This window comes from Stylophora pistillata, chromosome 5, assembly GCF_964205215.1.
Source record: "Stylophora pistillata chromosome 5, jaStyPist1.2, whole genome shotgun sequence".
Lineage (NCBI taxonomy): Eukaryota > Metazoa > Cnidaria > Anthozoa > Scleractinia > Pocilloporidae > Stylophora > Stylophora pistillata.
Window position 1 is genome coordinate 13855424 of NC_142523.1, and position 56922 is coordinate 13912345.

General features: G+C 38.6%; 3 protein-coding genes and 1 non-coding gene across 6 annotated transcripts; 3 read left to right on the top strand and 1 right to left on the bottom strand.

The window, feature by feature from the left end:
• The first annotated feature begins 17279 nt into the window (after nucleotides 1-17279).
• LOC148730392 (uncharacterized) lies at nucleotides 17280-32125 on the top strand. Of its 3 annotated transcripts, XM_088761210.1 has the most exons (7): nucleotides 17280-17407; nucleotides 17923-18017; nucleotides 18413-18472; nucleotides 21019-21096; nucleotides 22991-23059; nucleotides 26823-26891; nucleotides 27543-32125. In XM_088761210.1, exons 2-7 carry the CDS (start codon nucleotides 17951-17953, stop codon nucleotides 29786-29788), a joined length of 2589 nt encoding a protein of 862 aa, XP_088617336.1. In that variant the 5' UTR covers nucleotides 17280-17407; nucleotides 17923-17950; the 3' UTR covers nucleotides 29789-32125. The 3 variants fall into 3 exon arrangements, with proteins under 3 accessions (XP_088617336.1, XP_088617338.1, XP_088617337.1); XM_088761212.1 differs by lacking the exon at nucleotides 22991-23059; XM_088761211.1 differs by lacking the exon at nucleotides 17280-17407 and having other exon boundaries at nucleotides 17478-18017.
• Nucleotides 22565-22637, bottom strand: Trnat-ggu (transfer RNA threonine (anticodon GGU)). The gene has a single exon. It is a non-coding gene; the product is annotated as a tRNA-Thr (tRNA).
• Nucleotides 32126-37936: 5811 nt separating the features above from the next.
• On the top strand, nucleotides 37937-42936 carry LOC148730394 (uncharacterized). Its single transcript, XM_088761786.1, has 6 exons — nucleotides 37937-38063; nucleotides 38400-38501; nucleotides 39041-39291; nucleotides 39442-39556; nucleotides 40134-40181; nucleotides 40733-42936. Exons 1-6 carry the CDS (start codon nucleotides 37937-37939, stop codon nucleotides 41191-41193), a joined length of 1104 nt encoding a protein of 367 aa, XP_088617912.1. The 3' UTR covers nucleotides 41194-42936.
• A 2693-nt stretch (nucleotides 42937-45629) lies between these two features.
• On the top strand, nucleotides 45630-51181 carry LOC148730395 (uncharacterized). The gene is made up of 6 exons (XM_088762331.1): nucleotides 45630-45791; nucleotides 46326-46576; nucleotides 46730-46843; nucleotide 47019; nucleotides 48182-48307; nucleotides 48626-51181. Exons 1-6 carry the CDS (start codon nucleotides 45695-45697, stop codon nucleotides 49084-49086), a joined length of 1050 nt encoding a protein of 349 aa, XP_088618457.1. The 5' UTR covers nucleotides 45630-45694; the 3' UTR covers nucleotides 49087-51181.
• The last annotated feature ends 5741 nt before the right edge of the window (nucleotides 51182-56922 follow it).

Genomic DNA, 56922 nt, shown 5'->3' on the forward strand with positions numbered 1-56922 from the left:
CCACGGCCACAAATCCACCGCAGAATTCAAGGGCAAAGGTTGATCTTTCATTTCAATTCTCTAGCCACACAATTTCATCCCGGCGATCGGCGCCAGGCGGCTCTTCGTGTCCTCAGTGAAACGCTAAAACGATGGTAGACGTCCGAGTACATTTCAACCACGACACAACGACCGTTGGAATCGGCTTGGTAACCTCGTCATGTTGGCAAACCAAGACTCGCGGGGGTACTAGACCTCAACTTGTCAACAAAAACTTCTTCTACAACCGCGCAGCATCTTGTTTACAAAATTCAAAGTATAAAAATCGTATAGAACGGTTTTGCGAAATGGCTCCGAAAAAACGTAACGTCAACGGCGAAAGCTCTACAGAAACCGAGGAGATACATTCATTTTTTATAAGCCATAAAATGAATGAACAGTTGACGCAACGCCGCGATCATACGCTTGACAAGCAATGCCGCTCGAACATATCACACCGATCTTCTTTCCCACACGTTTCGCCTTTCCAATGAATGCTTTTCCGACCTCGCTTTTACCAACGCCAGCCTGGCCAGTAATCAATAAATTGTGACCTTTAAACGCAAAGTCCACTATTTGACTCTGGTCCACATTCAACTTTACCCTGAAGTATTAAATCAAAATACAACATCACCTCGTGATCGCTTGTAATGAAGAAACTACAACATGCGAATATATTGGAAAACTTGAAATTTTTAAGAGCGGGAGACATCCATCGATCCATCCATACACAAATACATACATACATACATACATACATACATACATACATACATACATACATGAGAAAAAAAAAACAACGTAAACCCTGAATTCAAATACTTACATGATTGAAAAGAAATAACAAGTTGACCGGCTACATTTCTTCCTGGGTTTCCTCCGAGTTTTGCAAAAATTTCGCACGTGCAAACAAGATGCTGCGCGGTTTTTATTGGGTGCTTGAGACAATGGTACATTTTAGGTTCGACCTGAGGGGACCCCGGGTTGTAAAAGAAGTTTTTGTTGACAAGTTGAGGTCTAGTACCCCCGCGAGTCTTGGTTTGCCAACACGACGAGGTTACCAAGCCGATTCCAACGGTCGTTGTGTCGTGGTTGAAATGTACTCGGACGTCTACCATCGTTTTAGCGTTTCACTGAGGACACGAAGAGCCGCCTGGCGCCGATCGCCGGGATGAAATTGTGTGGCTAGAGAATTGAAATGAAAGATCAACCTTTGCCCTTGAATTCTGCGGTGGATTTGTGGCCGTGGGTACATTTTAGCTTAGGATTTTTTACTTCGTTCGGCAGGCTGTCCGGAAAGAAGTGTTCGGCCTTGTCTTCTCTTTATGTAGTAGAAAACCAGGATTAAAAAAAACCGCTTAAATCAAGTGAAAACGGTAAAATAATGACACCAGGAGCAAAAAATACACGTATGGAACAAGGTGAGCCATTTTTATTTAATCTCTTCACTTTTAACTATCTCTGTGGATACCTTGTAGAAAATCCCATACAAATCCTTATAAATATGCAAATTGTGTACCTTGTGTGGTTTTCAAAGAGAGCTTGGGCCGCCTGTGCTGAAAATAGTTGTAAAGTGCCTCCTACTTGACGCCTTTTTGGCTAGTGACGACTTGCTTTGCATTCAGGCTTACTTCCCACCATGATTTCATCGAGTCGCGTTAGCGAAATATCGTTTATCGATTAGAAAAGGATGATTGATTAAGTTTGGTCTCTGGGATACACCGTTACTTCCTCTGAAAATATCGAAAACTGAAGGCAGAGAGTCGTATTAATGTTCAGCTGCCTTGACTGAACTTACAGAGTTCGCTTTTTACTCAAATTGAAATGAGTACAAAGAATGAATCAATAGGCTTAAATTAGATGTCCTCCCACACTGTTCGCGAATCCTTTTTAATATTGCAAGGAAGTGAGAGAGAGAATAAAAAAAGCAGTCTTAAGAGTCAGTTCTTTGAACAAACAACATATATCAACCAAAAAATATAGAAAGTATCGTCAATCAGATTTGCTTTAATTAATAATTACTCAGTCTAATTGACGTTAGTTTTACTTCATAATATAGGAAATAATTCTCGCGTTTCCTGCATATCTATAAAATCCAAAATCATTCTAAACCAACATCGAATCGTATGTAAAATATTCGATAAAAAAAAGGCAAGATTAACGATAAAAGGCTTCTTGCATAACACAAATATGATGTCATGCTCTACCTACAAACTCAATCTTTTGCAACAAGTTCGGTCCCTTCAAAATCAACAGCAAATAATTTTGCAAGACTTAAACGTCTGAATTAGGATCAACTAAAAAAATGAAATCCCTCTTATTAAACCAATTTTTTTGTCTTCACTTCACTTGCTTATGGAAGCTTGTTGAAGTGTTGTTTGTATTAAACTGACATTTTTTTATTCTACTCTGGTTTAAAGATTTAACCCGGCGAAATTACAATTCATCGACCCATTGAGTCGATGAATTGTAATTTCGGTTACATTCATGAAATCTTTGAACCAGAGTAGCATTAAAGCATGCCTGATTGTTCACCTGGTTGCTGTGTGAGCTTAGATATATCTGACATTTTTTTGTTCCATTTTGTCAACCTTTCATGTGTTTTAGGTACGAATTTGATGATTTTTGAGGATATCGCATGGATTTTAAAGTGAATTGAACGGGGGTCAGTCATCGCTAACAGATTATAGAAGGGGGGGGGGGCTGCAGAAAAGGACTTTGAATAAATAAGGATCATCAGAATATTAAAGAGCCTTAGGGAATCAGGTAAACGACCTAAATCCCCTCCCCCCCTCCCTAAATAATAAAATTCGTCACGAGTGTTAGAGCTCTGTTTGGGAATCTAGTTTTTGCAGAACACAATCCGCAACCTTATCAGCATGTCTCAGCTCAACATGGAGTTTTCCTTCTAAAATTCTCACATATTTTCCAGCTGCACACTTCAAGCCTCGGGGGGGATCCAGGAGTTGCTGAATATAACAAACAATTTATGCGTAAGTTTCTTTAAAATTATATTTCATTCGTAGTTGTATACATGTTCCTCATTTGATCCCAAAGTCACCTTTTGTCGGTCGGGTACCAACACTCTCACGAGGAATTATTTTAGCTGCTTGCTCGCCCATAAAGTTTTCTTATGCGATGGTTATTTCACTAGTTTAGCAAAAAGCAATGAGGAATCATATGCATATAAAAGTAATAGGGCTCCGTTGAGAACAACCTCTCGCCTTACCTTGGTGACAAGACATATTTTGTTTTTTTTGCTGAGAATTCACGAGTCTTCTAATTATGTTTATAATTATGTCAGCAAGTCTTGTATCATTGGGGAGCGGAGGTAATTGAATTCTTAATTTGTCACTGGTTTGTGCAGATCGGGGGGAAGGGGAGAGGGAGAAACATAGGTAGGAGGCAGGGGGGTCACAGCCTCCCGGCACCTCCTGTACCATATGTTTTCCCGCCTCCCGTACTTTTGTGCCCCTCTGCCTCCTGACCATCAATCTCTTCATTGTATTGCTCCCCTCTCCAGTTCAATAAAACGGATCAGAAGAACTCAAACCTTCGCTCAACGTTTCACAAACGAAAAAATTGTGTTAAAGAATTCAGATGTTAACCAATGAGAGTCACATCGATTAACGTAATTATCAACTGCAATTACCTCTCCTTATAACTTTCTGAGTTACTTTTTGTGAAGAATTATCAGATGACAAATTGTTTTAAGGCCGCGTTTCAATCTTTTTAAAAACAAATTTAGCACCACAAAATTCATTTCGAAATGAATTTTTTCGGAGAAACCAAAATGATTTGAGGGCGAGAGAGAGAAAGAATTGTTATTAATTATCGCCAAAAGGTCGTAACCGAAGTTTTTGCTTAAAAAAAATTCTGCCCAGCCGGTAAAATGAGATATATGCGTGGAAAATTGTAATGAAGCTTGAGATGTTCTTCAAAGTTACTCAAGCGAAACGGATACCGCCCGCTGTCAGCGGGCCGGATGGGAGAATACTACCCGCTCTCAGAACCAATCAGATCGAAAGATGAGCTTTATTTCAAGAGTTTTCCGGCTTTCCGTGCTACCTAAGTGTAAGGAAAGACCGCAGATTGCTATGTGTTGCTTAGAATGGTTAGGTAAATTAAAATATCTAGCGACTGGTTTCGATGTGTCCTTGTCACAATCTGCGGTCTTTCTTACACTTAGGTAGCACGGAAAGCCGGAAAACTCTTGAACAAAAGCTCATCTTTCAAACCGGCCGTGATTTATCATCACGGGTTTATTACGAATCAACTTAACGGCTTGTTCCCAGTTGGCTTGTTAGCTCAATTGGTAGAGCGCTGCACTAGCATCGCAGAGGTCAGTGGTTCGAATCACGTACAGGCCTGATTTTTTTCAGGTCTGATTTTCGCTATTGCATAAATAGCGCTCTCTACTGCGAGGATCGTGCATCATACGTATTTAATACCGCAGTTCAAAATATATGAACTTCATATATACATTGTATCTGATTTATCATCACGGGTTTATTACGAATCAACTTAACGGCTTGTTCCCAGTTGGCTTGTTAGCTCAATTGGTAGAGCGCTGCACTAGTATCGCAGAGGTCAGGGGTTCGAATCCCGTACAGGCCTGATTTTTTTCAGGTCTGATTTTCGCTATTGCATAAATAGCGCTCTCTACTGCGAGGATCGTGCATCATACGTATTTAATACCGCAGTTCAAAATATATGAACTTCATATATACATTGTAGTCTAACTCCCACAGGTATCAATGAACGCTTTTCATTCCACTAATTTATTCGTGTTTTTCTCGTTGCCATGTTCCCACCAATCACGTAGCTCCTTTTTCTTCCTTTAAAAGCACACACAACCCACAATTCCTCTATTCGCTCCGACGAAGGGCTAACGCTCGAAACGTCAGCTTTTATAATCGTAACGGTAGCCAATTTACAATTTCAACTTTGTTGATATATTCAAATTAACCTAATAACATGATTTTACTTAGTTTGTATTTTATGTAAATTTGTCTTGCCGATGCTGCCCCAGGCAATAATAGCGTACGAAACGTAAGGATAGATAAGATTATAATAGACCTGCGTAAGTTGTTTAAGAGGTAGATAATGCATCAACCTAACATAACGTTTTGGAAGAAACTTATGGAACTTTGTTTTTTCCCTTTAGATTTCCCGCGTGAGCCAGAGAAAGATGTCTACGAATATGAAGAAGATGGAGTGCTAGAAGACATCTTGGAACCATTTGATAGGTCTGCTAACAAAGAGAGAGAGCTTGAGGCGATATCGGGTGCGCATACGTTTATGGGATCCTCATAGTTGCAAAGCTGTAAACCAGAAGGTGGCCAAAAGATCGCTTGAATGCGCACGCGCCACCCTAGACTCAGGTTATATCTCTTTCCTTGAGAGGGTAACTAGTTTTGTATTGTAAGCACCCAGCGACATAGATTATAGGGTAAATATATCTTATGAGACTTTTTGTTGTTCCAGCCCCAAACAGTTTCTTTAGAAACTATCAGCCTTTATTTTTGTTGTTTCGTTTGGCTGAGATTTTTTACGAGTTGTGTCGTATTTTGACGAGCCCATAGGGCGAGTCAAAATACAAATAACGAGTAAAAATACTCAGCGATAGGACACACCAAAACGTCCAATAAGTTATTTATTGTCCAACAGGCCAAATTGTTATTTCAGTGCGAGCGAATTTCGCGGAATTTTATGTTTACGGGGAGTGCGTGACAGAAGTATGCGAAGCGGAACAGAATTGGCGCGTAGTCCAGTGGTCAGTGCGCTGGACTCTAGGTCTGATGGCCCGGGTTCAAGTCCTGGCTGGGGCTTGACGTTGTGTCCTTAAGCAAGACGCTTCACTCACATTGCTTCGTCTTCTCGGATAGGACGTAAAGCCGGAGGTCCCGTCTCCTGCACCTATCAATTAGTTAATTTCGGCAAGGGACGTTAAAGAACCCACATCACGAGATTACTGTGATGTGGTCTGGCCTGTTTACTGGGAAGGGGGGGAGGGGGCATCTGTAAAAATTTCTCCTTTATTAATTGTAAACTGCCGCCGGCAGTCTGGAAAAGTCCCCCGCACAGTGTTGTAAAGCGCATTAGAGCATTTACATGGAAATGCGCTATAGAAATTGATCTATATTATTATTATTATTATTATGTTACTAAAACTAGTAACAGGAGAACGGGGGAACGGGGGAACGGGGGAACGGGGGAACGGGAGAACGGGGAAACGGGAGAACGGGGGAACGGGAGAACGGGAGAACGGGGAAATGGAAGAACGGGGGAACGGGAGAACGGGAGAACGGGGGAACAGGGAACGGGGAACGGGGAACGGAGAACAGGGAACGGAGAACAGGGAACGGGGAACAGGGAACGGGGAACGGGGAACGAGGAACGGGTGTACAGCGGTAACCCACCTGAGAATTCAAAATGGCGGAGTAAACAATGTCTACAAACACTTATTTTATCGCTAGGTCGCCGCTTACAGCGAAATTGGACGACTCGTTTTTATTTAACTATTGCCCAGGCGAAGCCACGAAGCCTAGAATTCCGAGGCGAGAATTCGAAGTCAACGTTTCTGCAATGGCTGCCACCATTTGTTCTGACGTCTCTCGTTGTTTTTCCTTCCTGAAATCTGCATCTTTTGGCAGAGTTTGGGTATGTTGGTTGTTTGTATTGCCCAACAGCATTTTTTGTAGATGAGTAGCAAGGAGGTAATATCTTAGATTAACAGAAATGAGCTAGGAAACGTAATAAGCAGCCTAGTTATTAAAATTACTACGTGCAGATATCTGCTTACCGTACCCGCAAAATAACATCAGGAACATATCTTTGTAGCGACCCATAAACTTCCATGCAAACAACAGAGAAATCAAACATTGACATAACTTTTAATAACACTTAATTTAACAGGAAAACATCAGTTATGTCTTCAAGAATGTAGGTGTATGAATTCACATTCATGCTAATGCTTACAATAATATTTACACTGCATTGATCATATCCAAGAGAAAATGATTCCCATAATGGGCGTGAAAGTCATTCAGCTGTTTGCTTTACAACATTATTGACATTGTTAGGTTGTAACGGTGAAGATATTGGAGGTAAACTTTATTACCTTGCAGTACAATTACTCTATGAATGTAAGAATAAATGCCGCGAGCTTGTAGTTCTGAGTTGATTGTTCAAATGTTGTGCATGAATTGTGAGATACCCACCTCTCCGAGGATTTGATTTCTATGCAACCTGCAATGTGTGCCAGACAAAAACTAAATTTATGAGGCACTCAACATTTCAAAGTAAAATCTTTCAATAGAAACTACACTTACCGTCCATGCTTTTTGCTCCGACGATCGCGTTCGAAGAGCACGTACTCAAAACTAGTTGCCAGACCCTTTTAGTTCCCTTTAATCCGCCAATTCTCTGGCGGGTTACCGCTGTACACCCGTTCCCCGTTTGCCGTTCCCCGTTACTAGTTTTAGTAACATCCTCGTCTAACTTCTTTTCTTCCTTCCATTTATTTAATAAACTTGGATCAATATTCGCCAGCCATTCCGACTCTTTGTCGTCAGAAAAATAATTTGTACTGTCCGCCATTTTTTGTAACTTCAATCCAATTCGTCGACTACGCGATGCGAAAAAACCTGTCTAACCGGTTCTCTACCGCCTGTTATTTGTACTCTACGGAGTGTAGTTGGACCGGATAGTAAAGTTGCTTTACTTGTCCATACTTTGGCAGGAAGTGGAATTTAGCGACGCTTTCTTTGATCGTGGTTGGTCCGGCTGTTTGTTATAATTTTTTTAAATTTCTAACCTTTTGGTTTGGTTTCCATTTAATTATTTTTCGTTTTTTTCTTAGACATACCCATAGGAGATCTCGAAAATTTAAGGGAATTTGCCAAGCAGAATTTCCAAATTTCTGACAAAGGCAAGTGGAGCAATGAGTAAGACATTTCGTAGACATTAGAGTTATCTCGCCAAAATCGCCTCCTGTGATTTGAAATTAGTAACACTGACAGCAAAAGAAGCTTTGCAAGATAATAGACTAGTGTATAAGTCGAGGGATTTAGGTTTAATTTTTCTTTTAAAAGTGGTTCTTTAACTCTGTTACCAGAGGGTTGGTTCCACACAATCTCAAAAGCAGAAGCTCACGGACAATTTTTCAATAAAATGGTCCTTCTTTCAGGCATTCTATATGCCAACTGCTAACAAGGGAAATGACAATAATACGCATTCTTTTACCATTAAGATTAGATGTGTTTTTATCCCAGTTTCAAACTTTTGATACTTGGGCGTTGTGATCTGTTTATCTTTTCTTGTCAAGTCGAAGAGAATAACTTTCAAAGGTTCTAACCATGAACTATCGATTCGAAATACCCACATCACCTCTATCAGTGCTCTGCTGCTACTGTAATTTAGTATTGCGAGGAAAAGACCGAGTGACACTGAGAATATTATTATCATCAACTCTCATTAAACTCGTTCATGGGTGATTAAGGTACAGTAGAATGACTACCACGGCTATAACAAGTGGCAAGTCTTTGCACGCAGTGTATTATTTATTGAGTTTTTTACACCTTTTATCTATATCTCCCTCTTATCCATTTCTCTGTTGCCTGGGGTTTCAAAATGGTCACTAATTTAAGGCAACAGTGTTTGGTGGCAAAGGGGGAGTATGTGGGGGGATTTTTAAGTAACGTATTAGAAATTAATTATAAAATTTATTTTTACTGTCAAACCTGTTGTAAGCGATCACCCACTGGGAATGTAGGGGTAACCACTCAATACAGGCTGTTCGCTTATTACCGGTTGTAAGAAATGATGAACAACGCCATGTTTTGTCATAATTGAACACTTGATTTACATAAAAAAAATTGTTCCTCCCTCCATCATCATTAAGTTGGATGTATATTTTTTATATGCTTTCTGAGGAATGACTGTCTATGAATTCCATTTCTTTATTGAATATCTTCACACATGATAAAATTCCTCCTCAGACAAAACGAAAGATGTTTTCGAGAGGTCAAGAGTTTTTCCCAATATGGATTCCCAGACTTCTAGAAAAAGTGAGTAGATTCCTGAACAGGAAATCTACTTGACAATGAGCAGTCTCCCATCTTAGCTTTCTTAGGGATACTGGAATACTTCAGTTACTTACAGCAATGAAAGATGTCTTCTAATTAGCTGTCTGAGACGGAAGCCATGGTTGTGCAAGCAACCTAAGCGTTGACTTTTTCTTTCACTCTAAAGTTTCGCAAAAGACTCTACGTGCAAAAGATTTGAACAATGTAGACATCAGTTGGGGGTTGAGCTTTCCCAACTTAGCAGTACTCAAACCGATCGAGCTGAGATAGTAGACGCGCTTTAAGCCGGGTTAAAAAATGCTTGAAATGGTTGATCAACCAAGTCTTTTGAAATTAGTTGGTACTAAGTAGGAGAACAAACTAAAGTGGAAGTGCATGTTCCCAGTAGGATGTGACTTTGGGTTGATAACAAGTCATGGGTCTCTAAAACTTCCAAATTTTTGACTTTCCCCTTTCCAGGCACTCCTACTCCACATTCGTCCAAAGCAGAAGGTAAAGTGGGAGATTTGAGTCGATATACCCCTATTATTGACAGAATATTCCCTGAGGTGCAGTTAACAGCTACAGCTTCATGCCACCAATTTAATACTTCAAAGTTGAGTTGAGGTCTGGCGCCCTCTGAGACGGTAAACACATGCAGCCATTTTCGAAATTCTAACTAAAAGTAGAAACTCATTTTTTAATCGACGTCTTCCGTGGCCGGCGTTGCCGTCGTGACTGCTTAAGTTCCCTTTTATTCAGAAGCTAAGTCGGAAGTCATGTGGAATGTGTAATTGACAAGGTTAAAAGATACTACTAGAAATGTGTTGATTAATGGATTGATTTCACTGATAAATCGTTCTTATTCTGTTTGGAGCGACGGAGGAAACGCAGACTCACTCAATGCTCAAGCTGTCCCTATCACCGAATAAAAGATGAAAATTAGATTTTAAGTTTATGCTTGCCTATTTTTTAAACCAATGAAAGGTTTAAAACAAATTCAGGGAATGCCAGTGCGAACAAAACGAAAGCCTCGTATCCTCCTTAAGGACACTATTAGACAATTAGGAAAACTGGCCTCGTCAAGCTTGACGTTGCCATAAAAGACAGAAAGAATCAAAGTTCTTTAACAAAAAAATCAACCAAAAATTGACTTGTACAAGTTCCCCTGCAGATAATGTTTGTTTTTCCTGTTAATTCAAAAGGGACAGAAATTACATTCAATTTTGGGCACGACAATATATTTAGACAGGTAAAAACGAGCGATATGATGTCCCGACGTTTCGGCGACGTCATGACGCTATTATCAAGGGTACAAATGAAAATAAAATTAACAAATACGAGCTCACAATCCAGCCCGTATTTGTCAGTCGGAAAATTAGCCAAGACCTTATAGAACGTGAGACTAAATCACAGCTGGTTAATCAACAGTGCGTAGTGTACCAATTTAAATGTAGCCTGTACGATACAGGGGAGCTATGTTGGTTACACACGCGGCCATTTGTATGCCCGCGTGGATAGCTATAAGGGCACGTCATCTTCAGTACGCAAGCACTACCACAACGACCACGCAGGTGCTGTCCCTAAGGACCTTCTTAGCTGTTTCAAAGTTCTCAAGGAGTGTATGAACAAATTCGATTGTCTTGTCAAAGAGATGCTTTACATCAAACAATTAACACCGAGTTTGAACGTGCAAACGGATTCTATCCGTGCTAAAGTCTTTGTGTAGCTACTTCCCCTATGCAAATTAGTTGTAACTCTTGAACTCGCATTTGTTCATTTTATTTTCATTTGTACCCTTGATAATGGCGTCATGAAGTCGCCGAAACGTCGGCATATTATTTCGCTCGTTTTTACCTGTCTATGTATTACTAAATCTTTGTTAATGACAATATATTTGGGATGATTAGAAACATTGTCTTCATCACTTTTAATGAACTCGGTCGTTTTCAGCCCGGTTCTAATTCAATTCATCAGCCTTATGACGTCATATATGAAGTCAATGGGTTGAGGATGTGCACATCGTAGTTGTGCACATTTTGTTTGATAATCTGGATATTCTGTTGCACCCTTTGTTCCAAAGTCGACGGCAAGATACAAACATGTAAGTTGAATGTGCTGTTATACTCACTATGACATCGATTGATTATCGAATAAAAGCGAAAGCTGACCCGGCTCGCCCTCTTGACTTTGTGTCAAGGTTTCCTTAACACACTGCATGTGCTTAACCTGGTTTTGATTTTTTACCCCTAAAAAATTCGACTAGTTTCTCTCTCTTTTAGCTGTCATACACTTCTTTGCTTATCGGTAGAGAGAAGTTGGCGTTAAATCAAGAAAGCACATTCTTGCTGACAAATTTCTATTGTCTCAGTAAACCACTTATTTTGTAGATAACATATTTCATTATATCGGTCAGTTTGCACGTGCACTACGACTGATGCCGGTAAGTGGGCCGTATTTCATGTGCGGCCCGCTAAAGTCAAAACGTTGTTTGAGTTGAAATTGCTTCCCTCTATTTGAACCCAGAGTAATGATAAATATCCTACCTCGTTTTCTAGGTCCGTACTAAACGTTACGGAACCTCTTCCAGCTGGGATTTACGGCCCAAAAACGACGCGCAGGCGCGAAAACAATCGGCCCTTAACTGACAGTACGGACCAAGTAAACGAGTTTAATAAAAGGCATGAAATTCCGAGGTGAGGAGACGTTACTTGTGGGAGCTATAACCAGGGACTGCTGCAGACTTTCTACATCACAAGATACATGAAAAATGGGCAGTCTATGACCTCATGTATCCACTGGATTATTTATAGTTGATTGACTTGTGTTGGCCAATTTTAATCAGACTAGTTTCTTATATAGGGGGAGCAGATATTGTTAATGGAATGACTAATTGTAATCACAACCAATTAATCGTATGAATATATTATGCTAACACATTGACACCTGAACCGCCCCAGTAACCGCCCGAACCGCGCGATTGGCTCGCGCGAGAACTCTTTTCCCCCTACCTCCCGTACTAAGCAGAATTTTGTCCCCAAACTCCCTCTCTTGTTAGGAGATACAAAACCTGCAGGAGAAAAAAAAACTGCGATTACGATCGCCGACGCGAGATTCGAAAATCGGACGATGTCAGAGAAGACCAAACTGAATTCGGAGCATTATCCGAAGGTTTTGATTGTTACGGATGGACGGACTTACACTCTGGATAGCATAGTATCTACGACTTCGCAGAAGTCCGTCGATAAAAAAATGAATAAATATATATAGTGACCAACCTCAATATAATCTACAAATAGTTCCTCCAGGCCACGCTCCCACGTCGCGCACTGTACAAAGACATCTAAACCTGTGTCAAGAATTTCCCATTTCTGTCATTTTTGGAAAGATTCTTCATAGAGTTAGCATATCATCATAACACTACGTACGGTAGTCCCTGAAGTAACCCACACAACTCATTCTTAAAGCTTAACGCATTCATCAAAGTAATAAATAGTTTAACTGAAAACTTACAAAAATTCTTGAACAAACTTAGCTTTGACGGGCTCATTCTGCGACATTTTGTAATAAGGACGCATTTTGTAATAACTTATGCAATTTGTAAGAAAGTCTTGAAGAACCTTTAAGGTTAGTTCACAACTGAACGGATAAAGTAGGACTGGCTCGCTTCATCGATGACACGAAGGCACAAATAACTCTTTAAGAGTGACTCACATCTAATTTCCCCTGCCATTATCACCATTTAATTAAACATTAGGTTCACGAGAAGAAAGGAGAAGCCGATCGCCTGTGGGAGGGGGTCCTCATCGTGAAACATAATCTCCTTGTCATTATCATAGGAAATGTACAGAGTGCAGTTTTGTGTGTAAAACATCGAATAACAAGGAATATTCACAACGAATTACAACAAAAGGGAAAATCAGAACCCAGCAAAATTATCCTTTCTACGATACTGAAGTCTCTATCTTTGGAAAGGTAGGAAAGACAACGCAAAAAGGGGCAGGTTGTGGGTAGAGTCAGATGAATGATTCCAGCATGATTTTGCGTATAATGTTACATTCAGAGCATCGAGCATGATAGCAGCATAATGAATAATTAAACTTCCAAAACATTCTCCAGCTACAGGCTAGACGGTCAAAAGAAATGGTTCCGCACGAATGCGCAAAGGTTCACCCGAATAATAAAAAAGTGAATTCATGGTTGGAGTCTGAATTGAGTAATTATGTGAGTCAGCAATTAAAAGAACAGTGTCGGTTTCTCGACGCCAGTCTGCAAGGTCCATTAGGCCTTAAAGAGCTTCCTGACGCACAAATTATGGTTTACTTTTTATAAAAAAAAAACCAAAAAGTTGAAAGAAAGTTCATTAATTTATGTTGCACTTGATTAACTTTATAACAATACTTGCGTGAGTGGATGATACTTCGGCCAATATCGATTTATCTTACTTTCCACAAACATCTCACAAACAGCACACTCATATATCACGGATTTAAATTTGAAAAGTTTCAAACGCCCTAAAGTTTTAACAAAGGTTTGATCACCATGAACGCAGCCTAACTATTTAAATAACAAGATGCGCATTGAGCAAAACGGCTAAAAATGGCGCGCAGAGGTATCTTCGCATAAAAGATGATCAAGCAGAACTCCGCGTTAAAAATTTGCAAGTAGTAGAAAGCGTTTCTATTTTTATCAATGAGGTGCAAAAACATACTGGATTTTGACATTAGAAGGTAAAACAGCCTTTGTTTTGCGTCATAAAACGTACAAAACGAACACAAAGCAAAACGACTTAATACTACATGAACTCAAAATGTCCTGTATAAAAATTTGCAAGCTTACTGATTTGTGCACTCAGATAAAATACTGTTAAAAACAATATATTGTGCAAGTCATGCAACAAGTGTTACGATTTAAGCTACACTAGGTGTAGGATGTAGGATGGCATTAAATTCCAGACCAAATTTTGTTTAGCAAAAGATGACAACTTTGTAATAAATCTTTATACTGGGCCATTTATCCTGCAAATCGGAAGTGTAAACCACGTTACTTTAGCTCCATTAAGAGGTTGGTGTGAAGTAGAGTGTCTCAGTTAACTACTTCCTGAGCATTCTCTTTGTTGATAGCACCCGAAAATGATGTGTTTTTTTTTTTCAAAAACTCGTTATTGTCTAACGTTATCGTACCATCATTAACTGCCTCCCTGTATCATCGGACTAAGACACGTTTTTATCACACAAAATCGCTTAAGCGTTTATGACGCAAACATTATTGTTTTATAGCAAAGTCGTATACTGTTTGTGAATACTAATGTTGTTACTTTTGAAAACAGTCAGATTTCCTGATATAAATTGTTTATCGATTTTGATAGCTATGTTGATCATACCAAATAGTGCTTCTGAGTTATAACTTAGTATTCCATCTAGATACTGACGAAGGGATTCATTTCCATGTGACGGTCAGCTAGCTCCGGCGGTTGAAGTCCTTTATAGTACTATTTTTGCTCCAGTACCCTTGCCTATTAATTTCCGAATGACCTCTAAGTGATTTTGTGTGATAATTAATAACGGCCGACTACGGATGGCATCTATTCGCAGACTTAAAACACTCCTCGAATAAAGATGGCAAGAATAAAAAGATCTTTACATTTGGCCTTTTATCCTGAAAACTACCTTATTTCAGCTGCAAAAGAGGGTTAAACCGACGAAAAACAGTCGGTCCGAAGTAGAGTGTTTTTTATTACCTCCTGAAGTATTCTATGTTTAACAATTATTCCACGAGCGCACGTTGGATATGTGATGATAGATAGCCAATATGCGGGGTGGAATAGTTGTTTTATTAAAAAAAGAAACGCCTCCAAGATATGAGACAAATCTTTTCGACTTTATTTTGAAAAAGAAACCGGATACAATGAATATGTGAAGTTCATATATTTCGAACTGCGGTATTAAATACGTATGATGCACGATCCTTCGCAGTAGATAGCGCTATTTACGCAATAACGAAAATATTTGAACTTCATATATTCATTGTATCTTATTTATCATCACGGGTTTATTACGAAGCAACTTAACGGCCTGCTCCCAGATGGCTTGTTAGCTCAATTGGTAAGAGCGCTGCACTAGTATTGCAGAGGTCAGTGGTTCGAATCCCGTACAGGCCTGATTTTTTTCAGGTCTGATTTTCGCTATTGCATAAATAGCGCTATCTACTGCGAAGGATCGTGCATCATACGTAAGAAACCGGATGTTACAATGTAAAGATATTATATTATGGTGTAATGGCTCAAACACTATAACGACTAAGCAAATAAAAAGTCTTGAATTGCATTATCCAATGATCCAGTTTTAATAAAAACATATATGGGACAAACATCATCGCTCTGTAATAAAGTCGTACACTGTCTGAAAATGATGATATCAAGTTACTTTTGAAACCTTTTATTGCTAGATTTCCTGATTTCAATTGTTAACTGATGCAAATAGCTATGTTGATCATACGAAATAGTGCCTCTGAGTTATAATTTAGTATTCCATTAAGATACAGACAAAGGGATTCATTTTCACGTGATGGTTGGTTAGCTCAGGATGTTGAAGTCCTTTATAGTACTATTTTTGCTTCAGTAAGCTTGCCTATTCATTTTTGAATGACTTCTAAGTAATGTCAGAAATAACCAAGCTTAAGTGGTTGTCAGCATCATCCACAGAAAAGACCGTTTGAGACACGTATGTTAGCCGCTTAGCCATGTTATCTGAAATAAAATTTTCTGCTAGAAAAAACCCGTTGTTTACGAACAATATTTTGAGTTTCAATTCTGCAAAGCTACGTTAATATGATGTTCATACCAAATCATTGCCTTCTTGTCCTACGAAATAGTGCCTCTGAGTTATAATTTAGTATCCATTAAGATGCAGACAAAGGGATTCATTTTCGTGTGACAGTTGGCAAGCTCCGGAGGTTGAAGTCCTTTATAGTACTATTTTTGCTTCAGTAAGATGCCTATTCATTTTTGAATGACTTCTAAGTAATGTCATAAAGAAACAAGTGTTTGTTAGCATCATCCGCTCAAAATACAGCCTCAAGCACGTAGATTGGCTTCTTAGCTATGTTCGGCTGAGTTAAAATTAATTATGCGAAAAAAAAACCTTGTAATGAACAACATTTCGGGTTTCATTTCTGTAGACAAATATTAATACGAAATATATTTCAGTGATGCTCTCTGGTCACTGAGCAGTGAAGGGTAACAGAGTGTGATCTCAGTGTGCACGGTAGTCAAGAATTACTAAATCGCTTAAAACTACCACAGAGCAAAACAGCCATACTTTGAGAGAATAACACTATTAACACGGGGGTGAACTGAGGCGTACTCTTGGACGAAAGACGAACAGAGCTTTCTTTCTACAAATACTTGACAAGCATCATTTGTTTTTCGTATAGACGAATGCAGACAATGACTCTACTTTTCCTTGATCAATGAAGTATAAAAATATCGCTTCATGTTGACCTTAAAAAACAGCACGCCCATTCTGTGTTGTGCGTCATGAATCGTGTAAAATTAGCGCCGATAAACAGGGCTAAATCTTAATAGGAACTGGAAATTTCCTAAACAAAATTTGCGAGCTTGCTGATTTGCGTACTTAGATGAAGTACTGGCAAAAAAACCCCAAAGAATTTTAGAAATGATGCAAACAGTATAACGAGTTATGCTACACTAGGCGTAATGCTAATAATAGTGAGAACTAATCCATTACGACTCAGACAAAGGGATTCGTTTTCAGATGACAGTTGGTTAGCTTCGGACGTTGAAGTTGTTTTTTGCGTTTTTTCTGCTTCAACAAGCTTGCCTATTCAATTCGGAATGACATCCAAGTAATGTCAGAAAGAAACAAGTGCGTGTTAGCACCATCAGCTCAAAAGAGAGGCACGTCGGTTGGCATCTTAGCCATGTTAGTTGTGTCAAAATTACTCTTTCAAAAGTCCTTAAGCATGAACAACATTTTGGGTTTAATTCTGCGGAGCTACGTAATTAGTATACTCAGGGAAACAGAAGCTTTTTGATCCTTGTGCAGTGGGGGGTGACAGTACGTGATCTTACAAAAATTTCAGACGCTTGTAAGGAAAAAAACACTCAACAAAACTTTTGTCTTTATCTCGCTTCAAGCGTTCTCCCACGGTGGAATTTACATGACAGACTCTTGTTTATGCAATTAAAATCCCTTTAAAAGGCTGTCCAATTTCTTTCTTGATCACAAGTTGCTCAGTAGTGTTCGAGCTACCTAGCAGAACTCAAGCAGCTACCATAATCTTGTGACAAGTTGTACAAAGTAGGTTGTATCCTTTATTCTGTACCTTACATTCTCTTTTTGCTCAAGAAAATAGCCGAAGCTGATTTTTCGATGGCCGGCAGGTAGTTTCTCAAACAGGTTGTTGCTTTGTTCGAAGAGTAGTGCACTTTTCTTTGGCGAAACTTTATCCAAGGCCTATGCGATACCTAATTTCTCAGTTAGACTCTCTGACTGGGTTCTTTTCGACGATAGCTGTTAGCTTGTCATTATATTTGTTCGCCTGGCTTATCCTTGAGTGAAAAGAAACATATTTTTAGGCTTTTGGGCATAGAGCTGAAGAAGAGGGAGGGGTGGGTGGATGACATCGTTCGTGCCTCGATCTTTTCTACCATCCAGATACTTGCACAAAGCTGGTCTGCACAAAGTCAAGCCTTAATCTTTTTAGCCGAATCCAATCGAATTTTGCAGTAGCCTTTTCTCGTAGCTGATATTTTGTGTCAATGATACAAATCTCCTCCAACCCTTCATACTGAATCTTCTTATCTTCTTTCAAGCATCCAAGACGGTAAAACGGAAACATCAATGAAGATCTCTGTAGTTTTAGCGTTTGCTTTTGCGGCTCTTTCTGTTTTTGAATGCTGTGTTTCAGGTACGAGTTTGATGATTTTTGAGGATATCGCATGGATTTCATGGAGAATTGAAGGGGGGTCAGTCATCGCTAACAGATTATAAAAGGGGGGGGCTACAGAAAAGGACTTTGAATAGATAAGGATTATCAGAATATTACAGAGCCTTAGGGAATCAGGTAAACGACCTGAATCCCCTCCCCCCCTCCCTAAATAATAGAATTCGTCATAAGTGTTAGAGCTCTGTTTGGGAATCTAGCTTTTGCAGAACACAATTTGCAACCTTATCAGCATGTCTCAGCTCAGTCTCACGACCCCACAAGTTGCATAGCTTCAATACTTATCGTGTTTAAATAAAGGTTTTTACTCTACTTTTTACATGGAATTTTTTCTTCTAAAACTCTCACTTATTTTTTAGCCGCACACTTCAAGTCTCGGGAGGATCCAAGAGATGCTGAATATAACAGACAATTTATGCGTAAGTTTCTTTAAAAATTCTTTTTCATTCGTAGTTGAATACATGTTCCTCATTTGATTCCAAAAGTCGCCTTTGGAATTAATTGCAGATCATCTGGCATCTCATAAATCGGATCGCTTGGTTAGAAAAGCTATAACCATGATATACACTCGTAAGTAACACTCCCTTACGATGCAAATACTCTCACCTCTCAGATAAAGTAATTGATGCGATGGAAGACGCTTCTAGCCTACCCACACAGAAAATGAATTAAGAAAGATGTTTTTCATCTTGTTACGGGCGTCAGACAAAGAAAAAATTCCATGTCCCTATGATGGATCGAACTCCAGACCTTCGGATTCATGCTCGCAGATGCTCGTATAGTTATATTCTGATTGCTCTTAAATACGAGTTTGAATACAGCGCACTTTGCAATTTTAATTTTGTTTCAAGTCTTTGATTAGCGTGGAGCAGAAATTATTAAAATTATCTATTTGCTCTTCAACTGGCTGCATTTGGGAAAATTATTTAAATCTTTTGTTTTTTGGTCGGGTACCAACACTCTTACGAGGAATTATTTTAGCTGCTTACTCGCCCATAAAGTTTTATTTTGCGATAGTTATTTCACTCGTTTAGCAAAAATCAATGAAGCATGATATGCATATAAAAGTAATAGTGCTCAGTTGAGAACAGCCTCTCGCCTCATATTGGTGACAAGACTTATCTTGTTAATTTTTAATTTGCTGAGAATTCACGAGTCTTCTAATAGAAAAACATTGTTTCTAATTATGTCTGCAAGTCTTGTATCATTGTGGAGCGAAGGTAATTGAATTGTTAATTTGTCTCTGGCTTGTGCAGATGGGGGGGGGGAGGGGGAGAGGGGAGACAATGGTGAGAGGTACTTTTGCCCTTCTGCTTCGCGACCTTCATTTTCTTCATTATATTGTTCCCCTCACCAGTTCAATAAAACGGATCAGAAACCTGGCTATAACCTGCAAGCTGTGGCAAAACGTATCATTCTCGAACATTATCTGACCTTGCATTTTTCGGGGGAGGGCGGGGAAAGGAAGATGAAGTAATTTGCTCAAGACATATCGATGAACAATATTATAGGACCATATAAATATATGTCATTCACCAGCTGGGAGGTCTGTACTGGGAAAAACTGTGCCCGCGGTCTTGGGTAGGCCAAAAGAACCCCAAGGATTTAGCGCTATAATTACGAGTTTAATTCTGGGAAAATCCTCGATAAACTTGACAATTTTTAGCGAATGGATGATATAGAAAACAGATGTTATTCAAATTAAAGGGAAAGCTTTAACCAAAACATTTTATTTGTGAAGGTAACCGAAAGGCTTCCGAACAAACTTTGAAACATTTTTGGATAAGTGACTGTCACCATGTGACACCTGTCAATTGAAGAGGAAAAAAGCGCATGTACGCTTTTAAATAAACAACAGTACTAGTATGACGAACACACACGACGATCTTCTCGTAAAAAAAAAAAAAAAACTCTCAGAGATCTTACGGAAAGTATTGTTTAATTCCAACGACGAATAATCTTCGAAAATTTACTTATATTCCGTTTTAAAATATCAAGGAAAGTCAAATTGTAAGCGAATACAAATGTGTGTTTTGGAGATGTCAGTCGGCATGTTTGTTTTCTGCAATGGTGTGTGTAAATCTTGTCTTTCGTGACCGCCGTCTTTACTAAAAAAAAACTCTACCCAGCTGGAAAATTGAGATATATTTGTGAAAAATTGCAACGAAGGTTGAGATGTTCTGCAAAGTGACTCAAGCGAAACGGATACTGCCCGCTGTGTGCGGGCCAGATAGGAGAATACCACTTGCTCGCGGAACCAATCACATCCCACGATTTTTAGAATACCTCCCGCTCACGAACTGAGAAAAAAAAATAAAGGTTGTCATTTATCGATATCTGAAAAAAATTCTTTTTCAACCATTTTTTCTCTGAGTTTCATGTATCGTTGAATCCCTATTTCACCTGTATGGCTACAGTCTCATCAGGATCCACGAAAAATACACTGAGAATGAAGGGTTCTGATAGGCTAGGCTTTACCCGTAAGAATAAAGGCTAATAGTTTCGAAAGAAACTGTTTGGGGCTGCGTCGGTGGGAGTAACGAAATAATTTGGATATATCAACAAAGTTGAAATGGTAAATTGGTCACAGTAACGATTACAAAAGCTGAAGTTTTGAGCGTTAGCCCTTCGTCGGAGCGAATGAGGCCGTAAGAGGCCATAATGCTTGTGGAATTCATCTAAATGCTTAGTTATTTCAGGAACAGTCCATACTACGTGGTTACAATCTAGGATTCGTTTCTATTATGCACTATCAGTTATCACTAGGCAGTCTGTTAGAGATGCTTGCAACGTCAAAGCTCAGGTTTTCAAGGAACTCAACAATTTCTCCGAAATACTGTCAAAAACATGGTACAGCCAAATACATCTCTGTTGAGAATTAATTATGTAGATAGAACTTGATCTCCAACGAAACTTGTAAGAACGTTTTGAAAGAAACTCATGGGACTTTATTTATTTCCTTCAGATTTCCCGCGTGAGCCAGAAAAAGATGACTACGGGGATGAAGAAGATGGAGTGATAGAAGACATAGAGGAACCATTTGGTAAGTCTACCGAAAGCCTGGGGCGATAGCGGGCGCGCATACGCTTATGGGATCCTCAAAGTTACAAAGCTGTAAACCAGAAGGCGGCCAAAAGATCGCATGAATGCGCACGTGCCACCCTAGATTCAGTGTCATTCCTAGAGCTCGAGAAGGTAACTAGTTGTGTATGGTAAGCACCCAGTGACATAGATCACAGGATAAATATATCTGAGCTGAGTTTTTCTGCGAGTTGTGCCGTAACTTTACGAACCCGCAGGGCGAGTCAAAATACAAATAACGAGTAAAATACTCAGCGCTAAGACACACCAAAACATCCAATAAGTTATTTATTATCCAATACGCCAAATTTTTATTTCAGTGCGAACGAACTTCGCGGATATTTATCTAGGGGGAGTGTGTGACAGAAGTATGCGAAGCGGAACGGAATTTTCGCGTTGTCGTGTTGCCATGTTTGTTTTCTTCGATAAAAGATGTTATTATCCAACTACACTCCGTAGAGCACAAATAACGCCTTAGACAAGTACAAATGTCACGCGGTATTTGTACTCCAGAGAACTGGTTAGACAGGTTTTCTCGCATCGTGCATGCGAAGAATTGGATTGAAGTTACGAAAAAAAAATTGCGGACAATTTGAATCATATTTCTGACCACTAATAGTCGGAATGGCTGACAAATACAGATCCAAGTTTATTAGATGAATCAAACAAAAGAAAACAGTTCGACAACCAGGAAATTTCTTCATTTATTGAACAAAATAGAATCAGGAACACGACAATGCGCCATTTATTTTTGTACCTTCAGTCCAAATCGTCGATTGCGCGAAGCGAGAAAACCTGTCTAACCGGTTCTCTAGAGTACAAGTACCGCGTGATATTTGTACTCTACGGAGTGTACGTTTGTGAATATATGAAATTCATATATTTGAACTAATAATAATAATAATAATTTAATATTTGTATTGCGCAAATTAACATGTCGATATGATCAAATGCGCATCACAACACTGTTCGGGGGACTTTGGCCAGACTGCATCAGCAGTTTACAAACAATCGAAGGAAACTTATTTGAAGATGCCCCCTCCCCCCAATTCCCAGTAAACAGGTCAGACCACATCACAGTAATCTCGTGAGTGGGTTCTTTAACGTCCCCTGCCCAACCAAATTATCTAATTAATAGATGCAGGAGACGGGACCTACGGTTTATTCGTCCTTACCCGAGAAGACTAGAATGTCTATCTATTTCTTATTAAAGAAAGGTAGCGCATTCTCCTTAGTTATTTCAAGACCTTGAGTGTTGGTCCGGCCGGGGCTCGAACGATCGACCTCGACCTCCCGCACAACAGTCCAGCGCTCTAACCAATTGAGCTAACCGGGAGGCGGAACTGAGGTTAAAGAACGAGTATGAGAACGATCTTCGCAGTAACGAACACTACTTAAGCAGTACTGAAAAGGAGGCCTGAAAAAAATTCAGGCCTGTACGGAATTCGAACCCATGACCTCTGCAATACCGGTGCAGTGCTCTACCGACTGAGCCAACAAGCCAACTTAACATGGAGAAACACTCAGCTGAAAGCTAGTTTACAGGTTTTCCACCAAACAACTAATTCAAAATGAAAATAACATTATTAAGAATCCCATCTGGCCAAAAGCAAACCAGTTGGCTATTTACAAGGATGACCGAGGATTTGAACTCGGAGCTACCGTGAAACAAATCCAGGTAGCGGTCAAGGCGGGACTCGAACCCAGGAGCGGCGGATTGCGAGTCCGACGCCCGCTGACCACTCGGCCACACTGTCTTTGCTTGTGGTTGGTCCGGCTGTTTGTTATCATTCTTTTTTTTAATTTCTAATCTTTTGGTTTGGTTTTCATTTAATTATTTTTCGTTTTCTTCTTAGACATACCCATAGGAGATTTCGAAAATTCAAGGGAATTTCCTAAGAAGAATTTCCAAATTTCTGACAAAGGTAAGCGGAGCAATGAGCCAGACATTTTGTAGACATTAGAGTAATCTCGCCAAAATTGCCTCTTGTGTTTTGAAATTAGTAACAACTAAAGAAACTTTGCCAGGTAATAGACATAAGTGTAAAAGTCGAGGGATTTAGGTTTTATTTAATTTTTGTGTGGCCAGAGTGTGTAGCCACATTATGGCACGATCTGATTAATTTATTTGTGCACGAGAGTCAAGCACCTGTCACATGGTCTATTGTCGGACTGAATACTAGTCTAAGTCAGCCATCTTGGTTATAAGCGTGGTCTTGAGTAATTTTTTTCTGGTGATCGTATCTCGAGTTTGGGCCCCTCACACAAACCAACACACCTAGATAATTCGGTTATATCAACTAAGTTGAAATTGTAAATTGGCCACCGTAACGAGTAAAAAAGGTGGCGTTTCGAGCGTTAGCCGCATTCGCTCTGACAAAGGGCTAACGCTCGAAACGTCACCTTTTTTACTCGTTACGGTGGCCAATTTACAATTTCAACTTAGTTGATATAACCAAATTATGTTGTTACCACCACCGACGCAGCACCACAGTTTCTTTAGAAACTTTCAGCCTTTATTCAACATACCTAGACCCGGCTTGTGTTATAACTGCAGCTTGTGCAAGAGCTTTTACGCTCTTAAAAGACAACATTCAACTGCTTGAATCTCCGGTACGGGTTGTGCTACATTGAAAAGAGTCATTAAACTTTCGCAAGCCAACGACTGTCGGTTGGATCTATTGGTGCGGGTTGCAACACTGAGTGTCTGAAAGCGTTTTAAAGTGTTTGAAAGTATCTGAAGCCTCCTGGAAGTACCATAAAGCGAAATAAGCAGTATATTAGTTGCATTCTCCTTGCACTGTTGAGAATTCATGGAGGCATATTTCAGAACGACAAAATTAAGTATAGGAATCTCGATATTGAACAATACCGGTCAAGGATTGGCACTCATGACAATTTCGTGAAAACAAAGGATATCTTATCACGCTTTAAGGATCATTTTTGGAGTTTAATGCTTTTGATGTTCTATTTAAATGTATTTTACTTGCCGGTATTGAAACAAGTCGTTGGACAACACAAAATGTGGAATGATGTGATGTTTTGGTTTTCACAAATCATTTTCTACAAAGCCTATATTCCATAGCTTATAAGAGCCTAGCAGTTTAATGTTACAACTGAAATGTGATTAGTACTATGTTTTCCAAGTAATGTCCAGAATTATTCAGACCTTCACATTTCATGACTTTTTGTAAGCTTGGCAGTCTTCTAGACACTCTTCATAATGGTTCAGATAAACATTGATATTTAAACTTGGTAGCAATTAGTATTAGGCCTTTATTTGGTAGACTACAACTCCTTTACAGTTACTGGTTTGGTTGTGGTTAATTCATCACAATATTGATATACATGAAAATTACACTCTTGATTGGCTGAAATCAGCTAGGTGCCTTTTTCATGTATCACCAGTGCAAAACTCGATTACCAATGTAAACTAGGCTCAGCAACAATAGATTACACTAGAAACTAATCAGATTTACACGAAGTTGGTTGTGCTGATTAATACACACGGTAGCTGACCAAAATAAACAAAAGCTTGGATATTTTTATGTACTGATGACCACTAACAAAATTGCAAGGTTTCAGCTGAAAGACAAATTTTGATAGTATGTTAAGTTGACCATTTACGTGATGATGTTAAGTACACCTATTCATTTCATGTCTCCACATAGCTAAAATCTGAGAAACACACTGGCATGAAATTACAATTTCAATAATAAGAAAACTTGAAAAATTCTATTACTTTTAATCATATGATACCATCATTGATTTCATTTGCCTGTACATTGAACTCTGTTAGGTTTAAGTTATGTCTCTGATTACTGGCTTCTATTGTAGATTACATCATTTCCCTAATTTTCCGGCCCTTTTCTGCAAAGTTTTGTTCTCGTGTTCTGGTACACAAAATGCCAAAAATATTCATATGAAATGCTTCCCTAGACTTAATTTTACCTCACTTTCCTAGGCAAAGACAATTAACCCACATACTTCAGAACTCAATTCTGCTTTGTTGCGTAAAAAAAATCATAACTGAATCTATCAGGCCTTATGGGAGATGATGCTGATGTTTTTTTAAGTTCCTAAAATCCTCAAGTTAAATATACATGTGCCATCTTTGTTGTCAAAATGAGACCTCCATAACAAAGTTTGGCCATTAACCCTCAACTTAAAAAATGAACGTTTCAGGACTATTGTAAGCCAGTTATCTTGTTTTATTGATAAACAAGAACAACATTAAAAACTATCTAACCGTAATGAGATATTGGCACTTCTAAAAGAAACTCAATAAAACTCCAGACACCAAAAAGAAGCTCAATTTCGTAAGCGACACACGTACGCATTGCGGACCTTAATATTTTTATTATTATTTTTTTAAAGCGATTCTCTTCTTATCTGTTACCAGAGGATTGGTTCCAACACAATCTCAAAAAAAAAGCTCACGGACAATTTTTTAATGAAATGGTCCTCCTTTCAGACATTCTGTACGCAAACTACTAAGTAGGGAAATAACACGAAATGGCGAATACGCATTCTTTTACCATTAAGATTAGGTGTGTTTTTATCCCCGTTTCAAACTTTTGATATTTGGGCGTTGTGATCTGTTTTTCTCTCCTTGTCAAGTCGAAGGGAATAGCTTAAGGCTTTAACCATGAACTGTTGATTCGAAATACCCAAATCACCTCTATCAGTGCTCTGCTGCTACTATAATTTTTATTGTGGGGAAAAGACCGAGTAACACTGGAGAATATTATTGTCATCAGCTCTCATTAAACTCGTTCATGGGTGATTAGGGCACAGTAGAATGACTACTACAGCTAGAACAAGTGGCAAGTCTCTGCATGCTGTACTATTGATTGAGTTTTTTTATACCTTTCATTTATATCTCCCTCTTACCCATTAGAGTTTCAAAATGGTCACTAATATCAGGCAACAGTGTTTGGTAGAGAGGGGGGAGTGTGTGGGGGGATTTTTAAGTAACGTAGTAGAATTAATTACAATATTTCTTTTTTACAGTCAAACCTGTTGTAAGCGATCACCCACGGGGAATGTAGGGGTGACCACTTAATACAGGTTGTTCGCTTATTACCAGTTATAAGGAACGATGTAAAACGCCATGTTTTGCCTTAATTGAACAATTAATTTACATAAAAACGCTCAAAAATACTACTAATAATGATTTTTGGAGATAAACATGGATTAAATTGTACTTGAAAGATTATTTTCAGTTTTATTTGAGTGGTTGCGTTTCAAATAACCATTGGAGATAGGTGGAAAACAATACAAACAGGCCGTTGGGACTTTGTAAAGGATGACCACAACCGCTTTATGGGGCTGACCGCTAAAAAGTTCAAATTACAGCAATAAAGAGGAACAACTCGGGACTTTAACAATCGACGGCTTAATACAGGGTGACTGCTTAATAAGTTGCTGCTTACTCCAGGTTCCACTGTATTATGTCGAGTGCAGGGTTGTCGACCCCTTAGTAAGGGGAGGCGTGTAATAATTTTTGCCCCTTTTGTAAGTATTGGATTTTCCAATGGGAGCGTAGCTGGTAAATTGTCCCCCCCCCCCCCCCCACCATCATATTGTAGTTAGAAGTATATTTGTTATAACCTTTCTGATACCTGACTGTCTATGAATTCTATTTCTTTATTGAAGATCCTCATACATGATAAAATTTTTCCTCAGACAAAACTAAAGACGTCTCCGAGAACTCCAGAGTGTTTTCCCAAATAGATTCCAAGACTTCTGGAAAAAGTGAGTAAATTCCTGAACAGAAAATCTACTTGACAATGAGTAGCTTCCCATCTTAGCTTTCTCAGGGTTATTTCAGTTACTTACAGCAATGAAAGATGTCTTCTAACTAGACATGGTTGGGGGAGACGGAGGCCATGGTTGTGCAAGCAAACTAAGCGTTGACTTTGTCCTTCACTCCAAAGTTTCGAAAAAGACTCTACGTGCAATAGATTTCAACAATGTGGACATCAGTTGGCGGTTCAGTTTTCCCAACTTAGCAGTACTCAACCGATCAAGCTGAAAAAGTAGCCGCGTTTTAAGCCGGGTTAAAAATGCTTGAAATGGTTCATCAACCAAGTCACTCGAGAATAGTTCGCTCTAAGAAGGACAACAAACTAAAGTGAAAGTGCATGATCTCAGTAGGATGCGACTTTAGATTGACAACAAGTCATGTATCTAGTTCTTAAACTTCCAAATTGTTGACCTGCCTCTTTTCCACGCACTCCCACTCCACATCCGTCCAAAGTGGAATATAAAGTGGGAGATATGAGTCGATATACCCCTATTACTGACCGAATATTCCCTGAGGCACAACTAATAGTTACAGCTTCCTGCCACCAATTTAATATTCCAAAGCTAACTCTCTTATTTCAATTCATTCTTTCTATTTAGACGGGCAGAACGAGGTACGAGACAAGGCAGGGAACCTTCACGAGACTGGGGAAGACCGGTATGTGGATTGGGAAGGCACAATATCAGAAATGAGGAAACTCTCAACTGAGAATACGGAAACTCTCAACTGTGAATACGGAAATCCAACGTGTGAATGCCATGAAAATAAAAGTGTATGTATTTTCAACCTCGAGATCGACGAAATTCGAACCTTCACCAGCTATCAAAAGTTATCAGTGGATGAACCTACAGGAATAGCGATGCGAGGATCCCAAGGAGTAATTTATTATTTTGAAGACGATGGGTCACTTACACCGCTCCAGGATAACAGAACATGTTCAATACAGAAGAGCACCAATTGCACTCATCCTCAGTTTGTAGATGGCAAAACGTACCGCATGGCAATAGCCGTCAATGGACAAATTCCTGGACCTACCTTAATAGTTCATGAAGGTCAAAGGGTCATTATTCATGTTCATAACAATCTCACCACTGAAGGTGTTTCAATTCACTGGCATGGGATGCATCAGAAAGGAACACCTTGGATGGATGGTGTAGGGCAAGTCACTCAATGTCAAATAGGACCTTCATCGAGCTTTTCATACAATTACACCGCTCGACCTTCTGGAACGTTTTGGTACCACTCTCACAGTGGTGCTCAAAGAACAGATGGCTTCTATGGTGCACTTATAGTCAAAGAAAATAAAACAAGGTTGGAGGAAATCCAAACTGAACTAAATATTACTTTTAAAGACTATCCACATCAACACACCTTAACGCTTTTAGACTGGCAACATGAGGCATCCCTGGACCTGTTCACACAGACCCAGGCAGCCTTGGGATTTTATCCAGACAAGCCCCATGGCGAAGTACCTACTCGAGCAGATCAAAAGTATAGTGGTACACGTAGTTTTGACAATGGAGGGGCTGGGCCTATGCCGTATTTTTCTGGAATCATAAATGGCAAAGGCAGACATGATGACGTTAAATACAATAAAACAAGACTGAGTATATTCACTGTTAAGTCCGGAGAGACATATCGCTTTCGGCTTATTGGAGCCCAAGGGCTTTATTCTTACAGCTTCTCCATTGATGGCCATAAACTGACTGTGGTCAACACTGACGGCTACTGGACTAAACCCGTAAAAGATGTTGATTACATCATGATCCATCCTGGAGAGAGATATGACTTTTTACTCAGTGCAAATGACGAACTAAATCTTACAGACTACTGGATGCGTGCAGAGACTATGGAAATTAATCAAACTAGGAGTGGGCCACCTTACCAGTCATTAGGACATGTGGCAGAGGCTATTTTGCACTACGAACAGGATGACAACGGTTGGGATCCGGATGATAATGTACCTTCGAGTGAATATGAAAAAATAAAAAACAGATCTCGTCGCAGAGAGTGCACCCAGGAGAATAAATGCAGAGCTGTGAACTGCCCTTTTAAGAACTTTCATGATTCATATAACATTAGTTGTACTAATGTACACGACCTGCGTTTACTCGAACCCACTCCACCTGAGGAGCTTCCAGATGCAAACCCCACCAAAGGATGCACAAATTGCAGCCATTTCGTCAACTTTCATTTTGAAGGCCAATCCGATACTAGTTCAGTGAATGGGCGCAATTTTATTCTTCCCTCCTTTCCACCTCAAACCCAATATGACGATTTTAAAACATATGACACAATCTGCAACCGTACGGCTGACTGCAATCCATCAACACTCGAGTGCTCATGTGTCCATGTGATCGGCATTCCCTATAACAAAACTATTCAAATGGTGTTCTCATCAATTGGTGCTACCCCCAGTGCTCATCCAATTCATCTCCACGGCCATACGTTTCATGTTGTTGCCGTTGGATATCCAGAGTATAACGACACCACTGGTTTTGTTCAAACCCCAAATAGTGATATATTCTGCGATGATATCGGCTGTACTAAAGAAGGGTGTGTGAACAGCAGTTGCACCAGACCAAGATGGAAGATAGAGAAAACGTTTCCAATTTCTAACCACACGATCAGAAAAGACACAGTTATGGTCCCTGCAGGAGGCTACGTTGTCATCAATTTTCTTTCTGATAATCCAGGCCAGTGGTTTCTTCACTGTCACAAGGAATTGCACCAACTTGAGGGAATGGCACTGATTGTAAATGAGGCTTTGGATGAGCAACGCAAATGGCACCCACCTGACGGCATGAACAAGTGTGGAGACTTTATACTACCTAAACTAAGGTAGATCTTAACATTCTCAGAAACTATTAGTCTCAACAAAACTACCACTTGAAAACGATTTTGCAACAATGCATGTGCTAAGATCCAGAAGTAAGTATTTTGGACTGGAGTGAGTCAAATCGAATACCCGGTAACAAAAAGGAAGTATTTTTTAATCCTTATGTCTGGTTCACACGTGTGATGCAAACGCAAACGCAAACGCAAGCGCAAATGCAAATGCAAGGATCTAAATGTGTGGACTACCCCAACGCAACTGTAAATACAAAGGCAAGCGTCAAGGAATAAAAGAATGCAAATGAAAATGCAAGCGTCAACGTAAGTAATGACAAATTTTCATTTTCTTTTTAACTTGCAGTTGCGTTTGCTTTCGCTTCCCACAATTGTGAACCGAGGCAAAGCAAACGCAAATGCAAAGGTAGGGTGAGAAAAACTAAGTTCTATCTTTTCCATGCCAACACAGCACGAAAAAAAATATGCAGAGAACGTGTGGAAATTTCCTGTAGTTTTCGAAAAACGTTTAGATTATATCAGACTTGAGTGAGAAATTTCAAACACTTAATATCTTGTGCTTAGTATTATTGGTATCCCCAGGCTACCTTTTCAGTAATTTAGCCTTTTTGACGCGTATTCGGTTACCTACAGGATTTTTTTGTGGATCTTTCAATATCCAGAACTGAGCATTTTAGACTAGAGTGGGTCAAATCAAATTCTCGGTAAAAAGAGGGTAGTTGTGTTATTTTTCTTTTTCACCCTCTGCCCCGTCCGGCGCCGCTTGCGCAATCTCAAAGCAGTCGTATTTAGGGCCGGACGGGTTGATGTAAGCCGGTTCGGAGGAAGCCGTCCGGCCCGAATGTATTATTTTGTACGGCGACATCAGTTTTTTGTTCGCAGCTGTTACAAAAAACCACGGACGGCAGTGAAGAAAAAAGAGAAAATAAGTCATCTTTTTTAATGAACTGTGAGTTTCTTGTTGTGACTAAATTTTTTTACCGCAGAATCTTTCTAATACTTTTCCCGCGCATGCCAGTCTGTTACGTTCTATTTTTAAAACAAACTTTTCAAATTTCGTTCATAACGCATGCACCTCGCTACGCTCGGTCCGAACGTCACTACTTAGAGTCCTCCCTCTCAGTCTATATGTATATGGTATCTTTAACAAATGGTAAACACCACAGCGTACACTATTGAGTTATGGATGCACTTGGGAGGTTGCTAAGCACGAAAGAAGCGTAAGAGTCGCTCGAGGCGATAGCCGAGAGCGACTCTAGCTTCTTGAGTGCTTAGCAAACCTCCCAAGTGCATCCATAACTCAATAGTGTACGCTGTGGTGTTTACCATTTGTTTTATAACATAACATTAACATATTGTAGCTAAAGAGTTCCCTTTTATTCAACAAATCTTACGTGACCAGAAAAAAACAAGCGCGCGCGGAAAAATAGTCTTTGCATTTGCTCACGTCAGCAGCGTACACCCATGGGCAAATGGGGGACGCTAAATTGACCAATCAGAGCGCGCGCTTTACTTTGGTTATGTTATAATAAGGCTTTGCCTAATTGTCTCATCGCCCTTTAAATCACCAACTCAGTTTTTGGTGCATTTTGAGATCAAAACTAAGCATTTTAGGCAAGCGTGGAACTAGTGTGTGACTTGTATTAAACTAGACTAGTGTGCGACATTATTTGTCATCAGTGTTTTTTGTATATATGAACCTAGCTGAGTTATTTCATCATATTTTATGAGTATTTAATCACCTACTTGATCTCTTGTGGATCTTTAAAGATCCAAAGTTAAGTATCTTTAACCCGTGTGAGGCAACTGATTTGAGTAACCAGTAACCCATTAGTAGATTTTGTTCGCAACCTTAAGCTTTCCTGTGGTGTTCTATCTCCTCTTTAGAATCACAATTACTATTATAGCAGGCTCATAAGCTTTTAAGCTTTTGTTAATTAACATCGTATACACCGAATGCAAATATGGCATCCAATTTGAATTGAATTGAATTTGAATTGCGTCCAATTTGAATTCTGGACTCACTAGCCTCGTCTTCACGTGGAAATACAAAAGGATTATCACATGTGTAAGTGGCTAGTCAGTCCAGAACAATGGCAACTCAAATTGAACGCCATATTTGCATTCGGTGTATAGATCGAAGAAAATTTCACTTAGAAGCGATAGACTCAGAGACACTCTGGCACTTCATCGGTTAACAAGTTTTTATATCAATTTCTCTAAGTTTTTAACAATAGAATAACTTTTATAGAGAGTCATATGGTCATATGCAGTGTGTGACGAACTAGGGAAATATTTAATTATTATTGAATTAATAAATTTGTTTGATTGATTGGTTTGACTTAATCATTTTTGTATATTTGGGGCGATGTAAGAAACAGAAGCTCAGAATTAGCCCCACCCCTCCCCACCTTTCCTTTATCATTGTTGGGAAGTCAAGTGGAATATGTAATTGACAAGGTTGAAAGCTACTACTATAAATTTGTTGCTTAATGGATTGATTCCAACGTTAAACCATTGTTCTTCTGTTCGGAGCGATGGAGGAAACGCAAACTCACTGACACCCCATCTGTCCTTACCACCGAATAGAGGAGGAAAGCTAGATTTGAAGTTTATGTTTGCCTATTTTTAAAGCAAATGAAAGGTTTAAAATAAATTCAGGGCATGCCAGTGCGAATGAAACCACAACCACGTATTCTCCTTGAGGACAATTAGAAAGCTTGTACTCAAAATCCTAATTTTTTTGTTTCCTCTGTTCTCTCTGAGTTCTCAAATGACATCATGCACATAAGCTCTTTGAAAATACTACTCTCTCTCCGTTTGGAGAAGTAAATCATCCCCACTTCTCCCCCTTTCTACGATAACTCATCAACCTTAACGTTGTCAAAAAAGACGAAAAGAATCAAAGTTATTTCACCATCGACCAAAAATCGATCTGTTCACGTTCCCGTACAGATAATAGAGAGATTTAGCACCGCGTTTACGTGAAACGGCAAACGTCAACTTCCCTTTTCACATCTCAGGTAAAATAGCGTGAAGCTTGCTGCTTTAGCTTCGTGTGAGCTCCCGTCATAACGAATTTGAAGGCGCCCTCGTATGCCTTAAAAAGAATAGTTTTGGTGACCTTTGTGAAAACAGACCTTTTGCCCTCACAAATAAACGAGGATTGGAAAGGGGGGGGGGGGTGTCGTGCACGCTTCACCGGAATTAAAATCGATAATTCACGGTTTACGGGAATTAAAACAGACTTTTCACGAATCACGCACAATTCAGCGTTTACTTTAATTTTTCACCCATGTACTACACAACTGACGTGTCGACCATTTTGAATTATTGCATGGACATTACATAATTGTTTTTCTCGCTCCATAATACTAAATCTACACTAATTCACAAGTGTATGCCTTAGTCTACACAAACAAAACTGGTTACACTTCATTACATGCAATTCTTTGGTGTGGTGCGTACGTGCAAGAACCATATCTTTGTCAGTATTGTCAAAGGTAATAATTGCCGTTGTGCAAGTCCAATTTGAGATTATCTTTTATTTAATAGAAAGAAATATAAAGTTAATGATTATCTAGGTATGAAAGACTTGCTGCGTGACATTGATGCAATGTCTTTAATTATCGAAAGATGACGAACCTTGAAGGACCATTCCTCGGTTACTGAACATGGGTCTTTCTTCATCCCACTGCGCCTGGGTATTTATTGCAAAATTTGAATAGCAAACATAACGACTCACAACTACCCTGCATACCTTTGATAGTCCAGTAACACATTCATAAGGTCGTCAAAAACAGGACAAAATAAATGAGCAAATGCAGCTTTTCACGAGAAAGAATCTCCATTCAGAGAGACATTTGTAGATCCGATCGATGTCTATTCGGCCACAGGCAGCCCAAGCTCACTACTAGAAAAGCGGACGTGACTCTTACAGTGTTGCGCAACGTTTTATATTGATAAAGGTTTGTATGGGATGTTATCGGTTTGCTTTAAAGGAGAGAAAAAATGTCTTGTTTTGATGATAAAATGGATTTACCTTATTGCCTTGTTGTTTTCAGTCTTTGTTGATTATCATCGTCTCAGGCCATTTTGAAGCGTTTTTGGCGAGTTAGCGCTATTTTGGTGTTCAACTGCTTTTTTTAGAGTATAAAAAGTTACGAAACACTGTAAGAATCACGTCTAGAAATACGCCAAGATTAGCTTAGCTACCCGCGTGCATGTTACTGTACTTTTATCTCAAAACACAATAAAATGTATGTATGTATGTATGTATGTATCAGTTTCTACGTTGAGTTTTCTTTATCTTTAGCACTGGCATAAAAGAACTTGATAACTTAAAATCCTATCGTTACACCTTTTCCATGGCCATTAACTTCTTCTCTGTGAGAAAAAAAGGAAATAGAATCTTCCTTACCCTGTAAATGCGAAACAGATTACCCTTATTTGTAATCAGCAAAGCGCGACCGGCAAACATAAGAAAATGGTGGGAAAACAAGGTCACGTGGCCACTCACGGAGTTTATGTTTCACGCTAAAGCGGTGCTAAATCTCTCTGTAAGATTATCATAATTTCGTTTGAATACAAACACAGGTTTTTCCTCCTTAGAACACCCATGTTTTCCAATTTAACGGCGAAAACGTCGTATAAGATTTATTTTTCAATATATGATATGCCATTCAGTTTTATTTTTTGATTTGTAACAATTTCTCAGTTCCCTAACTTACCCGTTGGTTGGATCGCATTCTCTTACAGGCGGCCTAAGCTCTCTTTGAGAACCACACAAGGAACACAATTTGCATATCGATTTATAAGGATTTGTAAGGGATTTTCTACAAGATATCCATAGAAATAGTTAAAAGTGAAAATATTAAATAAAAATGGCTTACCTTATTCCATACGCGTGTTGTTTGCTCCTGGTGTCGTTATTTTACTGATTTCACTTCATTTAAGCGGTTTTTTTTTAATCCTGGTTCTCTACCACATAAAGAGAAGACAAGGCCGAACACTTCTGTCCGGACAGCCTCCCGAACGAAGTAAAAAATCCCAAGCTAAAATGTACCCACGGCCACAAATCTACCGCAGAATTCAAGGGCAAAGGTTGACCTTTCATTTCGATTCTCTAGCCACTCAATCTCAGCCCTGCGATCGACGCCAGGCGGCTCTTCGTGTCCTCAGTGAAACGCTAAAACATGGTAGACATCCACGTCATTTTAAACACGACACAACGACCGTTGAAATCGGCTTGGTAACCTCGTCATGTTGGCAACCAAGACTCGCGGGGTACTAGACTTCAACTTGTCAACAAAACTTCTTGTAAAACCCGGGGTCCCCTCAGGTCTAGTACCCCCGCGAGTCGGACAGAAGTGTTCGGTCTTGTCTTCTCTTTACGTGGCAGAGAACCAGGATTAAAAAAAACCCGCTTAAATAAAGTGAAATCGGTAAAATAACGACACCAGGAGAAAACAACACACGTATGGAATAAGGTAAGCCATTTTTATGTAATATTTTCACTTTTAACTATCTCTATAGATATCTTGTAGAAAATCCCATACAAATCCTTATAATCGATATGCAAATTGTGTTCCTTGTGTGGTTCTCAAAGAGAGCTTGGGCCGCCTGTGGTTCTCTTTGGTTTCGATCAAAATGGCTAATTTGCGATATTCGCAAAGCTCTATATGGCGCGTCATAAAGAGTGCGCAAAATTCTTATTCCATAATTTACTTATTATGTGTAAGTGCTTACACGCCGTAATAGATTAGACTCTAGATAAGGTTCCATATAGGAGAAAATAGCTTTCAACCGCATGTACCTCGCCATTCACAAACTTCAATGCTGGAGGCAAAGTATTTTGAAAAATTTGTAACTCGGTGAAAACTATATTTAGTGCAATCATTTGACCGTTAACGTAATGGTAAAAGGTCGATCTTAGATGCATGAAATAAGAATACGGCTTTACAAGCGTTCGACTTTTGTAGCTAAATTATGGAGGTCGGGGGGGATTGGGTGCTTTTGAGGTCACCTTTAAGAATATCTCGTAAAAGAATCAGACTGGTTCAAAATAAACGTGATATCTGTTCATGGGATATAAGTATCGACTTTCACAGAAGAAAAAAATCATGGAAATTGGTGAAGGTCCGAAATTTGCCTTGTCCGTTCTTAGGAGGACAGCCTCTTAACCTCTAAGTATGACTTCCCCGTCTAGGATTTGAATTCTGCATCTTCAGAGATTACTCTGTACAGTATTTCGAAACAAAACTTAAAAAAAGCGAATTGCTGGAAGCAAGCTTTCAGTTATTTATTCATGAATTCGTGGTAATCCGAAGATTAGGTAAATAGCATAATTCTTCTCTGAATGTGTCCCCTTTCTCGAGAGGAAAAAATATATTCATTCCCTGAGACACTTTTAATGTATTAAGGTCATCAGGAAAGTCCAGCTGTATTCTGCCTATCGACGTCTGCTTAAAAAAAATTAAATAAAGTCAAGCTCGAGTGGCAAGGAATGTTTGCATTGAGTCAACCCGGTTAGAGTCTGCAAGATGATACTGGATTTCTGCATTTTATCTTTTTACTTATATTCTTAGTTTCTAACTTCCTGTTACGTTTATGAACAACAAAACATTGCATCGCTTTTGAAGGTGAAGAAAATATATTTTCTTTGAAAGGTAAAGCTTTTCTTTTTTTCTTTATTGTATTATATTCTTATTAGTTATAAGTGGAGGTCGAATTGACAGTGGAAGAACAACAAAGTTAATCATAATTACACAAACATTGAACAGATGTTCATTAGATTTCTTAAGTCCAAATTGTTTTGCTCTCACCTAACAGTCACTTTCATATTTCCAACTAATAGATTCAAATTGTTGGGATATGTCCTGACTATTTATGTTACGGCAAGAAGCTCGAATTTTCGTATCAAGAGAAAGTGACATAAACCTCAAGCGCAATCATTTGTAAAGGAATCATCTCCTGTATCAAGAGGAGAAAAATGACTTATTCTCTCTTAAAAAGTAAAAAAATTTTATTCATAAATGGTCATCTGCAAAAGTCCAGCTACCGATGGAAGCGTACACCAAAATTGTTTGGGTGGTTTCGAGTTCACAAATGGTAAATTATATCATGGCGTCAATGGTCATTCGCAAAGAACACGTTTGTTGCTGAAATTCATTTGCTTTCATGATTTCACCGCTTTTGTGGTAACTTTTGGAAACGTTTGACAGCTTATAAGAAATAAAGATTGAGGGTTTGATATCCATTATCCTAGTCTACGATCCCGTACAACGTTTTATTCATTTTCAGTATTTTTTCCATTACCGCCTCATAAGATAATCACATTAGGGACCTTAAGTAGTCAGGAAGGAAAAAAAAAGGAACACTTTGATAAGAAAATAAATGAAATGAAATTTTTGTCACGTCCTTGTTGTCGTCGCCGTCGTGGTTGCTTCAGATTGTATTCTGCCAATTAACGTATTCTGCCAATTAACGTCTGCCGAGAAGATTTCGTGTAAATTGTCATTTTCATTTTTAAGCGACAAAATAAAAATGAAAGTCAAGCTCGAGTACAAGGAATGCTCGAGTCATTCACTCAAGTTTGAATCTCCGAGATAATACTTTTCTAATAACTTCATGTTTGCTTAATAATGATAGCTGTTGAACGTTGAAAAAAAGAATGAATGAAATGATACATCCCTTCCAAAGGTGTACCTTTCAAAAGAGAACAAAATATATTTCCTCTGAGAAGGTGAGAAAGGTTTTTTTTTTTACTATTTTTTTTTTTTTCATTATTCTTATAAGTCGTGAGGGAAATTCGAACCCGCAGCGGAAGACCAAAGTACTCTACGTTGGCAAAGTTTCACAGCCTTGTTCTAAATTGACACTCACCTGCCGTATTCACTCATTCACAATTATAATAATAATAATAATAATAATAATAATAATAATAATTAAAAGGCTAAGTTCTGTTACCTAAGTTTACCATCAAGCAGCGGCTCAAACTGTCAAGCAACAATATACAAGCCACAGGAAAAGAATTTAGGTATATTTGTTGCCAGGGAGATTTTTTTCTCCCTTCGTACGTGAGTCCTCCTTTGTTTTTTAATTACTCGCTCGCTGTTTAACCATAGCTGATGTGCGTCAACCGATGAGTTATGGTAATGGTGGGAGAGTACAGTCCAATTCGGTCTGTAAATATACAAGTGACAACAAAATCGGACAACCGCACAACAAAGAACACTCCAAATATTTTAAAGTGAATTACCTCTGGAAAGGTAAGGATAGTTCTGTTAACGGTTTTATGGAGGATGAATTTAAATTGAGATGTTCAGTTCATAGTGTACATTAGGCAAGAAAACAATCAAACAAGCGAAAGGGGAAAAATACATTTATTCCCGGTTAGTGACACACAAATGTGATTAAGACAGCTAAAATAAAATTAGGCAAGGCTGCTGAAGATTGAAAAATGGGACGGCGAAGGTAGCTCGATATATTTTTCATAAGCTAAGTTTTTTTTTAACGAAACAGTACACTACTGCGTGTGAAGAAATTCGCCTTACTTTCCCAAGATTCTGTAAAATTGCCTTAATATTTTTCATTGTTTTAAACAGGAAAAATGCTGCAGGAAATGGAATGTTTCATACTCTTCGCTCTCTTTACCACTCCGGATTGTGTTTCTGTAAATAACCATTGTGGAGCAAATAGCATGGGAGGTATGGCTACTAAGAATTTACGTTGTTAAGGGTATGTCAAAGTCAGCCCTCCATCCGGTTATCCCGTGTGCGATGAGAAATCACCTCCCAGAGTCTATCTACCACAGAAACGGAATGTTAAAAACAGAAGAAGAAAGGAATAATTGTTGGTTGCCTTGGGTACCACACCCGATTAAGGATCATAATATTTCGACGGCATTTACCTATTTAGCATTTTTTAGTATGACTTTCCCCTAGACTAAATTATTTATCTTCTACACTGTAATTGTTTGATATCAGCCCCCACCTATCGTGAGTGATAGAGCATTAGCTTCGACTATTTCTCGTAAAGGAAAAAAGGTCCGAAGAAATAAACTTTTGTGAAAAGGTAAATGACTGACTAGAAAAGGCTTTCAAGTTGAAGGCGAATTGACTGAATGACTCAGTTGCCTCCTTTAAATATGGAAAAGCTTGCCACCCGTTCTGCCTTTGAAGAACGAAGGACATAGCCTGCAGATTATATTTTTCATTGGCTTCTTTATTCCTTCTTCCTCCTTCAGATGATTGTCGAGTGATTGAATTCAAAGAAGGAACAAAAAACAAGATCTTAAAAAATTACGTTATTAGGACAGACCAAGTGCAAGACAAGGATATCTGTGAGTTGAGATGCTATCTTGAACCACACTGCGTGTCTTACAACTACGGTCCGCGGGGAGGTGGGACATTCACATGCGAGCTGAATAACATGACTCACTTACAAGTCTTCGATTTCTTCGAAGACAAAAACGGATTTTTATACACAGAGATTCTTGTAAGTACCTGACATCATTCAGTTTTAAATATAAGAATAAGAAGACTCTGATAAAAAATTTTATTTATTTATTCCTTCCTTCATTCATTAATTGATTATTTTTTAGTGATTTGTTCTATACATCGGTCCATTTCATTCTTACCTTTTCAGAATCCTTGTGAGAGCAATCCGTGTGCTAATCACGCCACATGTCAAGCGGGATTTGGTGACCATGGGTACCGCTGCCTATGTCCTGCTGGATATCAAGGAGTTCAGTGCGAAACAGGTGATAAAGAAAATTTCTCACGATAAAATGATGAGCTCAGATAACAGGCAAAATTATTTTGACTTAAAAGATGGGTAGAACGAGAGAGAGCAAGCAGGCAAAGGAGCGAACATGAAAGAAGAAAAATTGATAAGGCCACTTTTATAGATTTGGACGAAATATCTCATAAAGGAGGGTTCTTAACCTATGATTGCTTTCTTCATAAATTTTGTGTAAGTGTTGATGAATGCACATCGGGAAAATACAATTGTTCCGTAGAGCACAGATGTGTCAATAATTTGGGAGTAAGTGCTCATGTAAACCTGGATTTAACGGCGATGGAAAAACTTGCCAAGGTGAGAATTTTAAACAATGAAAGAGACCGTAACGACGAAAGAAAAACAGGCACAAACATGTAGACCAACAACAATGGTTTTGACAGTGGTCTTACATATCGAAAAAAAAGATCCGTACATGTATTATCTGGTCAGCTGCCAGAGATTGTTAAAAAAACGTCGATGAAAAAACTCTGTTATTGATAAGGAGTTAAATGCTTTTCATCAAACATGCACGTAAAGCTCGTTTTGCTCTCTTCCAGATATCGACGAATGCAATGGTGATAACTTGCCTTGTGACGTAAAGAGAGGTATCTAATACCGCAGTTCAAATAATATGAACTTCATATATTTCATTGTATCTGATTTATCCCTTTCACGGGTTTATTACGAATCAACTTAACGGCCTGCTCCCAGTTGGCTTGTTAGCTCAATTGGTAGAGCGCTGCACTAGTATCGCAGAGGTCAGTGGTTCGAGTCCCGTACAGGCCTGATTTTTTTCAGGTCTGATTTTCGTTATTGCTTAAATAGCGCTTTCTACTGCGAGGATCGTGCATCATACGTAAATACTAGAACTTATTTAGGTAACGTACGTACCCTCAGGTCATAGTTTACCTTACCTCACCTTTCCTTCCCTAGTCATGCCTTCCCTTTCTCGTTATAGTGAAAGGGGCGTTCATCTGGTCAAAAGAAATGCAATTAGGACACCTTTCACGCCCATTGATATTTGTCAAAAAGTCCCTTCCGGAGAAAATGGAACGTTCTGTTTTAATTGTTATAGGAAAGTTTTTCAATTTTAAGAGGACTTTTTTTTATCTTACCCCCTAACACAATTTTTAAAACCTACCAATTTTCTTACCAGACAACTGGAAAAAGATTAACATCAGTCCTGTCTGTTTTGGGACAAAACATGACGACTACGGATCCTTTGAAATCCGGGAAGCTGGTAAAATCTTCACATTTAAACTTGTACACACAAGTGGCTCCGTGACATGCAGCTACAGAAACTTTAATGGAACAAAGTGGGGATGCTCAATTCCATTTTACGGTAACGATAACTTAATGACGGTGATAACTTACAGCAACAAAAGTGTTCTTCCACTTGCTGAGTTCGTGAAAAGCAACAAACAGTATCTTTACCAACTCAGCGATACTGATGTGAACTCTCCCACGCTTGTGTTCAACCTGCTCCCCACCCCACTGGTCGTATCGGTCGGACAGCAGTTCCAAGTATGGTATGGACAAGACTTGGCTGATTTTAGCGAGGAGAATAATGCTGGCAAGACATGCACAGACGTTCATGCTTTGTACCCTTCAAATTGATTTTATTCTGAGATTAAATCTAGATTTATCAAACTCCGAAAAACGAGATGGACATTATAAATGTTCCTCATATATCACCGGGGTGTAAGAAAGACACTAAGTAAATTAGACGTGAGATAACTAAACTTGAAACTGCATCGGTTAAGGGTCTTTTATGGTTTGTCGAAAAGTATTTGAAATCTCAAAGTTATTGATTATACCATAATATTTCTGGTGTCTACGGATTTCCTATTTTAGTTAGATAACTAGCTTTGGCAGAGACCTGAGGGCGATCGACCTCGTAGTACAACCCTTTAACATTGACTCACAAAAATATCTCGTATCTTGCTGATCCATTTATAAAGCATGATTAGATTGAAGAGTGAAGTACGATATACAGATCATTAAAATGTAGTGCTTTTATTTCTTAAATGCTGTGGTAAACATTCAATATAGTATATCTCTCACTATTATTTGTAGTAAATGGTCAATTCAAACAAAGATACGCGCATATACCAAAATGTTGAATATAATAGTCTTTTAAGTTCTCCTGAGCATGCTTGAAACGGTGTCAAAAAGTGACTTTGTTGAGAATATACCGAAAAGTTTTCAAAACTTGCTCACCATCGGCTCAGACAATAACATCACACATCATCTCACTGGGAAGCCTTAGTAGGGGACGAACAGACTGTCAGTAGGCGTCTGATTAACAACTATTTACCTCAGTCTCGGTGGTTAATGGTGGCTATTTACCGAGCCGTGAAGCGGCGAGGTAAATATCCACCGCTAACCACCGACACTGAGGTGAATAGTTGTTTTAGTATAGACTAAAACAGTGTGGTAATATACACCACCGTCGTTAATTTGAGTGATTTCTTCGCTTGTTACGGATGCAAACCGGGTCGCCTCCGAGTTGCTCGGAGGTAAATAGCAAAGGATATTCGGAGTTTGACTAGCCAATCAGAGCGCGCCTTCAACGCTATCCATTATTTTAGTATATACTAAAATATTTTATTTACTTCAGCTAAGTGAGTGACCTGAAAGATTATTTATAAGCTAAATATTATGCACGAAATCATTTAAATGCCAGATCACTTTCACAGAATCAACCAATAAAATCACGAGAAACGATGACTCCAACACAATGGAAATATACCAGTCAGTGCTCAGGAACAAAGCAATCGAAGGTGATGGATGATTTAAATGGAATTCTAGAAGTATAAAATGTTTAATATATCAGGCAATTATAAATCCTAAGTAGACCAAGGAGCCAGACGTTTTTGTTTGTCGTAATGCCGTCCTCCATAGGCTAAGTTACGTTGTTCACCGAACCAGAAAGTACAATTTAGCATTTTTCTAGCCTGTTCGGTAAATTCTAGTGGTCTAATAACGTTCAGTTCAGTAGAACAGCATGCATTTAATTGCCAAGAAGGAGATTTAAAGATATCTATGTAGTCATATTACCAATATGCATAACGTGAGTTAACCTTTGTAAATAATTATATAATAATTCGATATGTAATAGAAATTACCAGAGTCAATATTGGGTAGATACTCCATTTTTTTTTCTGACATTATCCTTCATTGAACAGATAATAATGTTGATCTAGTTGATGAATTTTAATGACCTAACATCAAAAAACACTTGTTGGCTTGAATCATCTGGGTAGAGAGTGTGCTGTAATTGAACGTAGTTTTACTAGAATTAAGAAACCTTCTTCCCCATGTAAAAAACCCCAACAAAACAAAGAACCGACCACACGTTTCAATTCTTGTTTTTTCTTCAGTGCTTGACAGCCTTATTAGAGCGTAGAGATTAGACATTAATTAATCTCACGATTGAAAGATTATCTAGGTGTTACAGCAGGATTAGATATCTTGTTTTCACATGACCGCCATTTTGGGAATTCTAGCAGGACTGGAAAAAGACGTACTTTACCGGTCTCTCATGAACTCAGAATTATGATTCCATTGTTTGCGATGAGAATTGATTATCTTCGATGAATAAATTCGTTTAAGCAATACACGTGCCGATTAAATTCAACTTTGCGTCATATGCATTGTATTTATGATCCTGACTTATGCTTTTCAAAATTCTAAAATCTTTAGTCATGTGTTATAGTACCTACTTTTAAATTGAATTTTAATTTATGCGGAATACTTGTAAATTAGTTGGTGTGTCATGCCATTATGTAATGTTACAACTAAAGAGTTAGGCGTACGACACAATAAACTTGTTTTGTATTGTTATATGACATGTATAAAAAAAATAACAGAACTATTTGGAAGCACGTTTCAAATAATTTTTACAGCATGAATTTCTAGTGACCATATATAAATGGCTTGTCGTCCAGTTAACTCTCGCCAAACCCATCGCCTTCTGCTCATTACAAAGCAATGGTTTTCAACTCAGCATTATTTCAAATATCTCAATTTTAGTTTTTTTTTAATCTAGTTTTAGCACAAACTTATCCTGGAATCTATAAGAATGGAACACGGCGAAGGATTTTCATTCGCTCTCGTACAGTATGTCATCATTTGTTTCTTACGTGAAGTATTTATGCCCGAATCAGACTGAACGTAGTTTTATACAAATGATATCATTATTATCCGTGACCCGTGAAAAGCTATCTTTATGCGTAGAAATTTTAGAGGAAGAATCAGCACCACACCTTTCTGAAAATGGTTGTAAAGTTCCTCTTATTTGACACCTTTTTGGCTAGTGCGTACCTCAGTTACAGCTGATGACGACTAGCTTTGCGTTTAGGCTTACTTTCCACCATGGTTTCACCGAGTCGCGTTAGCGAAATATCGTTTATCGATTAGAAAAGGATGATTGATTAAGTTTTGTCTATTGGATACACCGTTACTTCCTCTAAAGATATCGAAAACTGAAGGCAGAGAGTCGAGTTAATCTTCAGCTGCCTTGACTGAACTTTCAGAGTTCGGTTTTTAGTCAAATTGAAATGAGTACAAAGAATGAATCAATAGGCTTAAATTAGAAGTACTCTCACACTGTACGCGAATCCTTTTTAATATTGCAAGAAAGTGAGAGAGAGAATAAAAAGAAGGCAGTCTTAAGAGTCAGTTCTTAGAACAAACAACATATATCAACCAAAAAATATAGAAAGTATCATCAAGCAGATTTGCTTTAATTAATAAATAATTACTTTGTATAATTGACGTTAGTTTTACTTCATAATGTAGGGAACAATCCTCGCGTTTCCTTCATATCAATGAAACCCAAAATCATGCTAAACCAACATCGAATCCTGTGCAAAATATTCGATAAAGAAAGGCAAGAGTAATTATGTTAAAAGTCTTCTTGCATCACATAAATATGATGTCATGCTCTATCTACAAACTCCATATTTTGCACAATTTCGCTCCCTTCAAAATCAACAGCAAATAATTATGCAAGACTTAAACGTCTGAATTATGATCAACTCAAAGAATGAAATATTTCTTATTCAATCAAATTCTTTGTCTTCTCTTCACTTGCGTATGGAAGCTTGTTGAAGTGATGTTTGTATTAAACAAGAGATAATACTTTTCTAATAACTTCATGTTTGCTTAATAATGATAGCTGTTGAACGTTGAAAAAAAAAAGAATGAATGAAATGATACATCCCTTCGAAGGTGTACCTTTCACAAGAGAATATATTTCCTCTGAGAAGGTGAGAAAGGCTTTTTTTCTAATTTTCTTCTTTTTATTATTCTTATAAGTCGTGAGGGAAATTCGAACTCGCAGCGGAAGACCAAAGTACTCTACGTTGGCAAAGTTTCACAGCCTTGTTCTAAATTGACACTCACCTGCCGTATTCACTCTTTCGCAATTATAATAATAATAATAATAAAACGCTAAGTTCTGTTCCCTAAGTTTACCATCAAGCAGCGACTCAAACTGTCAAGCAACAATATACAAGCCACAGGAAAGGAATTTAGGTACATTTGTTGCCAGGGAGATTTTTTTTCTCTCTTCGTACGTGGGTCCTCCTTTGTTTTTTAATTACTCGCTCGCTGTTTAACCATAGCTGATGTGCGTCAACAGATGAGTTATGGTAATGGTGGGAGAGTACAGTCCAATTCGGTTAGCAAATATACGAGTGATAACAAAATCGAACAACCGCACAACAAAGAACACCCCAAATATTTTAAAGTGAATTACCTCTTGAAAAGTAAGGATAGTTCTGTTAACGGTTTTATGGAGGGTGAATTTAAATTGAGATGTTCAGTTCGTAGTGTGCATTAGGCAAGAAAACAATCAAACAAGCGAAAGTGGAAAAATACATCCATTTATTCCCGGTTAGTGACGCACAAATGTCATTCAAGATAACTAAAATAAAATTTGGCCAGGCTGCTGAGGATTGAAAAATGGGACGACGAAGGTAGCCAGATATATTTTTCAAAAGATAAGTTTTTTTTAACGAAACAGTACACCACTGCGTGTGAAGAAATTCGCCTTACTTCCCAAGATTCAGTAAAATTGCCTTAATATTTTTCATTGTTTTAAACAGGAAAAATGCTGCAGGAAATGGAATGTTTCATACTCTTCGCTCTCTTTACCAGTCCGGATTGTGTTTCTCTAAGTAACCAGCGTGGAGCAAATAGCATGGAAGGTACGGCTCCTAAGAATTTACGTTGTTAAGGGTATATCAAAGTCAGCCCTCCATCCGGTTATGCAGTGTGCGATGAGAAATCACCTCCCAGAGTTTATCTACCACAGAAACGCAATGTTAAAAACAGAAGAAGAAAGGAATAATTGTTGGTTGCCTTGGGTACCACAACCGATTCAGGATCGTAATATTTCGACGGCATTTACCTATTTAGCATTTTTTAGTATGACTTTCCCCAGACTAAATTATTTATCTTCTACACTGTAATTGTTTGATATCAGCCCCCACCTATCGTGAGTGATAGAGCATTAGCTTCGACTATTTCTCGTAAAGGAAAAAAGGTCCGAAGAAATAAACTTTTGTGAAAAGGTAAATGACTGACTAGAAAAGGCTTTCACGTTGAAGGCGAATTGACTGAATGACTCAGTTGCCTATAAATATGGAAAAGCTTGCCATCTGTTCTGCTTTGAAGAACGAAGGACATAGCCTGCAGATTATATTTTTCATTGCCTTCTTTATTCCTTCTTCCTCCCTCAGATGATTGTCGAGTGATTGAATTCAAAGAAGGAACAAAAAACAAGATCTTAAAAAATTACGTTATTAGGACAGACCAAGTGCAAGACAAGAATATCTGTGAGTTGAGATGCTATCTTGAACCACACTGCGTGTCTTACAACTACGGTCCGCGGGGAGGTGGGACATTCACATGCGAGCTTAATAGCATGACTCACTTACAAGTCTCCGATTCCTTCGAAGACAAAAACGGATTTTTATACACAGAGATTTTTGTAAGTACCTGACATAATTCAGTTTTAAATTTAAGAATTAATAAGGAAACTCTGATAAAGTGTTATTTATCTATTCCATCAATCATTTATTAATTGATTATTTTAATATTGATTCGTTCTATACATTGGTCCATTTTATTCTTACCTTTTCAGAATCCTTGTGAGAGCAATCCGTGTGCTAATCACGCCACATGTCAAGCGGGATTTGGTGACTATGGGTACCGCTGCCTATGTCCTGCTGGATATCAAGGAGTTCAGTGCGAAACAGTTGATAAAGAAAATTTCTCACGATAAAATGATGAGCTCAGATAACAGGCAAAATTATTTTGACTTAAAAGATGGGTAGAAGGAGAGAGAGCAAGCAGGCTAAGGAGCGAGCATGAAAGAAGAAACATTTATAAGGCCACTTTTATAGATTTGGACGAAATATCTCATAAAGGAGGGTTCTTAACCTATGATTGTTTTATTCTTAAATTTTGTGTAAATGTTGATGAATGGACATCGGAAAAATACAATTGTTCCGTAGAACACAGATGTGTCAATAATTTGGGAGTAAGTGCTCATGTAAACCTGGATTTAATGGCGATAGAGAAACTTGCCAAGGTGAGAATTTTAAACAATGAAAGAGACAGTAGCGACGAAAGAAAAACAGGCACACACATGTAGACCAGCAACAATGGTTTTGACAGTTGGTCTTACATATCGAAAAAAAGGTCAGTACATGTATTATCTGCTGGTCAGCTGCCAGAGATTGTTAAAAAACGTCGATGAAAAAACTCTGTTATTGATAAGGAGTTAAATGCTTTTCATCAAACATGCACGTAAAGCTCGTTTTGCTCTCTTCCAGATATCGACGAGTGCAATGGTGATAACTTGCCTTGTGACGTAAATACGCACTGTGCAAACACTTATGGCTCTTTCACATGTACGTGCAAACAGGGATACACTGGAAATGGGCTCATTTGTACAGGTTTGATTAATGAAGAGCTGGCTTCGCTTTCCTTAGATTATTCCTTTTCCCAATTATCCGGGTATGGGGCCACTAACGATAGCTTCCCTGCGAACTCGACTTTTTGCCATACATTTTAATTCATTTCAAGAAATGTCTATGTCTTCATGATTATTATTTCTTCTGAATTGGCATGGATTTGATTCTTCTCCTGGCCCCCTGATGATTCAAAACTTTGTCCTGTCAGGTGAGTTTTTCCAAGCTTTCCTCATGGTAAGGGCAATGCAGTTCCATTTCGTTACCCTGATGTAATACCCAATTATCAAAACTGGTGCGTCACCGCAATGGCTGTTCCACTGAGAAACTATTGACTCCCAGACTCAGGCAGATGATCCTATGCCTGCGTTTGGAAGGGGCCTGAAGATTCGAAAGGGTGAAATACGTTTCGACCGGATAAACATTGAAAAAAAAAATCATGATAAAGAAGCGATGGTAAAAAACTTGAGTGAAAATGTGTGGGTGATAAATGAGCTTAATCAATCTTAGATGTTGACGAATGCCCATTGGAGAAACATGATTGTTCCTATCTTCTTCGTAGCTTGCCTAAAGAGTGCCTTGAGTCTTACCTTTTTTCTTTTCGTCTACATTCTTTTAAGATATCGATGAGTGTAAAGATGGCAGCCACGAGTGTCACTTTGCTGCCGATTGTGCAAACATCGCTGGATCATTTGACTGCAGTTGTAAGTCTGGACACCTTGGAGACGGACGGCACTTTTGCTCAGGTACATCCTATCTCTAACTAAATACTAGAACTTATTTAGGTAACGTATGTATCCTCAGGTCATAGTTTACCTTACCTCACCTTTCCTTCCTTAGTCATGCCTTACCTTTCTCGTTATAGTGAAAGAGGCGTTCATCTGGTCACAAGAAATGCAATTATGACACCTTTCACGCCCACTGATATTTGTCAAAAAGTCCCTTCCGGAGAAAATGGAATATTCTGTTTTAATTGTTATAGAAAATTTTTTCAATTTTAAGAGGACTTTTTTTGGATCTTACCACCTAACACAATTTTTATAACCTATCAATTTTCTTACCAGACAACTGGAAAAAGATTAACATCAGTCCTGTCTGTTTTGGGACAAAACATGACGACTACGGATCCTTTGAAATCCGGAAAGCTGGTAAAATCTTCACATTTAAACTTGTACACATAAATGGCTCCGTGACATGCTACTACGGAAACTTTAATCCAACAAAGTGGGGATGCTCAATTCCTTATTACGGTAACGATAACTTAATGACGGTGATAACTTACAGCAACAAAAGTGTTCTTCCACTTCCTGAGTTCGTGAAAAGCAACAAAGAGTATTTTTACCAACTTAGCGGTGCTGATGTCAACTCTCCCACGCTTGTGTTCAACCTGCTCCCCACCCCACTGGTCGTATCGGTCGGACAGCAGTTCCAAGTATGGTATGGACAAGACTTGGCTAATTTTACCGAGGAGAATAATGATGGCAAGACATGCACAGACGTTCATGCTTTGTACCCTTCAAATTGATTTCATTCTGAGATTAAATCTAGATTTATAAAACTCCGAAAAACGAGATGGACATTATAAATGTACCTCACATATCACCGGGGTGTAAGAAAGACACTAAGTAAATTAGACGTGAGATAACTAAACTTGAAACTGCATCGGTTAAGGGTCTTTTATGGTTTGTCGAAAAGTATTTGAAATCTCAAAGTTATTGATTATACCATAATATTTCTGGTGTCTACGGATTTCCTATTTTAGTTAGATAACTAGCTTTGGCAGAGACCTGAGGGCGATCGACCGCGTAGTACAACCCTTTAACATTGACTCAGAAAAATATCTCGTATCTTACTGGTCCATTTATAAAGCATGATTAGATTGAAGAATGAAGTACGATGTACAGATCATTAAATTGTAGTGCTTTTATTTCTTAAATGCTGTGGTAAACATTCAATATAGTATATCTCTCACTATTTTTGCAGGAAATGGTCAATTCAAACAAAGATACGCGCATATACCAAAATGTTGAATAGTCTTTTAAGTTCTCCTGAGCATGCTTGAAATGGTGTCAAAAAGTGTCTTTGTTGAGAATATACCGAAAAGTTTTCAAAACTTGCTCACCATCGGCTCAGACAATAACATCACAGATCATCTCACTGGGAAGCCTTAGTAGGGGACGAACAGACTGTCAGTTGGCGTCTGATTAACAACTAATCACCGAAGTGGAGGTGGTTAGTGGTGGCTATTTACCGAGCCGTGAAGCGGCGAGGTAAATATCCACCGCTAACCAGCGACACTGAGGTGAATAGTTGTTTTAGTATATACTAAAACAGTGAGGTAATATACACCACCGTCGTTAATTTGAGTGATTTCTTCGCTTGTCACGGATGCAAACCGGGCCGCCTCCGAGTTGCTCGGAGGTAAATAGCAAAGGATATTCGGAGTTTGACTAGCCAATCAGAGCGCGCCTTCAACGCTATCCATTATTTTAGTATATACTAAAATATTTTATTTACTTCAGCTAAGTGAGTGACCTGAAAGATTATTTATAAGCTAAATATTATGCACTAAATCTTTTAAATGCCAGATCACTTTCACAGAATCAACCAATAAAATCACGAGAAACGATGACTCCAACACAATGCAAATATACCAGTCAGTGCTCAGGACCAAAGAAATCGAAGATGATGGATGATTTAAATGGAATTCTAGTAGTATAACTGAAATGTTTAATATATCAGGCAATTATAAATCCTAAGTAGACCAAGGAGCCAGACGTTTTTGTTTGTCGTAATGCCGTCCTCCATAGGCTAAGTTACGTTGTTCACCGAACCAGAAAGTACAATTTAGTATTTTTCTAGCCTGTTCGGTAAATTCTAGTAGTCAAATAACGTTCAGTTCAGTAGAACAGCATGCATTTCATTGCAAATAAGGAGATTTAAAGATTTCCATGTAGTCTTATTACCAATATGCATAACGTGAGTTAACCTTTGTAAATAATCATATAATAATTCGATATGTAATAGAAATTACCAGAGTCAATATTGGGTAGATACTCCATTTTTTTTTTTCGAGAAGCCTACATTATCCTTCAATGACCAGAGAATAATGTCGATCTATTCGATTAATTTGAATGACCTAACATCAAAATACACTTGTTGGCTTGAATCATCTGTGTAGAGTGTGTGCTGTAACTGAAAGTAGTTTTACTAGAATTAAGAAACTTTCTTCCCCATGTAAAAAACCCCAACAAAACGAAGAGCCGACCGCACGTTTCAATTCTTGTATTTTCTTCAGTGCTTGACCGCCTTATTAGATCTTATTAATCAATCAATCAATCAATTTAATTAACGTGGTCAGAACGCTTAGCTAAAAGCTAGTTTACAGGTACGCCACGAAATAAAAGGAGAAAAGGAAATTATAAAGCCTTGTAAAGGTATATAAATTTCAATAAATTAAGAATTAAGAACTAGCTAATATTAAAATATAATAATTTAATAATGTAGTCACCGAGTTGACTATATAAAATTTAAAATGTAATCATTAAAAACAGGAAATATAATTAAAGATAGATCCTCACCGCGCTAGAGTCCCGTGAGATCTAATGTTTTTAAGTAACTTTTAAAAGTAGTAAATGTTTGTATCTTTCGAGACTCGTCCGGTAAAGCGTTCCATAGTTTCGATGCAGCATATCTCCATGATCTTAACCTGAAGGTTGTTGATTTTACTTTTGGGAGGTCCAGTATTGTGGTGCCCCTAAGATCGTAAGTGGAGCACCTAACTGTTATAAGATCACGTAAGCTTTTTGGTCCTGCATCACTTGTTAATATCTTAAAGACAGTGGACAAAATTTTCGCTAATCGCTGTTCACGAAGACTTGAGAGACCGATACGCTTACAAAGTTCCTCATAAGGCGAGGACTTATCTCTAAAAACAAAACGGAGCGCACGTTTGTTCACCAACTCTAACTTGTCAGCTGACTTCTTGTTACAGAAGTGCCACGTTTCGGAGCAGTAATTGAAGTGTGGTAAAATGAAGGCTTTGTAAAGATCCCTTCTAGTCTCAAAAGACAACATTTTCTGCATCCTTTTATAGATTAGACATTAATTAATCTCACGATTGAAAGATTATCTAGGTGTTACAGCAGGATTAGATATCTTGTTTTCACATGACCGCTATTTTGGGAATTCTAGCAGGACTGGAAAAAGACGTACTTTTACCGGTCTCTCATGAACTCAGAATTATGATTCCATTGTTTGCGATGAGAATTGATTATCTTCGATGAATAAACTCGTTTGAGCAATACACGTGCCGATTAAATTCAAATTTGCCTCATATGCATTGTATTTATGATCCTGACTTATGCTTTTCAAAATTCTAAAATCTTTAGTCATGAATTATAGTACCTACTTTTAAATTGAATTTTAATTTATGCGGAATACTTGTAAATTAGCTGGTTTGTCATGCCATTATGTAATGTTATAACTAAATAGTTAGGCGTATGACACAATGAACTTGTTTGTATTGTTATATGACATGTATAAAAAAAATAACATAACCATTTGGAGGCACGTTTCAAATAATTTTTAAAGCATGAATTTCTAGTGACCATATTTAAATGGCTTGTCGTCCAGTTAACTCTCGCCAAACCCATCCCCTTCTGCTCATTACAAAGCAATGGTTTTCAACTCAGCATTATTTCAAATATCTCTATTTTAGTTTTTTTTTTGTATCTAGTTTTAGTACAAAGTTATCCTGGAATTTATAAGAATGGAACACAGCGAAGTATTTTCATTAGCTCTCGTACAGTATGTCATCATTTGTTTCTTATGTGAAGTATTTATGCCTGAATCAGACTGAACGTAGTTTTGTACAAATGATATAATTATTATCCGTGACCCGTGAAAAGCTATCTTTATGCGTAGAAATTTTAGAGGAAGAATCGGCGCCACACCTTTCTGAAAACACAGGCGGCCCAAGCTCTCTTTGAGAACCACACAAGGAACACAATTTGCATATTTATAAGGATTTGTATGGGATTTTCTACAAGACATCCACAGAGATAGTTAAAAGTAAAGATATTAAATAAAAATGGCTCACCTTGTTCCATACGTGTGTTGTTTGCTCCTGGTGTCATTATTTTACCGATTTCACTTGATTTAAGCGGTTTTTTTTAATCCTGGTTTTCTACTACATAAAGAGAAGACAAGGCCGAACACTTCTTTCCGGACAGCCTGCCGAACGAAGTAAAAAATCCTAAGCTAAAATGTACCCACGGCCACAAATCCACCGCAGAATTCAAGGGCAAAGGTTGATCTTTCATTTCAATTCTCTAGCCACACAATTTCATCCCGGCGATCGGCGCCAGGCGGCTCTTCGTGTCCTCAGTGAAACGCTAAAACGATGGTAGACGTCCGAGTACATTTCAACCACGACACAACGACCGTTGGAATCGGCTTGGTAACCTCGTCATGTTGGCAAGCCAAGACTCGCGGGGGTACTAGACCTCAACTTGTCAACAAAACTTCTTCTACAACCGCGCAGCATCTTGTTTACAAAATTCAAAGTATAAAAATCGTATAGAACGGTTTTGCGAAATGGCTCCGAAAAAACGTAACGTCAACGGCGAAAGCTCTACAGAAACCGAGGAGATACATTCATTTTTTATAAGCCATAAAATGAATGAACAGTTGACGCAACGCCGCGATCATACGCTTGACAAGCAATGCCGCTCGAACATATCACACCGATCTTCTTTCCCACACATTTCGCCTTTCCAATGAATGCTTTTCCGACCTCGCTTTTACCAACGCCAGCCTGGCCAGTAATCAATAAATTGTGACCTTTAAACGCAAAGTCCACTATTTGACTCTGGTCCACATTCAACTTTACCCTGAAGTATTAACTCAAAATACAACATCACCTCGTGATCGCTTGTAATGAAGAAACTACAACATGCGAATATATTGGAAAACTTGAAATTTTTAAGAGCGGGAGACATCCATCGATCCATCCATACACACATACATACATACATACATACATACATACATACATACATACATACATACATGAGAAAAAAAAAACAACGTAAACCCTGAATTCAAATACTTACATGATTGAAAAGAAATAACAAGTTGACCAGCTACATTTCTTCCTGGGTTTCCTCCGAGTTTTGCAAAAATTTCGCACGTGCAAACAAGATGCTGCGCGGTTTTGATTGGGTGCTTGAGACAATGGTACATTTTAGGTTCGACCTGAGGGGACCCCGGGTTGTAGAAGAAGTTTTTGTTGACAAGTTGAGGTCTAGTACCCCCGCGAGTCTTGGTTTGCCAACATGACGAGGTTACCAAGCCGATTCCAACGGTCGTTGTGTCGTGGTTGAAATGTACTCGGACGTCTACCATCGTTTTAGCGTTTCACTGAGGACACGAAGAGCCGCCTGGCGCCGATCGCCGGGATGAAATTGTGTGGCTAGAGAATTGAAATGAAAGATCAACCTTTGCCCTTGAATTCTGCGGTGGATTTGTGGCCGTGGGTACATTTTAGCTTAGGATTTTTTACTTCGTTCGGCAGGCTGTCCGGAAAGAAGTGTTCGGCCTTGTCTTCTCTTTATGTAGTAGAAAACCAGGATTAAAAAAAACCGCTTAAATCAAGTGAAATCGGTAAAATAATGACACCAGGAGCAAACAACACACGTATGGAACAAGGTGAGCCATTTTTATTTAATATCTTCACTTTTAACTATCTCTGTGGATACCTTGTAGAAAATCCCATACAAATCCTTATAAATATGCAAATTGTGTACCTTGTGTGGTTTTCAAAGAGAGCTTGGGCCGCCTGTGCTGAAAATAGTTGTAAAGTGCCTCCTACTTGACGCCTTTTTGGCTAGTGACGACTTGCTTTGCATTCAGGCTTACTTCCCACCATGATTTCATCGAGTCGCGTTAGCGAAATATCGTTTATCGATTAGAAAAGGATGATTGATTAAGTTTGGTCTCTGGGATACACCGTTACTTCCTCTGAAAATATCGAAAACTGAAGGCAGAGAGTCGTATTAATGTTCAGCTGCCTTGACTGAACTTACAGAGTTCGCTTTTTACTCAAATTGAAATGAGTACAAAGAATGAATCAATAGGCTTAAATTAGATGTCCTCCCACACTGTTAGCGAATCCTTTTTAATATTGCAAGGAAGTGAGAGAGAGAATAAAAAAAGCAGTCATAAGAGTCAGTTCTTTGAACAAACAACATATATCAACCAAAAAATATAGAAAGTATCGTCAATCAGATTTGCTTTAATAAATAATTACTCAGTCTAATTGACGTTAGTTTTACTTCATAATATAGGAAATAATTCTCGCGTTTCCTGCATATCTATAAAATCCAAAATCATTCTAAACCAACATCGAATCGTATGTAAAATATTCGTTAAAAAAAAGGCAAGATTAATGATAAAAGGCTTCTTGCATAACACAAATATGATGTCATGCTCTACCTACAAACTCCATCTTTTGCAACGAGTTCGGTCCCTTCAAAATCAACAGCAAATAATTTTGCAAGACTTAAACGTCTGAATTATGATCAACTAAAAAAATGAAATCCCTCTTATTAATCAAATTTTTTGTCTTCTCTTCACTTGCTTATGGAAGCTTGTTGAAGTGTTGTTTGTATTAAACTGACATTTTTTTATTCTACTCTGGTTTAAAGATTTAACCCGGCGAAATTACAATTCATCGACCCGTTGAGTCGATGAATTGTAATTTCGGTTACATTCATGAAATCTTTGAACCAGAGTAGCATTAAAGCATGCCTGATTGTTCACCTGGTTGCTGTGTGAGCTTAGATATAACTGACATTTTTTTGTTCCATTTTGTCAACCTTTCATGTGTTTTAGGTACGAATTTGATGATTTTTGAGGATATCGCATGGATTTTAAAGTAAATTGAACGGGGGTCAGTCATCGCTAATTAACAATTGGTTCATGCTTTAGCGTGCACTATCGAGTTATGGAGCACGCGGGAAGTTTGGAGAGCACGAAAGAAGCGTAAGAGTTGCCCGAGGCGATAGCCGAGGGAAACTCTAGCTTCTTGAGTGCTCTCCAAACTTCCCACGTGCTCCATAACTCGATAGTGCACAGCTGAAAGCATGAACCAATTGTTTTAGAACATAGCCGGTGGAATTGTGCATCAAATCCGACGCGAAAAACGGAAAACAATATCAGTTGAAGCGAATCGTGACGGCGCTGTATCCGAGTCTCCTTTTCCTTTGTTTTTCTCTCTTTCTGCCTCATTTAAGAGCTCTAGTCTAAGGGAAAAGGTCGAAACATTGTCTTCGTTTCCGGACTAGTAGGCCGAGTTTCTGTTTGTATCCATTATTGTCGCGAAATATATTATTTTTCCCCGCGCTAACAATGGCCGCTCGCGCGAAAAAAAAAGTTCTGGCGAAGCCGGATTTGCTGACGCTATCAGCGTGCACTATCGGGATTTTGAGCACGCTCACGTATAATGAATTTAATTGCGCAACTCTGCTAGCTATGTTCTAACAGATTATAAAAGGGGGGGGGGCTGCAGAAAAGGACTTTGAATAAATAAGGATCATCAGAATATTAAAGAGCCTTAGGGAATCAGGTAAACGACCTGAGTCTCCTCCCCCCCATCCTCTCCCTAAATAATAAAATTCGTCACGAGTGTTAGAGCTCTGTTTGGGAATCTAGTTTTTGCAGAACACAATCCGCAACCTTATCAGCATGTCTCAGCTCAACATGGAGTTTTCCTTCTAAAATTCTCACATATTTTCCAGCTGCACACTTCAAGCCTCGGGGGGATCTAGGAGTTGCTGAATATAACAAACAATTTATGCGTAAGTTTCTTTAAAATTATTTTTCATTCGTAGTTGTATACATGTTCCTCATTTGATCCCAAAGTCGCCTTTTGTCGGTCGGGTACCAACACTCTCACGAGGAATTATTTTAGCTGCTTGCTCGCCCATAAAGTTTTCTTATGCGATGGTTATTTCACTAGTTTAGCAAAAAGCAACGAGGCATCATATGCATATAAAAGTAATAGGGCTCGGTTGAGAACAACCTCTCGCCTTACATTGGTGACAAGACATATCTTGTTTTTTTTTTGCTGAGAATTCACGAGTCTTCTAATTATGTTTATAATTATGTCAGCAAGTCTTGTATCATTGGGGAGCGGAGGTAATTGAATTCTTAATTTGTCACTAGTTTGTGCAGATGGGGGGAAGGGGAGAGGGAGAAACATAGGTGGGAGGCAGGGGGGTCACAGCCTCCCGGCACCTCCTGTACCATATGTTTTCCCGCCTCCCGTACTTTTGTGCCCCTCTGACTCCTGATCATT

Excerpts from the sequence above, each read along its gene's own strand:
- LOC148730392 (XM_088761210.1), top strand. The coding sequence starts at position 17,951 with ATGAAGATCTCTGTAGTTTTAGCGTTTGCTTTTGCGGCTCTTTCTGTT. Across the intron at positions 18,473-21,018 it reads ATATAACAGACAATTTATGC|ATTTCCCGCGTGAGCCAGAA; the intron begins GTAAGTTTCTTT and ends TATTTCCTTCAG. Across the intron at positions 23,060-26,822 it reads TTTCCAAATTTCTGACAAAG|ACAAAACTAAAGACGTCTCC; the intron begins GTAAGCGGAGCA and ends ATTTTTCCTCAG.
- LOC148730394 (XM_088761786.1), top strand. The coding sequence starts at position 37,937 with ATGAGTTATGGTAATGGTGGGAGAGTACAGTCCAATTCGGTCTGTAAA. Across the intron at positions 38,064-38,399 it reads AGTGAATTACCTCTGGAAAG|GAAAAATGCTGCAGGAAATG; the intron begins GTAAGGATAGTT and ends TGTTTTAAACAG. Across the intron at positions 39,292-39,441 it reads TTTTATACACAGAGATTCTT|AATCCTTGTGAGAGCAATCC; the intron begins GTAAGTACCTGA and ends TTACCTTTTCAG.
- LOC148730395 (XM_088762331.1), top strand. The coding sequence starts at position 45,695 with ATGCTGCAGGAAATGGAATGTTTCATACTCTTCGCTCTCTTTACCAGT. Across the intron at positions 45,792-46,325 it reads TGGAGCAAATAGCATGGAAG|ATGATTGTCGAGTGATTGAA; the intron begins GTACGGCTCCTA and ends TTCCTCCCTCAG. Across the intron at positions 46,577-46,729 it reads TTTTATACACAGAGATTTTT|AATCCTTGTGAGAGCAATCC; the intron begins GTAAGTACCTGA and ends TTACCTTTTCAG.